A 72,089-nucleotide genomic window follows, 5' to 3' on the forward strand; every position below is an offset into this window, starting at 1 on the left:
CGCAGGAAACGTTCTTGGCACTAATTAATATTCTCTTTGATCCAATTCCAGCCTATAGGTGATGCTCGTTATTTATGACTGCGAGGGGAGGGCGAGAAAATACACAAACAACTTCCTGGTCATGATTTCAAAAAACAAATGTGAGAATAACAATTTGAGCTTATTATCTGGTGCGTAATGAGGTGTTTTAAAACAAACAGGAGCGTGTGAATAATTGATCTTTTGTATTGATATCATAACGCACTGGCTGTGTGGTAAGTCGAGCTGAAGCCTTGTGAGCAGCATGTGGCGAACTGAGGGCAACTCAATTATTCAACAGCAGCTCCGGCTGTATTGCAGTTTCTCATGCAATAACGGAGACGTGTTGGCTCCACAGGCCAATTCATGCATCGTCTGTAAATACGAAAACTCCCGGGCTCACTGATTAACGGTTAAAATAGAAGAATTCCAAAAAAAGATGCGAGAAAGAATGCAAGAAAGATCCAAACGTGGGCAAAGAGAAGGGGAGAGAAACGAGTGTATGTGTGTGTGTGTGTGTGTGTGTGTGTCTTTGCTTGAGAGGTCTTCATGCAGGGAAGAGCATTTTTGACAGAATGAGGATGAAAGCTCTGTTTAATTGCTGAAGAATGCACACACACACACACACACACACACACACACACACACACGCACACACACACACACACACACACAGACACACACACACACACACACACACACACACACACACACACACACACACACACACACACACACACACACACACACACACACACACACACACACACACACACACACACACACACAGACACGGTCCACCTCGAAGACAAGACACCCCAAACTCAATAATTCATCAGACGCCAGTAGCAACAAATGAGAATGTGACCAGAGCGAAGGAAGACAGCTCTCTATTAGTCACCTTCTATTATCATCAGAAGCTCAGGGCCTATACCCACATGCTGGAGTCTGCACACATACCTGTGGACACACACACACACACGCACACAGACACACGCACACAGATTGTGTTACTCTCTGGAAACTTGAGGCCAGGCTGATGGATGTCTCTGAGCAGGAGATGCTGTCCACCTGTGTCTCCTGCTGCCGCCTCTCTCAACACTTCACTGTTTGAATCCACATTGTTTGTGAGTTTCTTTTCTCAGATGGAGGAAAAATAAGAAATTTAAGTGGATGTACATGCGAGTGACAGTTCACTGTATCCTATATTCTATTTTGAAGTATATTAATCTTGAGCAAATTGTATTTCTACTGCAGGGAGGCACTATAACTCTGATTATACTTCACAGATTCACAGAGTGGGACTACTTCTATTTAAGGTCCTGAATACTTCAAGATAAGAGAGATAGGGAAATAGAAGTGACAGGTTCAAGTGGTGCTACACTGTGGGGAAATCCTTCTTAAAACAATAAAATAACAGAAAATTTATAATATGTATAATGCATAGTTCTGACATTTGATTAATTTGAGTAGGTTTTCATTCACAAGTGCGTCAAGTGTGAATGTTTCCTGCATCTCTCACTTACACCAGTAAAAAGTTCGATTTGTAGGTGTTGGTCATGAGAGCATCACTTTGTGAGGTGTATTTTTTTAGTTTGCAAATGCTAAATGATAATTTAATAGACAAATAAATTAAAAAATTAAAAAAGATTTGAATTGCAGTCTCAGTGTCCCAAATAAGCTGACTGCTGTTACAGAATCAATACAAACCAAATTGTAGTTGTCAGCAAACATCAGAATAAATTAATAATGGATTAAAAAACGTACTGATGCATAATGAAATATCAACGGCCTCTATTCACACAAGATTATCAATCTGATATTGCAGCGAGAGCAGAAGGAACTCCCGCGTCAGAGAAACATTTAGAGTCTCAAAGTCAGTCTGTGTGTGAGGCCAAACCGTCTGCTAACTAACACACCATGCATTATGTAGAGAGTATTGAGATGTGCACACACACACACACACACACACACACACACACACACACACACACAAAGAGATATGAGCAGAGAGAGAGATCCCTCCTCTAGCCACGGTGAGGGATGAGAGGAGTAATTGCGTTGTCTGTATTTCAGCTTTAACAGCGTTCAGGCACTTTACTCCTTTTTTTCTTCTTCCCTAAGTTCTGCTCGAGTGTGTATTTATGCTCTAAATCCAAAAAAGACCAAAACAAGAGAGAGGAAGTGAACGGACAGGAGGGAGGGGGCCACATGCATAATGTTAGAGACACTAACACAACCTCACTTATAACCGCTTGCTTAATTCATTCAGCCGGCCTGAGGAAGAAGAAGTATTATACACCCCATTCATTATTCAAGTCCTCTCCATTATCAAAGTGCCCAGAGAAATAAGATTAGCCCAGCCAGAAATAACTCACTGTGGCGTGATTTTTTTTTCTTTCTTTCCACAAAGCACTTAGCTGGTCAGGTGCAGGTCTGCACACGTATACTCAGATCAGAGTATAAGAACATACAATCACCATGCAGTCTGCTGAACATCATAATCCTCTCCAAGAAAATGTAGATGTAGTGTAAGAGGAAAAGGGAGGAGAGGATTGTCACAGAGAGTTGAAGACTAGAAAAAGCAGGTGGAAGGATACAGGAGATAGAAAGAAAGGAAAGGGACGAGAGGAAAGTTTAGTGGGAGATGGGTAAAAGAGAGGGAATCCAGTAAAAAATGTGAAAGGAAAGGATGAAAAGAAAATAAAGAGAAGGGAAAGAGACAGAATGAATCCCCGGTGGACGACATGTCTGCCGGGCCTGACTGTGTGGATTTGGTTCTCTTCTTTACCGAGTTGATCTTGTCAAGGTGAGTGGGTCTCTGACGGCCACGCTGGAATCTGACGGTAAACTCCTGTGACGGCAGGAGGACCCGGAGGAGCCGAGTCCAGAGGAGAGGAGCTGCAAGAGGAGTAGGGGGGGGGGACACGCCGTCATCATCCAATCCACAGTCATGTTCATTTACACGTCTTAACGAACACTCACTCTATGTATGTTCCAATAGGTGCACATACCAGATATAAAAAGACAATATGTGGGCAGAGAAATAAATATTGCATTAGGTGGAAAAAAGCTGTACATGTGATCAACCTATTGGTCCAGGCAAAGTAGCCCATTTTGGAGCCAAAAATAGAAGTAATTGTAAAAGAATTTTTTCAGCATAGATTATTTCTATGAGGTGTCCAGAACAACATACTAAAAGTCCTAAGAAATCCTAGTTGAGGAAATATGTTTAATTCTCATCAATGTGTGCCAATAAGGCCCGGCAACAATACACCCCAAAAAGACAATTTTTTTCCTTTACTCCTATCAAAATTAAACTTAAATCGTAACATTTTTTGTATTACAAGTTTCTTTGAAAATGAATTTATGTATGTATTTGTCATACATATGAATGGTGTTTGCCTATGCAAATTAGGACATATTCAATAAGTGTGGAGCTCATGTGCTTGTCAAATTCATTTCAAAAGAAACTTGTAATACAACAAAATGTTACGTTTCATGGCTACTTTCATTGTGTAAAGTTTTATTTTGATTGGAGTAAAGGAAAAAAATAGTCTTTTTGGGGTGTATTGTTGACGGGCCTTATTAGCACACATTGATGAGAATTAAACATATTTCCTCAACTACGATTTCTTAGGACTTTTAGTATGTTGTTCTGGACACCTCATAGAAATAATCTATGCTGAAAAAAATTCTTTTACAATTAGTCGGTCGTAAAACTCTACTTTGCCTGGACTATATGGAAATACAAAAAGAAACAGAAATATAACATCAGGTATAATCTGGATGACTAAAATGGCTGCAGAATTACCAGTGGATACACGTCTCCTTAAAATCTACCTAACCTTGTTTTCCCTTTGTTAACATTAAACCAAAAGATGAATAATTGACACTTTACGAATAGTAATCATGCTGCCAATTAAGTATATTGTATAAGTATATATATATCTATATAGCATCCCTATCTTCTGACTGCTGTGTATGTCCTGTGTGGAAAAGTGTACTAGCAGGGCCGTGACTAGCAGCTTGGTGTTGACATGCTCCGTCCCCCCCCGATACTCTCTGCACCGACTGAGGGCACCCGGGGAAGTAACAGTGGCAGCATCACCGTCGATGAACTGTCTGCCCCACTCCCCTCCCCCCCCCTCCCCTCCCCCCCCCTCCTACCCTCCCTCCCTCCACGGGGCTGTGCCTTTGAAGACAGACATGAGAACTAAGCCGGGGCCACAGTGGGGCCCCAGGAGCAGGTCCCCTAGCAGACGCAGCCACCCGCCCCAACCCTTCTCCTGCTCCCACTGGCCCCAGGCCCCGGAGCCAAGCCCGAGGCTAATCGACCAGGAACACAATAGAGGAGCAGCGGGGGGGGGGGCAGCCAGTGCTGAGCGAGCGTGTCTGCGTGTGTACAGATCAAGGGGGAGGAACAGAAGAAGGTATTTATCAAGCTGCTCTAAACACCAGCAGGCTCCAGGAACGGCACAGCCTTTTTTTTACTCATCTAAAAGAGATTCATGTGTTTACATGATGCCGGTCAATGAGGGAAGATTCGAACGTGTGTCGGGAGACGTCCGACCCGGGGAAATCCTGAAGTGATACCTGCTGGTTCCCATCACATCCGGGAGCGGGTGAATATCAGGTCAGGTTGGATTGCTCTGAGGTGATTCTAGCACATTTGCATACTTGCAAAACAATCCCACGAGGGGTTTGCACTGGTAGTTGTGATAATATTCTCTATAACTAAAAAAATTGCTGTCCAATGGGACCATAGGCTGCATATCAGAATCAGAATCAGAATCAGAAGGTATTTATTGCCAAGTAGGTTTACACCTACCTGGAATTTGCTCTGGTTATTGGATGGACGATAAAGATGGACGACCTGTCTCTACGTCCTCCCGTTGTACAAAAGTGGAGCCAAAATGTCCTGGATATGGGCGCCGCCATCTTGTTCATTTGAGGTCATGCAGAGGCAGGATGTGCACAGAAGGGATAGCGGTGGTGGAGCCGCGGTATCGAGTTAACACCGATACACGCAATAGACGAATGGCGAGTCAATAATGACGTTCATCTCATTTTTATAGCGTCAAATAATGAACGTAAGAAAATGACAAATGACAAAGACTGAAACAAACTGAAACCATCTTTGAGAAAAATATTGAAGATGTACCTTTTAGTGTGGGCCGTGACCCGTCCATTTACATGGTGGAGATGAGGTTAATGACCTTTACTGCAGCCAGCCACCAGGGGGCGATCAGAATGTTTTGGCTTCACTCTTGGGGGAGCTGTTGTTTCGGCCCCCTGTATAAAAAGTCTATGAGAGGGACCAAAAGGAACTGAGGCCACTTGAAACCAGTGGCACAGATATTTCCCCAAGAAAATATTCTGTGAAGCTGATCACGTTTTTTCTCGTTCCCCATGGCCATGAAGTTGTAACGTACATGTAGTATAGGATGTAATATATTTATTGAAAATATTATTAATAACACTATCATGTGACGTGTTATGAAATATTTGTAATGTTCCTAATGTGTAGATAAAATACTATTTTTCTACCGATATCTCTGAAGTTTACGTGAATTAAAATGGTAAATGCAGGGTTTTTGTATTGATGTTTTTTCCACAGCATGGCATAACTTTTTTTTTTTTTTACGAAATCAACAGCTCTGAATACTCGTCAGTCTGTGATCTACGACCACACACACGCCGAGCTTCCTGAGGTTGAGCGTCTCTTATGCACGATATTAAATTGATCTCAGACTTTATTTGTCCTTTTAAAGTCCTTCCAGAGAAGCACGGGAGGGAAGGTTAGACAAAGTATTGGGAATATTCCGACTGCTCTATATAAAGCGCTGTTGAAAAGGAGAGTGATTCTCTTTATTTAGTAATGAGAGGAGCCGCGGTTCAGCAGCGCACATACGCACGAGCTGAAGGCCACACAGAGACCCAAGCACCACCAGGAGCAGGCCCCCCCCAAAGCTCTCACATTGCATCAAGTCACCGAGTGACGGGTACATTGTCCAAGGCAAGGGGGAAAAGAGTGGTGAAACATGTTTCTCTCAGAGAGCTCCTCAGTCAGCCGGGGGAACCAGCTCACCACAGCCAGGCGGAGAGCATCCACACAAATGTATTTCCAGGGCGCCCCCCCCCAATTGGCTGAGTGCACTCCGAGAAAACAGGGTTCTGCAGCAGGCGTTCATTCTTCGTGGGCTGAATGATTTACACAATCATCAATATTTGAGCGATCATTTGAACTTCTAAACGTTTCTTGCGTCGCTATTTCAAAAGCCCTCAGTGCTTCTGCAAACACATGGATGTCAACTTACCCCCCCGGGGCCTATTGAACAAGTAAATGATGGACTGATCACCTGGTCAAGAGCGAGTACATTTGTTGTTTAGTTTTTTTGCACCTACAGTATATCAATCGCCACACAATCTTTGTTTACCCAATTGTGAATTTAAGAACTCTGCAAAAACACAAAATAAAAAACATCAATTTGACAAACGATAGTCAAATGGATTGCAAACATTCAACACAACCCAAAACAGAAAGGTGTCTGTGTCACATTCAGCCCTTTAGAAATGTTCTTCCACTGGCATTCTACTTTTCCCTTTCATTTGCATCTACCGAAAAAGAAACTGTACAATAGCCTCAATGTTTAAACTTGGTATCACTTCTGTCAAACCCACTGTTCCCAGTTCATACTCCTCTGCCTCAGGTTCTCCTCTCTTCGATGGCGCCTTCATTATCCAGGACATCTGGTTTACAACACACATATGACATAATTATCCTCTGAAATGCAGAATTTGGAATCATGTTCTTACAACTTGTTAATTAATGACTTACTACTGATCAACAATGATCCTCCGAGACAAACGCCCCTGGAATCGTCGAGCCAGTCACCGTGAAGCGTGCAAATTATATACAGATGGTATAAGGCATGAATATGTGATCCACAAGTCTGGAGCAAAGGGCAGGTGGCGGCATAACGTTTGTTAAGGTAGTGAAAATGTATTTTTAAGGTAGTGAAACTCGGAATTAAATATTTAAAATAAACAAACATGATATAAACTGTAATACAAGTGAATTTGTCTCAATTTATAATGCCTCCTTTACAAAATCTAGATATGAAAGGATCTGAATCCAATTGTATCACTGTAAATGGACATAAACAACCCACTCAGGTCAGCGCAGTGTTTATGAGACCCATAAATCGAGGTTACACAGATGTGACATCAAATGAAATATGATAAAAGATGTAAAATCCTGTGAAACTCAATGTTTGTTACAGTGAACATTCAACGGCCTTGTTTTTCCCAAAGTGTTAGTCCACAATTAGCAATGCCTGGTTTGTTGATTTACTTTAAGCTCACTTACATCGTCTGGAAATACCGACCGTAAGCAATTTGAATTTGAAAATGCCGACGACGGTTAAGAAATAAAGGTAAAAAAAATAACTAAGAATAAAAAACTGTTATTTGTGTGATAGATAGAGGATCTTGTTATATTTTAATACAATAAAGCAAAGGGATTCCACAGAGTAAACTCTAATGGCTGGATGAGCCCACTAGGAGGCCTCTCCCACTTCTCTCACTCTCTGTGCTTGTGCAGTCTACTCTCTCATACAGGTTTACCCCTGTGTTGAATTAGTCATTTAATCAAACAACTATCATTATTATTATTATTAATTTATATAGAAATATGCATCACGCCTGCACAACATCGTGGTCTTGAACTAGAACTTGGATTTAAGGCCTGTATCATGTCAGTTAATGTCTGAGCGGCGGAAACATCTGCAAAAATCTGCTCATCTTCAGTTTCTACACTGTAGTTGTTTTGAATCTGAGTGCAACGGCTACAATAAATTCTCATAGTCAGATTTGCTGCAAACACTAGTAACATATCAAATCAACAGGTATTTCACTGAACAAATTGATAAAATGCATTTATAGAAAATGATCTTAGAATAGAATGGCACTTGGGAGAGTACTTAGCCCGAATGGATTTGTCTGTTTGTATGTTTTTGCAAAATCCTGCTAAAGAAACCAACCAAAAAAACAACAACTCGTATGTTAATAAAGAAGTTAAAACAGTAAGCAAACAAGGCAACAAGATCTTTTTTTCTGTAAACATTTATTTGAAACAAGAATGACAGGATTGCAATATAGATATAAATAAATGTATATATATATCATTCAAATGTGTGAAACAGCCTTAACTTATAAGTTATACTAAATATAATAAAAAATAAATATGCAGGTTTTACTATTATCTGGAAGATAATACTTGTACCTGGATAATTTGCGGAAAACCCCCCAAAACAAAATAAATTATCCGAAGCCTTTTGTCATATCCCCTAATGATTTGATCTGTCATTGTAAACGTCGACCTTTCAAATGTGAAAATAAATTACATAAGACACACGCCTGAATTCCTCTAGTTCTTCTTCCAGGTGCTTCCCTGTCGGACAGTTGGCTTCTGGGACGACTTCAAGAATTGCTCTATTTAGGCCCTTTGAAATTCTTTTGTTGCATACAGCCCTGGAGGCTAAGGATCAGAACCTTCATTTGCATTTGGTCACCATTTGGTTTCACGTTCTTCAGAATTGCTGTACAGTTCACCTGAAAAGACAAGAAATCAACTGGGTTTAGATAGTGCACCCCCTTTCATCAATATTTCTCAAATGACAGTGCATTCGCTTTGCCTGAAAAGGTTGAGTGTGGCACTCTAAACCTCTGAAGAGCAGACGTGAACATCTAAATCGGAAAATGAGACATCACAGGGAATTCTTACATGTTCTTGCTCGTGAAACTTCTTTACGTTTTCCACAAGCTCCTTCTTTTCAGGCCAGGTGCTGATGGTTTTGTTGTTCTCCAGGATTTCACTCACTTTGCAGAAGAACTTGCTCTGTACGGAAGAAAACATCATTAGTGAACAAAACAGTCACACGTCCAATTATGCAGAATGGACGCTGCAATTTGTGCTCTTGTTAGTTCCTGACATGATTTCAACAGCTACATTAGTCACAGCATTTGAGCTACAGACGACAAAACAGTGCTCACCCCACATCCACCATCCTTTACCTCAGGCACAAACTCATCCTGTTGCATAAAGCAGAACAAAGTTTCAGGTTATCAACTTTTTTCTGATAGAATTCTTAAATAATGCATTATGCGATAAAAGGCTCTTACCTTAAAGGAAGATTCATTTAAGAGTCTAGCCAATTTAATTATTTTATCGTGGATGAGACGCTTTTCCTGCCACTTGGTTGCAGCAGCATCCGCGCTGACCAGCAGGGCCACAGTGGCCACCAGTAGAACCATTGTCATCTTCATGATGCTCGTCGGCTGTTTGGAGAGAAGTGTCTGAAGAAGCCCTTGAAGCGATGGATCTGTTGTCAGACTTGCAGCTCATTCTGAGGTCTCAACTGCAAACCTAAGATTTATACTTGCTTTTGCCCCCGCCTTCGCCAACCTGTGCTTTCCCTCACAAAGAACTGCAGTGAGATAAGATTTTGTGGTTCATGAGCAACTTCATCTACTTTTCTCTGAAGTGTGGATGTGAAAAAAATGACAGCAACGTATTAACCAGCTAATGTCCTTCACAAGAGATTTAATGACAGAACAGAGTGAAGCTCACAAAGTGACAAACATTGAAATACAAATGGAAAGTGCAACATTGCTCTGAAGTTTTAAACATCAGGATTTATGAACAGCTTTACACACACTCCAGCTTTGACAGCTGAATGACTCTGGATGTTTTAGTTTCATTACCACCAGAGGAGATTAACTTTTAGTGTCAGTTTGTTTTTTGATTTGCATCTGAAGGAGCACAGAACAAGAGACTGATCACAGGAAGAAGTGTTTATATATCACCCTTAATATTTATAGGTAAAAGGAGGATGTAATATTCTTGACACTGACATAACAAAGGACCATTATAAACACTGTATGCTTATTGAAGCTGGATAGAGGCAGGAGAAAGGAATAAAAGAGGTTAAACTATTTTGAACAACAATTCACTTTCTAGTTAATTAAGGAGGGAGTGACTCAAAAATTCAAGGACCCTCGCTGAAACGAACTTCATGAAAGGAACATGAACCCTGTGATGAAGGGTGACTGGGCGGTTCTAGCTGCGTTGAAAGAGTCCGGCTTCTGCTCAGTTGAGATACGTTGAGAGGGAGGTGATGCTGCACTTTGTGATTTCAGAGTTCTGGTCCTGGTTCTTCCGGATGCGGTAGAAGTGCTCGATGTAGCTGGATCGGCCCAGCAGCTCCACAAAGTCCTCGTCGTGGGTGATGATCAGCAGCTGGAAGTTGCGCTGGCGAGAGCGACTCTTGATGATTCTGGGGAGAGAACGACCGAGAGGAGAGGAAGAGATGAAATTCACGCTGTTCCCGTAACATCACCTGCTCGTGTAATATCCACAGAGGAACAAGGTTCAGAACGGAGACAGCACTCTGTCAGCGTTCCTTGTTCAGGTCGAATTTATTGGTGCAGAGCTCAGAAAGCCACGACTGGACACACAGGTCTCTCTGAGGTTTATTAAATAATCACATTTGTACTTACCGGCTTTCACATCACACCTATTTTCTAACCTTCCTCACTTTAACTGTCCGTTTGAAGATTAGAATGAGGTTCTTGCTGCGTGTTGGTTGGTTAGTTTGCCGTTTGTCAAGAGACTTATGCAAAGGTACTGATCCAGAATTAGTTTTTTTAATCACTTTCTGTAATAATGTTCGTGTTTTTTGACAGTTTCACCAATTTACCAGGGAGAAATTTGGTGCATCTGATTGAATTTAAAGGGATAGTTCAGCGAAAAATGAAAATTCACTCATTATCTACTCACCACTCTACCGATGGAGGGGTGGGTTAAGTGTTTGAGTCCACAAAACACTTTAGGAGTTTCAGGGGTAAACAGCGTTGCAGCCAAATTGACCCCTTCTTCAGTGGTAATAAAACATCAGGAAAAACATAACGGAAGTAGCGATGCGAACACTAAAGCCGCGTGCCCTTGGGCGAGAGCGTGTGCGGTTTCCCCGGTGTGCCAGTGAGAGCGAGAACACACCTCTGAGGATCAGAGGACTTTTAGGCCTGAAATATGGTGTAAATGATGCAGGTTCAGGTTGAATGTTTGTCTGTTTACCCCTGAGACTCCAAAAGTATTTTGTGGACCCCTCCATCGGCAGAGTGCTGAGTAGATAGTGAATTTTAATTATTCTACGAACTATCCCTTTAAAAAGGGACCGTTGGGTCTTGGTGCCATTCTCGTTGGTTTTAGGTTTTCGGTAAGACTTTGGGTTATTGCATGTGGATATGTCAAAGTTAATAATCATGTGAAATAAGAGGTACAAACTGTGTGTGTGTGTGTGTGTGTGTGTGTGTGTGTGTGTGTGTGTGTGTGTGTGTACTGACTCTACGAGTGCGTGTGCCAGTGACTCGATGTTCTCCCGGTCCAGGTTGGTGGTGGGCTCATCCAGAGCCAGGATCCCACAGTTTAGACAAAAGGTCTCTGCTAGAGCTAAACGGATGATCAAGGACGCCAACACCTGAACACACACACGGGGAGGGGGGGGGGGATTACAATATATATTTACTGGGAAAAACTGCAATTTTATTACACAATATTAATATGGCACCTTTTGACCAGCACTGCAGCGTCCTCTCATATCCAAAGCTGTGTCTCCCTTCACCATCACCACTCTGTAGTTGTAAACCCTCCGCCTCGCTGAAGCAGACGAGTGCTCATCCACATCAGACCGGATCTCCACGTATTCGATATCTGGAGGGCAAGACGGAGTGGTGACACTTTGACAGGGGGGGGTGAGGGTGGGCAATGTATAAACAAATACATGCTATAAGTAAGATGTACCTTGACCCCTGTAGGTGCTTCGCCACAGGTCTCTGATAATCTTGTTGATCTCATCCATCTTCATACTGTGGAATTTCATGATTGTTCTAAGGGGAACAAAAAGAAAAACAAAGATACAAAATCCAAAAGTTAACTATGTAGAATGTGTTGTAAATATTCAGATTGCAGTTATCACAATGGGCACAAAATGAGAAGGCATTTTGTTTTGTGCCTGTACTTGTTCATATACTTCTACCATTACTTTATCCAACAGTAATTTATGACCATATCGAATAAATATACAAAAAAATTGTCAGTTGATCATGTGTCCTGGTGCAATAGAGTGAAAATAGTGCAGTGAAACAAAAGTGCAAATGTTGCATTTTCAGTATTTGGTATAAACTGTCGTTTAAACATATGCATTACATACAACAATGTGCAAACAAATATTATCTGATCACTTAGTTACAAAATAAAAAGGGATAGCATTTTTTCTTCTTGAAACTAAATCCAACTTATACTGAAACTTGACGATGATAAGATATCTACACATCAATGTGAACTGGACGCTCTTTTCCTGCATACCAAGAAGCAAATTAACAAGAAAATCTCATGTGGTTTCGAAAACACCAAATGAATCATGTAGAGACGACGAAAAGAAAGGAGGAGCAGAGCAGTCCTTATCCATCCATCTGATCTAATTTGCAAGACTGCTGACGCATCGCAAGGAAGTAGTGGCTTAGGACTTCCTATTACAAGGGTATTAAACTCCAAGGTATCAAGAAATATGACTTACTTAAATTTGAATTACCATCTCTTACTGATGAGGCCTTAAACTATATTTCATGACTTTTTGTGTTTTAGTTATTTGTATTTAATGCTCTGTCAGTTCAGAGTTCTCTGTGGTCTGCAGCTGCATGAGCTGCTTAAAAAGTCATATTTTCACAGTAGAAAAAGACAAAAAATCACGGGGGTGTGAGGTGTTACAGAATTGTCCATATTGATTTCACGCTTTCAAAACAGTTAACACACAGGCTGAAGCAGAGATCCAATGACAACTTCCAATATGAACCAATTCAGCCTTTCAGTATTTTGGGTGTGACCCAGCTCGGGTCATCAGACTGATACAGTCAGAGAACTTTGGTTTACAAACCTACAGTGGGTCCTCTGAGCCAGGCCAGTAACATAGTAGCACGTTTCAAATACTTTCAATTCAAACTCTTGAACTTGAAACTGTTTTCTTTTCCACATCAAATACATGGATCGCCCTTTTTTTTACCATTTTTGGAAAGTCGCTATAGTAACTTAATAATATAAATATATTACATGTTAATGTATATGGTGCTTGAAAATCCCATTTTTGACTACTACCATTTATTTGACAAATAACTATAATCCAATCAATGTGCACTGTCCGCTATAAAAGAATAACAAAACAAACTCACAATCAGTTATAGCTATTTTTTGCAAAAGTAAAACAGGCTCAAAAAGTATGTGACAATAACATCTTCAGGGTTTTTATCTGTTATGCACACAGCAACTTGTTATCAAATTAATACCATACATATTAATCAAATCACATTGTGTTGCCATGAAACCGTCTTCGGTGTATTCAGACAGAAACTGTGGCCTGGATATCTGGTCTGCTGGAAAGCTGCTTAGGTTTGCTTTTAATCTTGATAACGCTGCTGACAGTGATGCCTTCACTAACCCACACATACAGTATCGGTAAATGATGATTCTGTTTTCTTCTCAGATGGTATCTGAACTCACACTTTCCCACTGAAGCTCTTCATCCTCACTTCATGCTATCACATTTATCCTCTTATCCAAAAAGCAATTAAAACAGTTTGCCAGCATAAAGTGTCACCTGTGCAACGGAGGTTATTTTTTTGTCCCTGGCTATTAGTTTTGCTTGTTTAGCAGGATTACACAATAATGGAACAGATTTCCATAAAACTTGGTAAAAGGATGAAACTTGGGCCAAGACAGAAGTCATTAAATCTTGGCATGGATGCGGAACAAAAGGACATTTTCCCATGAATAAAGCAAGGGTCTTGATGGAACTAAATCTATCGTACTTATGAGTGATTTCAATTTGGTGCAGATGCAAATAATCCATTATTTGGGTAATTTAATTGGGTTATTAAACTCATTATTATATTATTTCATGTAGCACTGCTAAAGAAGGGTAATATATCACATGTACAGAAAACGTTCAGTCCCACTCATTATTACTGGCTTCAAGTACATTTTTCAAAAGATTTTATTGACGACTTTCGGATCATTTGACAAGCGACCTTATTCATCTTGCCTTTACGTTATTTCTTGTTTGCTTCTTAACTGTTTCCTGCCGTCTGCTTCCTTTGTAACTTGAACAGTATCTTGTCACTAAGATTATTAGTATTATTACTACAGCTACACATATGGGACGCCAATAACATATAAAACTCTAATGTATTTTATAATGAGCAGAGATGCGTCAGAGTTAAAATTCATGATTAGTGACGTGTCTGTCAGAGAAGACTTTGATCACATACACACAGGAAACACAACAACTGACGAAAACAATTCATTTACGACATATCTAGTCAATGCTTTCCGTCCAGTGGGCGAATGCGCTGAGATTAGTTCACCACAAGAAAGTATTGCTCAATGCAGGAGGGCTCTGCAAGGTTAAAGGCCCTTTGAACAGCCCCAAAGCCCCTGAGTCACACAGGAATTGACATCATTGTTCATACTCAGAACTTTTAAGCAGACAATCTAACTTCAAGGGGAAGAAAAATATGACTCATGCCGCAAAACTACAGTTATTCGTATCAACACCACTGTTGTAAGCGTTAAGCAAACTTTTAGAAAACACTTCAAACCTACCTTTTGAAAACTGCTTTTTAATGAGCGCTCTGCTCCGTCACTAATGCTTTTATATAAGAATACATTATTTTATCTTGTGTCTCATTTTCATTAACTTGGTGGACGGATGGGACATGGGCCAAGAAGGGACCCATTTAAATTTAGTACTGGGATCTGGACAAGGGATATTTTTGGACATTTTTACCAATTTCGCAGGGAATCCTTCACGGATATCGATGAGAAACCCCCCAAAAAACAAGCATATTTAAATAATTTATAAAATATACTGCTTTTCAAAGAGATTGGCAAAAAATCCCCATGTACAGCAAATGTTGTGTTTCAGTTTGAAATCATTCATTCAGATGTGGGTCATATACATTCCTCCACAATAAGTAAATGTTTCCGACGTCTTCCTCTACAAACCTCTCAACCTTCTTCCTTCTAACTGATAAATGTTTGTAACTTCAGACGACACATTTTGGCCCCAAGTCCCCACATTGAAGTTCAAGATAGAGTAACACTTACTGATCGAGGGCCTTGTAGTAGATATCCAGGTCTTTAATGACCAACTCTGTGGTCCTCATTATGATCATCTTGTTTTTGTAGCGCTCATCAGCTTTGTTGTACTGATCCTCCCGCAGCTCTTTCCTGCAAGCGATCAATTCAAAGATCAAGTTGAATTCATTTAAATAAAAGATTTAACTGTAATTAATCAACTTGTCAACTCGCTGGCTAAATAATTTAACTTCTCAACACTCAAGGTGCAAAGACACATTAAATCAGCCTGTGACACTAAATTCAGCAAACAGCACATACATTCAAAAAGTATTCAGACCAATCGCTTTTTTCATTCTCATGCAAACATTTTTTTTACTCAGACACTTAACAGTACAGAGTTGTCCCAAAGCCACTTCATTGTCTCAGCTGTGTGCTTTGGCCACGTACAGCCTTAAATATACTCCAATCAAGGTGTATAAACGTCTCAGAGATAATCATAATAAGAAAGAGAGTGAGCTGAATTTACAAATGTCACAGCAAGAACACTTATGTATACACCGCGTTCCAAATTATTATGCAGATAACACTTTGCTCAGATTTTCCTAAATAGTAATGCACAGCCAGTCAGTATAATTTTCAAGTCATCAACTGTAAGAGTATAATTCAAATTTTATTGAACAAACCTCCCAATGATAACAGTATTTTTATCAAAAATAAAAAACTCAAAATGCAGTGTTCCAAATTATTATGCAGAGTTTCTGAGTTTCAGAGTTTCAAGATATTTTATAGGTTGTTAAGAACTAAAAATTGTCATTTGTTGAATTTGCAGCATTAAGAGGTCATATTTACTGAAATCAAAAAAAGTTTTAATCAAAAACATCTTAACAGGTCAAGTTACATGTCAACATAGGACCCCTTCTTTGATATCACCTTCACAATTCTTGCATCCATTGAACTTGTGAGTTCTTTGATAGTTTCTGCTTTAATGTCTTTGCAGGATGCCATAATAGCCTCCCAGAGCACCTGCTTGGATGTGAACTGCCTTCCACCCACATAGATATTTTGCTTGATGATGCTCCAAAGGATCTCAGTAGGGTTAAGGTCAGGGTAGGGTTGGGTACCGAGAACCGGTTCCAATATGGAACCGGTTCCAATACAACCGGTACCTACCCGGACCGAAATGCAACGGAGATTCCGGTGCCTGAGCCAATCGAAGCCTGAGGTCTCCGCTCGTCCCGCCTCCTCACACTTCCGCTCCTTCCTTCATGGGAAGCGGCGGCTCCCGCCGGGCCCCCCCCGCCGCGGACCCCGCGGCCGCCGGTGGACAGACTCTTGTCTCCGCGCACCTCTCCCCGGTGCTGGCTGCCCCCCCCCCGGGCGCATTTCCTCCGTGGCGGTGTGCCGCGACCGGCTCCGGGTCGGCTTGGAAAGGCTCGGGGCGGGAGGAACGAAGACCACGCCGAGAAATGTTTCATAACAGCGACCGCATTTTAGGGGGACGAAGGCGGGGGGCCGAAGCCTGCCTGCGAGCCCCAGCCGCGGAGGTACGGGGGTCTCTGAGTGACGGGAAAGCGACTCTCAGTCTTCATTTGGCTCAGGCACCGAAGTCAGAGTCACGAGTCAGAGTGTGTGTGTTTTGTCTTTATTTTTATTTATTTAAGTATAGTGTAAACTTTTGTTAACAGTTCGTATGTTATTCATAGTTTTAAGTTAAAAAGGGTTTTGTATTTATTTATATTTATAATCTGCTTTAAACAGTTAATATATTTGGCAATATAAAAAGCCTTTCTTAGTCAAGCATCGTTTTGTGCACTTTTTTGAAAAAAGTATCGGTTCAGGCACCGTTTAGGCACCGGTATCGTTTTAAAAGTATCGGTTAGGAACCGGTATCGGATAAAAACCAAACGATACCCATCCCTAGGTCAGGGGAAGATGGGGGCCACACCATGAGTTTCTCTCCTTTTATGCCCATAGCAGCCAATGCCCCAGAGGTAGTCTTTGCAGCATGACATGGTGCATTGTCATGCATGAATATGATTTTGCTTTGGAAGGCACGGTTCTTCTTTTTGTACCACGGAAGAAAGTGGTCAGTCAGAAACTCTACGGACTTTGCCGAGGTCATTTTCACACCGTCAGGGACCCTGAAGGGGCCGACCAGCTCTCTCCCCATTGATTCCGGCCCAAAACATGACTCTGCCACCTCCTTGTTGACGTCTCAGCCTTGTTGGGACATGGTGGCCATTCACCAACCATCCTCTACTCCATCCATCAGGACCATTAAGGGTTGCACGGCACTCATCCGTAAACAAAACAGTTTGGAACTTAGTCTTCATGTAGTCCTGAGCCCAGTACAACCTTTTTTGCTTGTGAGCTTGGTTTAGAGGAACGAATAACAGGTTTAAGGACACTTGCAAACCTCTTGAGCATCTTTCATCTTGAAGTTTGCGAGACTCCAGAGGCACCAGGGGCTTCAAACACCTGTTTGCTGCTATTCAATGGCATTTTAGTGTCTGCTCTCTTAACCCTACGCATTTGTTTGGCAGAAATCTTCCTTATTTTGCCTTTGTCTGAACGAACCCGCTTGTGCTGTGAATCAGTGACAAATTTCTTCATCGTCCGATGATCATGCGTAATTCTTTTGGAAATATGCAATGTTGTGATACCTTGACCAAGGTATTGCACTATTTGCTGCTTTTCAGCAGCAGAGAGATCCTTTTTCTTCCCCATTTTGCCTGAAACATGTAGCTTGCTTAATAATGTGGAACATCCTTCTTAAGTAGTTTTCCTTTGATTGGGCTCACCTGGCAAACTAATTATCACAGGTGTCTGAGATTTATTTCAATCATCCAAATGGCCCTGAGACACAATACCATCCATGAGTTTAATATAAAAACTAAAAAATGAATGTTTATGACCCTTAAATCCAATTTGCATAATAATGTGGAACGCGGTGTATGTGATATTTCAGCTTTCCCTTTTTTATGAATATGCAACCAATTCTGTTTATAATTTGTCATCTAGGTTTTTAAGTGTAAATGAATGAGTAGAAATTTTGGTCTGTTACATGACAAAATAAGAAAAAAAGTGAAGGGCTCTGAATACTTCCTGGGGAACTAGATCTATATTTCTCACTTGTAATGCAGTATCTGCTCCTCAAAGCCTTTCTGTCGACCCAGTGCAATACTGCGGTTCTTCTTCAGTTCTTCCAGTTTGGGTTCTGCGTCACGTCTTTCTCTGGAGAGACACAAAGGGGAGATGAGGTGAAAATATTCTGAATAAATTCTACCACAGGACTGACAATGATTTTACAGGATTGTCGCCCAAGATAAAAAACCCAAAGCGTGCAGATGTAAAAGAGATTTGAGGTTGATTTGAATAGGTATTCTGTGTAGCGTGGTTCCCTTAATCACTCCATCAAGTTCCTTGAACTAACAGATGATTGATAACGTTGTTGTTGGCTTACTGGCGGAGCTGCTGGACCTGCATGCTTCCCATGTCCTTCATAAGAGCCTCACGTTTGGCCACAACATCCTTCAACTCCTCCACACGCTTCCTCAAGGTGAGGTTGTCCTGCAGCCAGCGCTCCTGGACCTAAGACATGTTAAAATGTTAAAAATCTAAAAAGTAGAGGAGAAGACACAGGACTTAAATGACTCTGGAGGCTCTACCTTTTGAGTGTCTATGTCCTGACGGATGTTTCCCATCTCCTTACTGATCTTCTCCTTTTGCTTCTCAGCATCATGCAGCTGAGTGTTGGTTTCTTGAAGCTCAGACTCTTTTTTCTGAGACAAAAACAAGTGTCATTAAAGCTGTTTAATACTTGGACTTGAATGACTAAATGCTTAATCGAATCTATTACAACTGAGCATTTACAACTAATATCACAAACAATGACAAAGTTATTAAAAGAAAAGTGAAGACTGGGGTTTCAAGGTAAATGAAGATGGCATGGATGGAAGACGGTGACTGTATTTATTTAATGTCCACACAAAATGACACTGAATATCAAATGAATATTACCTCTTTGTATTCATTTTTGTTTTCATCAATGTATTTGGTGATGTCTCTTTCCAAGGTGGTGATCACCTTCACTCTCTCTTTAATGGCATTGATCTATCAGTGACAAAGAGTTAGAACACCTTACTTCATTACAAAAAATGGGACCTGTTTGTTAAACTGTGCAAAGACTTTCTCAGGTTTATATATTAATAGAATAATACATTTTTACTGTTAAAATGTCCTACAGAAATGGCCGACCTGATAATGTCAAAAGAAATAACAAGCAAAGGACAATAACATCTCTCCCAGGCCTATGTGAGTGAAACAGCAATTTCTTGTCGACTTTCAGCAGTTTCCAATACAGGACAAAACTAAGAGAGATAACAGTAAGAATATGTCCACCTTGTCCTGCCCTTCTTCCTGCTTCTGCCTCTTGCGCTCCACCAGCTCCTGCTTCTCCTGCTGCAGCTTCTCTAGAGCAGCAGACAGAGGGGAGAGCTGTTCCTTTGCTTCCTGGTGGGAACAAACAATGAGGAGAACGCGACAGCATGGCTTATTAAGAGATAGCAGACTTGATATTTACAAATTAGAGATTTCATAGTTAAAGACACCACCTTAACAACTAATAACACCACTTCGTGTGTGGAGAAGGCCCTGTCTCTGCAGATTAGTAAGAAATGTATCACTGTTTTTTACAGAGCTCTGAACTCCAATTCTCCTCTTACCTCACAGACCACCAAGCAAGCGTGGGAGAAAGATTTAGGCGTTGCTATAGATGATGCTGACTGGCAGGAAGTTTGGTCTCAGGCCATGAACATTTCTGCATGTAACCGTACCAAATCCATACAGTTCAGAATTGTACATCGCACGCATATAACACCTGTTGTCAAGAACAAAATGGATGCTAATATCTCACCGCTCTGCTGGAAATGCAACTCTGAGACTGGTAATTATGTCCACTGCTTCTGGTCATGTGGGAAATTACAAAGCTACTGGTCTAGTATAGTGATTGAAATGACTGCTATCTTTGATGTCCCAATACGGATGGACCCTATGTGCCTGATACTTGGTCTCCCGGAGGGTCGGATTACTGACAGTAAACACAGGAGACTTTTCAATATACTAACGTTTGCTGCTAGAAAGAACATTTTACTCTTTTGGAACAAGAATTTTGTTCCCACAAAAAAGTCATGGCACAATATTGTTATGGACTTCATTCCTAGTGAATACATCACGTGCATGCTTCACTCCAAAACAGACGCCTTCTATAAGGTCTGGGACCCTTACTTGCAGCATATCGGGTCCACACTGTCATCTTCCTTGCTTCGTGGATTTCCCAGCTCAGCCTAGCCTGTCCTCGTAACTAACTTTGTCTTAAGGGGTAACGTTTATTTTGTGGCCTCGCTATGTCGGTATGCTCTGTATTGACTCCTATCTGACTCTGCCTTGTCTTGATGGAAATTGTGCCCATTGTCATTAATTCTTATTTTCTTAATTAATATCTCAATTATTTTCTATTTTACTGTATCCACATGCCCACATTCTGTTGTTTCCCTTTATTTATTTATTTATTTTTGTCGTGCCTGAGCAGTTCTGTTTGTTTTGTGTTGTCTAAAAAATGTGTAATAAAAATATTAAAAAAAAAAAAAAAAGAGATAGCAGACTTTCTTCTCCAGCAGCACCACATCATTACTTTCACTGTCTACATGTAAATAGCAGTATCAATACAACCCAATAGTCATGTACATTTTTGTGTAAAATGCAGGAATCCCAAAGCACCTATAGTTTAACATCAAACTCTTAGTCGAAGAAACAAATAAGTACCCTGATGTCCCTGGTTAAGTCCTTTATATCGGTAGTGAACTCGACACACTGCTCCTCCAGCTGCTGCTGTTTCTGCATATCGCTGCTCAGCTGGAGTTTCTCTGCTTTCGTTTCATTCACAGCACTTTTCTGCATCTGAATCTGATCCTGCTGGTCCTGGATCAGTTTGCGTTTCAGCTCCATCTTGCTGGAGGCTGCAGGGAAACAAACGGGCAAAGAGAGAAAACACATTGTACAATGCTCCTTATGTGAAGGCAGCCAAGGATGATACAGGATAAAGGAGAGTTTAATAGTTGTTGCGACTTGTATCCAAGGCGATCTGTGACCAGGACTTATTGAACAGTCTAACAGCAGTGCAGATGTTCTACTCAGAAGTTTGAGTGAGTCGTGCCATTCTTACTAATTCAGAGGTTATGATAACATGATACGTTTATATTGACTGCATGGTTTGCCACATGTAAGCGGCCTGTGTCTTATCAATTCAAGTATAAACAACCATTAGTGATGCAAACATTGTGTGATATCATCTTACTGGTGTCTAGCCTGTGCTGAGTTTCTTGTTTCTCCTGACTAACTTGCTGGGTGGTTCTGGTCAGGTCTACTCCCTGGAGTTTGGCTTCATGTTGAGTTATTTGCCTCTCCACCCCTTTAAGGTCAATCTGGAAAGACAAATAAAATAAATATAAGGTGGGGAAAGACAGAACGGAGGCATGTATAAGAGAGATGTTCATACATCTCCAGGCCTTTTTAATATCCTAGAAGTGATGTGTCACATCTCAAGTGCCAATCTTATTATTTTTTAATTGAAGATCAGAGTAAACAAGTTGCATGGGGGACGGGGACGGGGTTAAATAAAGACTGTGACAGGAGTATGATACCTGGCATCTGTCCATGAACGATATGTCCTGCTGGCAGGCCTTGGCAGTTTCCTCCTCTGATATCAGGGTACTAAGCAGCGTCTCCTGCTCCTCCACTTCTCCCTTCAGCCTCTCGATTTCTTTATTCACAGTCAGCAGACGGTTTTTCAACTCAGGCAACTCCTTCTCCTGAAACTGTACGATGGACTGCCTGGGTTAAGGAAAGAGACAAACAATATTCTTTGAGCATTGAGAGTAAAAGAGTCACTGTGATAAGAGCAATGGTGGGAAGTCTCCCTTTTGTTTCATTAATTGATATGAAATTATTTAAAAAAATATAACAGTAAGATTACAGTAACATGAACCTTTTTTGGGACATAATCCGTGTTAAATTCATTATAATACATTTTTTCATGCCATTTTGCTCGTATTATGTCAAAGATAATATAAGTTGTTTACTTGAACAGGCCATATACTAAAAGTTGTATTCGGTTTCTGACATTTTCAAGAAGGTTTGTCAGTCGATTTAGCTTCTAACTAATTTCAAAACATTAAATTCTCCTGAATATTTCCTTCATTCTGAAAGTTTGGATATTAAACTGTCACGTTTAAAATACGAGAGAGAATAGATGCTGGGTCTCTACACCCCCAACTGCAGTTCTGTTCATGTCATGAAAAGAAGGCGATCCAAGGATATAATCCTCAGTAATATAAGAATGTAGCTCCATCTAGTGGAGAAAATAAGCTTACTCCTCAACTGAGGTTATTTTTTTAAATAAATGATTGAATTTTACCTTTTCCATAAACCATTCCTCATGACTGCACAAATTACAGCATTTGTCTGACTGTCCTTGTGCACTTGTTACACTTTACCTGACAGGCCTGAGAGACATCATCTCATCCTTCTTCCTCTCCTTCCTCTTCAGGTCCTGCTCAGTGTTTTTCAGCTTGTCTGGCACCAGGCGTAGTTTGGACTGCATGTCACTGATAACCTCCTGCAGATCGGGCTCTGATGGGAACGTCCGCTGGCAAACAGGACAGCAGGGCTCCCTCTCCTCCGTCAGCTGGCTGATGAACTGGGTGTACACTGCTGTGGCCCCAGCTAGCATGGCTATACAAAGACAAGAAAAAAAATATATAACATATACTTTGTACCAATTCTATGACTATGGCTACTACTAGAGTTCAAGACAAACCATCTGGCAACATGTCAGCCCCTTGGATGTTTTACATGATACAATGAGGGGATTCTGACTGGTGTCTGCAATGTTACACAATCAGGTGTAGTGTCACATAAATGTAATTCACACGTGTCAAATGTCAAGCATGGCATTGTGCGATGTTAAGCAAAGAGTAGTGCATGCTATGGGCACGACATCTTTTCTTTTTATTCATGATCAAATAAAGTATTCGCCTGCAGGGAAGCAATAACAAAATCTGGAATTGCCTGGGACGACCATGCCTAGAATTCCCGGCCTCCACACCACATCTTTCTATTTGATTGTTGAACCATTCACCTCTTTGTTTGGATATCTTCTCCAGATCATCCTGCAGTTTGCCCAGGTCCTGCTCCAGATCCTGACTGCCACACACGTTGAAGAACTTCTCTTCATCGCTGGTTAACTGCTGCTCCTTCTTACGCAGCTCAGAAGCAATGTGACTTTTATTCTGCTCACTTGATGCCAGGTCCTTACTGAGAAAAGTGAAAACAAAAATACCACACAGTGTTACAGAGAGATCATTTTGAAGGATTTCATTTTTGTTGTGCACATATATCTCACTTCATTTTGGCGAGTCTGTCCCTGGTGCTGTGGATTTCTTTCGACTTGGTATAGATCCAGTCTTCCAGGTCCTTCTTGTTGGGAAAGTGACCCAGCAACGACACCAGGTCCTCGTTGTGACGAGACTTGATCTTACGTACCTGGTCCTCCTTTTCTGTCTGAAAGAACGAGGAGAGAAAAGAGGAGAGCCAGCGGGGAAAGGAATGACGACAGAAGCCAAGAGGAAAGAAGGACAAAGATGAAGGAGAAGAGAAAGACAGAGAGAGAAGATGAACAAACAAGGTTAAATTACCACAGAGGGTCACGTAATATTTACCAAGGGTAATACGCAGAAAGAGGAACATGTAACACAGTGGGTTGTGTTTCTGAATCAGTGTTCTGTATCATTTACTGTTTCCTGTTCCAATCTAAGAGGCATGAGAGTAATCATCTGCACCATCGTTTACACATTACCTTTTCTTTTTTCAGCATATCCATTAGTGTGCGTGTTGAGGTGTGTGTGGTCAGCGTCTCCATTTCTTGGTCGAGCCGTCTTTGTGTGCGATCAAGCTCGGCCTTTTCTTTCTGGAGCTCCACAACCTCGACCTTGAGCTCCTCGACATTGGAGCTCTGCATGGAGCTCTGCAGATCACGCTCCTGAGGAGGAAAAGACACACACACACTTTAGCGTTGAATAGATACTATATGCTATGTACGACTTGTATATCACAGATCAACTATATCAAAGCATTTTGTGAGAAAAATATTGTTTAAAACAGAGTAAGAAAAATTCAAAATAATCCAACGATGTTACGTAACAGCTTATAAAAAGCTTACACTCATGTACACATAACAGATCATTTCTCGTTTCAGACTGATCCGTCAGTCTGAAAAGAGACAGCTTGTGGAAGTGACTTAAGCAGACTAACTTATCATATCCATTGTTAGTATACTCACTGCTTTAGCCAATTCATTCTCCAGTACTTGCAGCCGAGTGGACGAACCCTCCAGCCTCTGCAGCTCTGCTCGGATGTTCCTCAGTTCCTGCTGCTTCTTTCCCTGCATGTCCCTCTTCAGCTCCACTGTTCTCTCCAGGCCAGTCTTCTTGTCCCTTATTTCATCGATCGACTGTTGCTTCTGCTGCTCTTTTTCTTGCAGGTCCGCCTAAGTGGTAAAAGTGTGTAGAAATCAGGCAATGCAATCAGAGGTAGCACTTTAAGTCATCATCTGGATGACTTGACTGTAAATAACACTGCTGTTTGGAAGCATTCAATATAAGCGTGGAAACATATTGTGACTTATCATCAATATTTATTCAATCATAACATTATATTTTATGTAAATCCTGTCCGTGGTATAACGTACTATAAACAGCATGTTGACAAAAAGTGGTGACATCAAACAATGACTTTCTTACCAACACCTGACTGGCTGTCTCTTTTTCCTGCTCCAATCTCTGAGTGACGTGACGGTGAAAACTCTCAAGCTGAAGAGTGGTGAAGGGCGGTCGGTCGTATCCCTCCATTTCCAGAAAGGATGCCAAAGAGCGAACCTGAGGCAGAGATAGGAGTGGCAACAGAACCAAAAATATACTCTTTATTACAGTAGAGAGTTTTGTCCAAGGTGACTTCTAAGAAGTGCATTTAACTTCAGTGGGAACCCTGATGCTGCCACAAATGTAAGTGAACAGCTTCCAAGCAACAACACAGATATGGGCCGTGCTGCAGTACAGGTGTGTGGAAGTATTAATTTTTACTCTCACCTGAGTGTCACGGTTCCTGATGTTCTGAGTCTGCCGGTCAGCCTCCAGATTAAGACGACCTGGGAAAGGAGAGGAAGGATTTCAGCAGCGATTTCATCCTCCTGTCTATCAGAAATGATTTTGTATTACAATATACATGCGTGTGCTTGAGTTGGCACCGTTGCACAGACTGTCAAAAACATGTGCATATGTGTGTACCTTGTTCTACCAGGAGAGCACTCTTGATTTGGTTTAGTCGCTGGCACTCTCGGCCAGCTCTCTCCAGCTCCTTCTGGCAGTCTGTCAGCCGCCGCTCCTTCTCCTTCACCGTCCTCTGGTGGTTCCGATAGGTTTCCTGCAGCTGCTCGTCTGAGCCCTGGAACACCTGCCGCATACACAGTTCACTACATTAGATCGGCTCTGAAGCACATCGAGTGCAGCTTGGAGAATTGTCAGGGCCAGAGGTCGTACTTCACAAGGGGGCCGTGCATTATTAAATTCTATGCGCCAACAGATATTTAAATAGGATCTGGATAAAATCATCAAGACAAATCAAGACCGTTATATCGTTAATGCATCATGTTTGTGGTATTCGTGTGTATCCACAGTAAACAAACAGGAAATGAGTTTGAGTTTGACTGACACCGAGAAAAAACAGCATTGAACTGGCTCGGGAGGATGAGGAGCGGAAACATTTATCAGTCTAAAAACAACATTATGGTGGCCATTACAAAATCAAAACAACCTCATTCACCATCTGCAGTTTTTCTCTTAATTTCCCATTTATGGTTATAACACTTCAAACTGATCGGAGTCTGGAGCACTGTTTAGCAGGTGTTCGGTTCACTAAACCCTGAGGCACAGAGACTTGATTTGAGTGAACTTGAGTTTTCAACCTCATCTTCACACATTCGTTATACACACTTGTCAGGTTTGCCCAGGACATTTTAACCCTCTACAGTCAGCGGAGAGAGGAGCAGTGATTCTGCTGACAGAAGCAGTATTGAGTTTATTTCTGATTTAATACACAAATTCAAGCTTTCAATAAAATGTAACATTGTTTATCTAATACAAATAAACACAGTGCTTGTTTAGATGTACATACATAGATAGATATATATATTACATCTTATTCTGTTACCTGTTCCATTGTATCCTTCAGCTCCTTGTTGTCCTCCTCCATTTGTTTCTTCCTGCTCTCTAAAGCCTTGATGTCGTTGTCCAGCTTCATCACTTTCCCAAATTTCTCGTCAATGTCAATCAGTCGATTCTGATAATGATTACAAAAGGTACGGTTACACTTTAGTCATGCCAACCACCTAGTGTACCGCACGGCATACTCTCATTGTTATGAAGATGCAGTGATTGCTAAAAAATATTCACTTAATGGACAAAGATCTCACGGATTAGAATCTTTGTTGTCAAATGTCTAAAACTTTTTTCTTTTGTCAAATTAAAAAAGCACAATGTAAATACACAGCAACCCACCTCAAGTGGATCTATCTGGCTCTCTAGCTTCTCTACGCTGTCTTTAGAGGCCATCAGGTGAGCTTCCTTGGTGTCCACGGTCTCTCTTAGCTGCTGGGCCTTCTCCTTGTTCTGCTTCAGGTAGTGCAGCTCCACCTCACACTCCTTCACCGTGTGGTTCTGTGATAGACGCAGCTGACGCATGGTCTCCAGAGCTTTGATATACCTGCGAACAAGAGAAGAGTATAGTAATGCATATGTGCATGCATGCAGGAGAGATACTTTGACTTTGGCACATTTGCTTTAGATTCACTTCGGCTATTGCAATAAAAATAGACGAACATGCAAGAATGAATTGGCTTTACTTTGTCGCAGCGAAGATAGAGTCAAACTTTTCTTTGAGGGCCTTTCCCTCGCAAAGCGGCCAGTTGGACTCTTCTTGGTGACAGAAGATGACATTATTCAGCACGGACTTTGACACACCCAGGGCGGAAATCATCTCCCGGTCCACGTCAGCGCACTTAGACGACATGCTCTGCTTCTCACCGTCTCTGGATTAATGAGGATAATAATAATGGGGATCTTAATTTCTCTTCAGAATCACTTGTTGTTTTTCAATATTAATCAGAGACAGAACTTTGAGCGTGTGACCTACTTGGTTCTCGTGATGACTTGCTCTAAGCTTTTGAAGGAGTAGTTCTTTGCCTTCTGAGTGCACGACATGGCGCGCTGGATGGTCACTTTCTCTCCATTAACATCCGAGAATAAGAGGCGAATCTGCGCTCGCACATCTGTCTCATGGGCATCCTGGAATTCAGTATACAAAGGGGGCAGTAACATTAACAAGGATAGCATGTGCTGTTCTCATGTGACAGAGACCGAAATATAACACTCTGGTAGATTAAATAGCAGTTCTTAAATCCATATTAGTATTTAGATAAACTGACAAAAAGAAAATAACTTCCTAAATAATTAGGAGAGAGTGCTCACCTTAGGATCATGAACAAAAGCCCCTCCTTTAGATCCAGGGGGAAGTTCACCAGATGTTGCATACTTAAGGCACTCGATAATAGTCTGAAAAGAAAAAGGGGTGACATCATCCAAGGACCTAAAAAACATTATACAAACTTTTGTCTGCGGCTACTTTCAGAAAAAAGAACGGAAGAAAACTGTCCAGGCAGCCTAATGCGTGTTCTCTCTCCACTTTCTTGTTCAGTCACCGCAGGTCACGCTTCACAGTCGACCTTTGCCCTCATGACACCTTCTCGTACCGTTTTCCCCGCTCCATTGGGTCCAACCAGCACAGTCAGAGGAGTGAAGAACGATATTAATTGTTTGTCTTTGTCCTCGATCCCAAAGCTCCTCACCCCCAGGATGCTCATCTTGTCTATCTTTGACATGTTTGCTGTCTGAGAGGCGAAAGAGAGAGAAAGAAGTTGATGAACATCAGTGATGAGGACAGGACACTGGAAGACAATTGTTAAAAAAACAATATAAAAAGTATTGATTTAGCACTTATAAATTACCTTTTTAATTTAATTCATTTGTTTTGTGAATTTTGTGAATCACTTTGTAGCCATGTTCAGATAAGTGCTATAAAAATTAAGTAATCAGTATTATTTTATGGCAAAATATGGTTTGAGTTTTGGGATTGATTGATTGATTTAAGGCTGGTTATGATTGGCTGTTGGGCTGGTTTGAGGCTGGTTTAGATTGGCTGTTGGGCTGGATTTAGGCTGGTTATGATTGGATGGGTTTAGGCTGGTTATGATTGGCAGGTTTATGCTGGTTATGATTGGCTGTTGGGCTGGTTTAGGCTGGTTATGATTGGCAGGTTTAGGCTGGTTTTGATTGGCTGTTGGGTTTAGGCTGGTTTTGAATGGCTGTTGGGTTTAGGCTGGTTGTGATTGGCTGTTGGACTGGGTTTGACAGTCCTTAAACCCAAAAACATGAAGTCAACATAGAACATTAATAATGGACACTAGCTAAACTCTCGCTGTGACGACACACCTGCCTGAGTGACAGATCTCAGTGCATCTGTTGGTTCTCTGAGTTTCAAGCTAAGTTCAGTCAGTACATAAACACCGTGTAGTTAGCCTGAGTCTAATGACACACACACACCTCATGCTAGCAGCACCTAGCTAACACACGTTTAGCCTCCGTGCTACACTGCAGCGTTAAACACACACAGGGAGTAACACACAGTGAGTGTGTGTGTGTGTGTTCAGTAGCAACAGTCTCCACGTGTGTGTGGAATTAACTCACCTCACGTCCTGCGTGTTTCCTGCTCTAAAGTGAAACTACTTTTCCCGCTGTGGGGAACGAGACGTATCCGGTGACGAAGGCGGACTTCCGGGACATAGAACATAAACGCATAGATCGGTATTCACCATTCGTTTGAGTTAAGTTAGTTTTCCACACATGGAGCGGATGTCAATTTACGCACATAACGTATATAGTGCACTTAATGGAAGTGGTTCGAGTTGTCGTCCTGATGGAAAGAAGAAGAAGAACACATCTTGTACATTCCACTCATTCCCTTGATATATTAGATATCCATATATCATTCATACATATATGTGGAAATATTCTAATGAACAACTTATCACAGTTTAAAGGGATTAAAATGTAATTGAATGTATCTTACTGTCAATTGTTATAATATGGTTTCAAGATTATATAGCAACTATGAAAATAGAATAACTCAAGTCCTATGGTTTTTATTCTATGCAAATTAATCTCAAACAGTTTATATGCAACACTGAAAAATTAAAGTCATTTATTTAGACAGATGTGCACTGCAGTTTTTTAGATATTATATATATGTGTGTGTGTGTGTGTGTGTGTGTGTGTGTGTGTGTGTGTGTGTGTGTGTGTGTGTGTGTGTGTGTGTGTGTGTGTGTGTGTGTGTGTGTGTGTGTGTGTGTGTGTTCATGTGTGTTCATCTTGATAAGAGAACTTGCCACCTAGCCCAATGATCATGATTCATTTATTGTTGGTTTAGGTGATTTCATTCGATTTGCTGGCAGTATAAAAAATGCACAATATCCTCACAACCTAATCTTTTCTTGTCATAAAATTATTTCCCCCCTGCTATTTGATGAAAGGAGATGATGCATCAAGACAGCCTTAAATCTTGGTTTGTCTTTGACTGATACATAAATCATATTTTTTTTTATTTCATATTATTTGTTTGGCAGATTCACTTTGCCAAACAGATACATCTTTTGACATTCAACAGAGCCCATGGTCGCTACAATCTCCCATTTCAAAACGTTTACCACAAGAGGACAGTGTTTCCCTTAGGAAAACCACACACTGCCTCCTCTCCTCTCCTCTCCTCTCCCTCTCCTCTCATGCACTGTTGTATTGCTCTGACAGTTAGAGGATATTGGCCATGCATGCAGCGTCTCCGCTATTAGAAGCTGGTTAGATGCAGATCAGATGCCCATTCTGTTTATTTCTGTAGCAAACTGAATATGTTTGAACACATATTTCCATTAGTTATAAAGTAAATTTGAGCCCAAATATAAAAATGGTGCGATACCTTTTAATATCATTTTGTAAAAAAGCTGAAAAGTCCACTTTCTGTAAACATCTCTTCCTCCACTTTGCAGTACTAAAACGTAATTGAGTGGAAACATTTTTTGTATATAAATATGTATGACATGACAGCTATGCAAAATTAAAGCCAAAGCATCTTGATTGCAACCTGATGGCCGGCTGCAGTATAGGTCATAGGTCGTCCTCCATGGTAGTGGAACGGACAATTTGTCAAACTAAGTACAGGGCCAATATATTCTCTCAAATGTGGTTTCAGCAGAGGAGCTGTGGGTAAATGTGTGTAAGAATGGGGAGGAGAGAATAAATCAAATCCGTATTAAGGGTTACGAGTTATTTCCAGTCTGTGGTGGAGGTTGAAGAATAGTTTGCGGACATCCACAGGGACCTGCAGGGCTGGTGTTCACCACCTGCAGCTAAGCCCCTGAAAACCTGAGAACATCATCTCACTGACTTCCTCTCTCCATTTTCTCCCCCTTGAAAGAACACGCACACACATGCACGCACACACACATGCACACACACTCCCACAAACCGCCTTCTGCTTCCAGCCCACTGAGTCAGTCTGTCTGTGTTATCAGCCCACTGACTCATTGTGCCTCGGCCTGTCCAGCTCATGGCCCTCTTTCTATTTTCATCCTGTCCTGACATGAAAATGCCATGACCTTGTGTGTTGTGTTGGACCAGTAGAGCTGTATGTGTACACATGTGTGTTATTATGTTTACATGTTAAAGTGTGAAAACCTAATCCCACATGCCCACGGTCAGCCCCGCTGTCTAAATGGCCAATGGAATTGCTTCACTTGGCCGCTTTTGATGATCACACGAGGCGAACATGGAAGCAGCTGTTTATGCTCAAAATATGTTGGCAGATTTCAAAAATGTGTGGCTAGGAGTGGGAAACAATGCTGACGTAAACTAACAGCAGTAAGAAAATAATTTGGTTCTTTGTAAATAAATAATTTGAATCCTCTGGACTGGCAGTCAATGGCAGCCATCAGTCGCAGACACAGAAGTCGAACTGACAGACTTACCTTTCACTGAACTGCGTGTTTTGTCAGTAATTTTGGAAGAAAACTCCTCTCACAAAAATTGCAGTGCCAATATTTTATTAAATCCTGCAGGGACTGTTTGGATGGCAAATCGGACTCAGTGCCGCCCGCTCGCTTGAAAGCATCTTGAGGGAGAGTGGGGGGGGGGGAGTTGATATGAAAGAAGAAGAAAAAGCTCATTGATTTGATGGTGTGTCAGAGTGCTCTCCCTCGGGTCCGACCGCTGTGTGATGGATTGAAATTAAACATTTTATGGCAAAGCCAACAACAAAAACCAACAGTAATCCTTCAAAGCGATTATCTTTTCTTTTGGTCTATTCTTTTTTTTTTTGGGGGGGGGGGGGTTATGAAACAAATGCTTTTCAAAACAAAGTTTTCTTTTTCATCAACAAATTGCCGGACTCACTTTATACCCCACTGAATTCTCTGAGGAGGGTCCATTTCGGCCGGGAGCCTTAAGATGGTTCAGAGCTGAAAATAGAGACAGATTGACTTCTGAAAAGCAGCGTTTCCCCCTCATCTCCCTTGCATCCAATGTGTAGTGACTTGTCCTCTGCCTCACCCCTCCGTTATCTCCTGTTTCTTTTCCCATCCATTTCCTTGGTTCCTCAACGTGGGACAAAAAAGCTAAAATCCTTTCAACTCCTATACCACAAACAAGAAATAAGAAAAAGAAGGACCACAGCATTTTAACTAAGTGCAATGTCTCTAATATGTATGTATCAGTGTATGAATCATCTTCCAGTGATATATCTGCAGTTCATTCTGCGCAGTGCTTTCATGTGGCTTTGTGATTTCAGTCCGTCAGAGTGACTTTTTCCAGTCTGACTTCACATTTATCATGTCCTCAAAGCTTGAAGGTATAAGCACTGGGATGTCTTAAAACATTTTCCCCTTTCCGTTTGATTTGAAAGTCCTGCTGCTTGTGCATATCTATCATGAAGCCTCCCACACAGTCAGGATTTGTCAAAATGAGTTGGAGCTTCAGCTGTGGAGGCTGACTTTTCCAAAAAGCTCTTGATAGGTTTCAGTTCAGGGGGATAGGATATAAAAATAGGAACAAATGGTTCTATTTTTGTTCTTGTACACAAATACAATCTGAGTATTAATGATCAAATCACTCCCTTTAATTAAAAGCACCTTATATAAGGCATGACACACATTTATTCAATGTTAAAGATAGTATTTCTCTTTATTTCTAGGAGGTTTATTTTAGGCCTACTTACCTACTTTCTTTTACGTCACCCTACTCCCATAAGCCAATATGAGCAGAAAAATTCCTTTTGGCCAACACTGCAGATTTTATTTCAGCCACTATATTGTGTTTTTCATTTAAGACCCTGCTCTTTGTCTTCACGCGTAGCTGCACATTTATTCACTCAGTTTGGGTCAAAAAGGCAGCTGAGGACATGACTGATGGCATCAAGTATTATGTAAGATGAAGATGGATGCATCTGGACTCTCCTTATAGCTTTGCCAATAAACACAGTGGATGTTTCAGGCTTATAATAATAATATGATGTGTTAAAAGATGAATATACTCTTTTTTTCCCGTTTATGTGAGAGAGGTCATTTTGGCTTCATTTCTGGATAGTGAGAGGAAGGCAAGTTCATTTTTATGGACAGTCTATGGTTCATACCTGTCCCTAAAGGATTTTATGCACTATCCCTGACTATTCATGCAGCGTTTTGATACAAATAGAAAATGATGTGTGTGCTGAAAATGCGTTGGAAATGAAGAGTAAATCATGAGGTGGTACTGAGAAGAAAATTGTGTTGGAAGAGAGGATGGACTTTGAATCTATGATGAGGAAACAACTTCTTTTTTTTTCAAATTAAAGTGATCAATTGTGTTAATGTTGTTCACTTTAATTTGAACAAACTTAATTCATTTGCATGATATCCATCGCAATATTATTAGATTTTTTTCAGTGGAGGTCGTGTGTGCCAGCAGCTCATAATGACTCATAGTTATGTTTTGTTGTTGGCTGGTTTCCAGCGGCTGTAGTGATTGTGACATTAGCAGAGGAGGAAATTAGGTGATGTAGTGTTTCAGAGTGACGGGAGAAGGTTGATGGATGGGTGGGTTAACCTGATCCAGGACTTCCACACAGGAAACCATAATTTGTTTTCCATGTGAAACAAATAGTCATTTCTTATATAATCCATATTCCGTCTACAACCTTAACAGCCTCTGACTATATGTTCTCTTACCATGGCAACAGAGGTGCGATGCATTGCCTGCTGCCATGCATACGTGGACAAATGGACACTATGGTGGTTTAGGTTTGAAGACGTGCAGAAAGAGAAATGGAAAGAAGCCATTAAAAGCTTTTCGGAGAAATAACATAGTCGCCCATGCGGAGTACAAACACATTGATCGTAGTATATTTGTGAAAGCATGTTACTGTAAAGATGCCAAATGATATCACACTTGATAATTCCTACCCACTTAACTCCTCCAAGTGCTATTATTTCATCTTGTGAACTTCAAGGACGTCCTCTGCGACCAATAACGTGAAATCCATAATTCAATAATGAGTAATGCTCTTTGGAGCATTGCAGCAATTAAGCACTTCTTTCTAAACAATGGCTTATCAGTAAGAAAACCCAGTTCGCTTGTCCTCGTGCCCTTGGAAGTGTTTCCACTCAGGTGACTTTCTAATCAGGAAAACAAGTGGATGCTATTGATTTAGAACGAGGTAATTATGAGAAGGCGGAGAGCAGGAGCTCGGCGGACACCTGCAATTTTAAACAAGAGCGACTGGTAAAAGGTGCAGGGAATTAACGATTACACAGGTTGGGGTTGTGAATGGCTGTAATGAGTTCATTGAGGTATCTTTTCTGTTTGTGTGTCTCTGTATGTTCCTTTTTTCTGTCTCTCTTTATTTCCCTCTGCTTAAACCATGCACATGCTCTACATAACAATAATAACGATGTAATGTTAAATATACATCAACTGTGTAATAATACTTAACAGGTATTGATTTGGTGACCTGATTTATCACATAAGAATAAAACGGAGCATTTATTATCTCCGACTATCACAACAAGACAGCCTCACATAAAAGCAGTAATTACAAATAAAAAGAATTAAAGCAATAAAACACAAAAAGATAAGACGACGATCATGCAAAGGCAAGTCTGTAAGAACCGGTTTTTAAAAGTGATTTGGAATAAATAACTGAATTCGCCAGCCTCTCCTCAGGCAGGTCGTTCCAAAGCGTCCTGATGGCAGCAGCAGGCGAGCTGGCTCATATGGGGTCAACACCAACCAAAGGCCGTCTCTTCAGGTGATCAATTAGATCTTAAAATCAATTTCATTCCAAACATGGAACCAATGGAGCGAAGCCATCGGGGTTTCGTGGTGTGAAACGAAAACCAATAAGAAGCTGAGTTGCTACGTTCTGACTTTTGATTTATGACAAAGAGAAGGGAGTTCCAGTCTGTATGATCGTTTTGTGTGAGATCTATATTTAAGCGAGGTGTGAACGGGTGAATGTGACTTGAACTGTAAGTGGTTGTTAAGGCTAGAAAAGCTGCATACACTCTATATATGTCGTTCATTTACCATAAACAACGTGACCTGAGTCTAGAAAGCCTGTTATGGGGACTATGACTGAATTATGGCTTGGCTTTACATCTATATTTATATCATGGTCACTTATAATGGTTACATTGCAATATTTATATTTCCATTATGCTATCTTGTAGTATTATTTATATTATGGTCACTTACTTTTTAATTATTTTCTGTAACACTACTGTTGCAATATTACTTATAATATTTTTGTTTTCATTACAATAACACTTACATCATTCCACTTTCTCCCCAGTACCTGCTTTTGCACAGTGTCTGTTTTGCAGGTTGTTTGTTTCTGTACTCTAATTATGTGTAGTTTAGTAGTGTACATATTGTGATCTTTTTTATTGTGCTTCGCCACTGTTACTTAAATTCTGTTTTCTCTTATTGCTGTAACAAGTGAATTTCCCCGTTGTGTGGATAAAAATAAAGAAATCTAATCTAATCTAATCTAAAAGAGATTTTTTACCAAAATATACATGTGCTGGACCTGGTAATGGGAGATAAATTAGCCTCCCACTGCAGAGGCGTAGTGATGTCAGGAGATACACAGCATCAATGGCACAGCGGTGAGCAACAGGAACCAAGGAGAGGGAAGGAGCGAGAGAGAGAAGGGAAGAAAGAGAGAGAGAGCAAAGAAATCTGAAATATCAATGCAGTTTACATCAAATGATGGGTTATAGTTTGAGTAACCAAGAATATTTCTATCTAATATTACACAACACTTTTGTAAAACATATGTTGTGGTATTGATATTTTGAAGGATTGCCTCTGCCTGCAGCAGCCGGTCTACAGTTACTTCAATGCGTTGTGACAATAATCAGTTTGTTCTCTGCCTTGTATCAAAAAACACCATATGGACGAACCTAATCATCATCTGGGCCCTTTATCTATGTATTTTCTAAACCATACATGTGACGAATGATCAGATATGACGCTTAATACCTTAGATTCAAAAGTTCCTTACAATACTGGCAACGTGTGCATTTGTGGAGATGACGGACACATTTAGTAACTGTGAACACGGCTGCATGAGGAGAAATCTGAACATATTGAGCATGTGCAAAATCGGCGAACAGGAAAATTATCAGTGAACATGAGCTCTGACGCCTGCAGGCTCTTATTCCTGCTGAGCTGAGGCACTCGTCTGTTCGCTGTGTTTTTGTGCATTTTTCTACATAAAATCTCATTTATTTGTTGCTCATTAATTCTTTATCAGTACAAGAATTAACACTGACACCATTATAGCATGTTTGATGTTTGCGTGTTTGTGCATAGGTGCAGAATCCAATATGTCCATTATTTCCATTATGTGATAAAATAATAAAAATAGCAATGTTTACCACAAATTGAGTTTGAAAGACAGAAAAAAAAGCATCTCTTCAAGTGCTGACGGTGATAACCAGCTAACATGTAACATGGTTGACATCATGTCACTCTTTGTCTGCAACATCATTTCTACTCTTCCCGGTTGTTGATATCCTTCCCAGTGATTTTGGCCAACGTATTTGTTTCCTATCCGTATCGATTTCACTGAGCGCACAGAGCAGAAGTTGACAGTTCCTCACCGCTGCTGACAGCTCCGCTAAAGCTTTATCACAGACAGGACTCCAGGACATACTGTGAAGGCCGCCATCAGACTGACAACGGCAATGATGAAAGTCTGTCTCTCACAGCAGTGGATGAAAACAGCTGAAGTGAAGTCGTGTTCTGAGCTGCAGAGCCCGAGCAGGTTCACTCCCCTCCCCGGAGTCAGTTCAGACCGGATAATCATTGGGACTTTAATGGATGAGTGCGTAGCAATGACCTGCTTAATTTGATAAAAGCTAATAAATAACCATGAATGTATTGATAAATATGAAATCAAAATAAAAACTGATCGGGGTGGTTTCTGAACTAAATCAAATGTCAGCTAGTGGCGTGCTCGGAGAGTGTGTTCGCCCTTCATCTGGAACCACTCTAGAAGTTAGTGGGTTCTTCCTTGGGTCATGCCCCCTCACGAAATGATGAAAAATTGTTTCTGTAGTTTTTTAGTAATCCAGCTGACCGACAAACAGACAGGGAGCACTGACGGCACTCAGAAAAATAAGCCCACCAAAGTTCAACAGTCCCCTTAAATTCTAACAAGCTGCACCAAACTGTGCACAGCCCCAGCTCTATTCACTATCCTTGCAATTTCTGAAAATGTCAAAAAAAATACAATCTCTCAATGTTAGCAACGATCTGCTCTTTTGTCCGGATCTGCTGCAAAAGTTAATGGTGTCTACTTGATCGGTGTCATATCCAGCATATTTCAATCTCCTTGGTGGAGGTAGTAAACCTTAATCCTCATGTTAGGGAACACTGAGATGTGAGAGCAAAGCTTTGGTCGTCTCATCTGCTGGAAATCTGTTCTTTTGAAGCATATTTCTTAGCTCTATTTCTTGGCATACATATCTGTTGGTGTTCATCTAACTGTTGTGTGTCTGTCTCCTGGTGTGTCTCCAATGTGTGTCCAGCTCCTGCAACAGTTGATCACACTCTGTCAGAAGCTGGTTTGCTCATTCATCTACCAGCTCGGACTCTCAACAATCTTTCTCTCTCTCTCTCTTTCTCTCCTTCTCACTCTCTCTCTCCTGTACAATGAGTCACGTCAATTAAATTTTTGGGAAAGTTATTCTCTTTTCTTATTACACAGGATAACAGCCCAATGTTGGCTTGTCTGCCTTCATTGCTCGTTGCTAATTGTACCCCGGGGATGATTCTCCCCAGCGACCCCCTGCTGAGAGGCACAGATTATATCAATTTTAGATTGCGCGACCCGAGGCCAAGCGTTGAGATCCTTGTTTCAGGGAAAAGTTTCCGCTGAAGAGGGTGTCAAGACCTAGCATTCATCACCCATTTCTGTGAAGTGCCTTGTTTCATTCCACTGCAGACGTGTCACCTTCATTATAAGGAATCACACACACACACACACACACACACACACACACACACACACACACACACACACACACACACACACACACAAACACACACACACACAAACACACACACACACACACACACACACACACACACACACACACACACCACTACCAACTTTTTCTGTCTTTGATGTTTTGTTATACTGAGGAGGCTGTGTGAATAAACTCGTCATTTTGACCCTTTCTTTTGACATGAAAATAAATGACACTTTCTGCTATATACTGACCTGTTCCTTTGAAATTCCTTTGAAATTTGGTTGGAATAATAAAACCAATTGTCTTTTTTTGCGTCAAATGGTTATTTATATCCTGGCAAGTATTCTTGTTTATTCATATAGATATATAGATAGATAGATAGATAGATAGATAGATAGATAGATAGATAGATAGATAGATAGATAGATAGATAGATAGATAGATAGATAGATAGATAGATAGATAGATAGATAGATAGATAGATAGATAGATAGATAGATAGATAGATAGATAGATAGATAGATAGATAGATAGATAGATAGATAGATAGATAGATAGATAGATAGATAGATAGATAGATAGATAGATAGATAGATAGATAGATAGATAGATAGATAGATAGATAGATAGATAGATAGATAGATAGATAGATAGATAGATAGATAGATAGATAGATAGATAGATAGATAGATAGATAGATAGATAGATAGATAGATAGATAGATAGATAGATAGATAGATAGATAGATAGATAGATAGAGTGTGTGTGTGTCTGTGTGTGTACTGTTTGATTGGAGATGAACCATTTTGCATGACTGATGCTTTCACATCATTATAAACCTACTTTATCAAATGAAACTGCTGCCAGCAGATGGTCCGAATGTGACTGCTCTGAATCTTTTATCCTCTTCCATAAAGGAAGAGATGAGGGAGAACGAGAACAAGAAAAAGGACATAAAAACCCCCAGTGCTTAGTGTGTGTGCACATGTACATGCATTGTGGAAAGATCCTCTGGGATACATGTGCAGTGCAGGGATTAAACACAAGTCACAAATGGCTCAATGAGATCAGCCAGAGGTTCTTTTGGAAACGGCAATAATCTTCTGCTGCACAAAAAGCTTCTGTACACTGCAATGAGCCGCAACTGTATGTAATGACACACACACACACACACACACAAACACACACACACACACACACACACAAGCGCATGCACATGCACAGATCACAGGTTTGATTGCGCTGCCTAAGATTAACACTCTGGAAGCTTATGTTGTTATTGTTGAATGTCATTAAAGCTGTTGTGAGTGTGTGTGTCAGCGAGCGAATCTCAGCAGTATTGTTGAATGTCAGAGGTGTGTGTGTGTGTGTGTGTGTGTGTGTGTGTGTGTGTGTGTGTGTGTGTGTGTGTGTGTGTGTGTGTGTGTGTGTGTGTGTGTGTGTGTGTGTGTGTGTGCGTGTGTGTGTGTCTGCTGGTGAATCTCGGTGGTGGGATTAGTGCACAACATTTCCTTCATGCTGGGTGTGTGGCAGTTAGAGCCCAGACAGCAACCTGCGACCTGATGGATGTCACACTGACAAAGAGGATTTGGAGGAAGGATGAGAGAGAGATAGAGATAGAGTGTGTGTGTGAGAGAGAGAGAGAGAGAGAGAAAGAGAAAAGACTGAAAGAGAGATATAGACTCAGTCTTTAATCTGGTGCCTTTATTTTCTGTTGTAGTGGGACATCTTTGTTGCGGATTAGTCTCTTATTCTTCCTTGGATGTCCTCCACAAACACACAAACCGCCCTGCAACGTGTCAGCAAAACATTTAAAACGAGTCAGTAACATCCGACAGTTCTCGGCTTTTCATTTCATAGAGAATAACCTCACGCTGTCTTGGAAAACGTTGTCATCACGGCCATCACCTTGATACGCGCCTCATTGATTTCAACTGATGTTTTTTTATTACAGTTTAAATGAGATTTCTTTTACTACAGAGAAAAAGCAATAAGCCTTTCGAAAGCAATCTCTCCTGAAAGTAAACATCAAGTAAACAGACTGCACTTTTTTTAATACGCTGCTGATAGATAGTGTCGGGCCAGAGCGCCTCTGACTGTGTTATTGATTGTTTTGCTCTCTTGACATTGTCTGTATATGCCAGTTGACGATAGTTATCATTCTACCTCATTCAAACACTAACTTTTATACATAACTATATCATTGATACAGATGGTTGGCGATTACTGACTCGATCTGTACTGCATCATTCATAGCACAATTTACAGATTAAACTTTACGTGACACATTTAATGGAATAGACATAAAGGACAAATCGTTTTTACACATGCTGAGTATTTGTTGTTTCTTTCAGATAACTGCTCGGCTTATCACACGAGAGAAACAACATGGCTTCAATGAGACGTGATCAATGCACTTCAGCAGAATTCTTCAGCAACATTAACTTCTGTGAATGTACCGCACTAAATTAGAGATTTAATTTAACGTTTCGTACATGCACTTAAAAGTCTGGCCTGAATTGTAGCTGTGTCGTCGTACGCCATCACTTGGCATCCTTTTATGTGTCCTTTACTTGCCTGTGTCGCAAGTACAGACTTTAATATTGATAAATGTACTACCATATATTCTGTTTATGTTTCAAAATGCCAAAAAAGCCTTAGGCTTGTTAATTTGGCTACACACTCCCCATCTGGCAGTTATCCATTTATGAAAACTCTAATACAAATGCAAATGTGTGTAGATCATTGCTTTTTCTGAACCTTTTTCCTTCAATATTCAAGTGCATTATTACATTTGTGTTGAGTGCCAAAATTTCGTCTCTGAGCTGTCCCCTGCAGATTTTTGGCCGCTCGTGCAGCTTTAAAACTTTCTCATTTCCATTCCAGCTTGAATGGCTGAATCTCTGCTTGTGGGTATATTTTTTAAAATTGAGCTGGATTCAGGATTAATCCTAGAAAATTAAAGGACCCACCCCCCCACACACATACCCCCAGAGATTGGCATGTTCCCCAAAGGCCCGGTGAGAGTTTTGGTTATCACCTTAAACTCATTGCCTGTTGGAATAACCGAGGGCCAGGAGAACAGCATATAGAGGCTGTCGATGAACTTCCTGCCAGGAAGTGAAAAGCCGCTCCCTCCAGGCATGATGAGAAGTTATGCAAAGTTTTGTGGCACCGGTTCATAATCAAATAGAATCCATTTATTTCAGTAGGACCTGTTTTGTTTAGATCTGGTGGGGCTATACGAACAGGAAAGAAGTTGTGAATGTTGGAAAAAGTCACAGAAAAATAGATTTCTGGTCACCAAATCAGTTCTATTCTATTCTATTCTATTCTATTTGCTTTTTGGAGCAGACATAAATTACCCTGCATGGCTGGTTGTGTGTGCGTGTGTGAGTGAGTGAGCCTATGTGTGTGTCTGTGTGTGACGTGGTCTTGGTTTGAACTTTGTGGGCTGCACGCACACCCTGGCTCTGTGCTACAGGGAAATGTGGGCGTTGTGTCTGCCAGGCCTCTTACACTTGGCTTGTCTACATATATTACTCACACACACGTGCACGAATGCGCAAGTACACACACACACACAAACACATAAACAGAATGCAACACAAACTCTTCTTTTTTTTTTACCACAGAGATACACACAAGAATGCAGAGTCATGGATGCACACATATAACAAGAGTGCAGGCACACACACACACACACACACACACACACACACACACACACACACACACACACAGGGACAGGGTCCATTGAGGCTTTAATCTTGCTAAATAGTTAAAATGCAAACTCTCTCTCTCTCTCTCTCTCCCTCGCTCTCTCTCTCCCCCCCCCCCCACACACACATAATTGCTCACATCTAACCTTAACCAGGACCTCAGAAATGATGTTTATCCTCATTAGCACTGAGTTAGGGTCCCCATGAGGCCTACTGACAAAGTCAGTGTTTATAATAGAAGGTTATTTAAGATGTAACACACACTCTCAGTGTCTCCCTTCATTCGGGGCTCCTCCTGGTGCAGCCTGGCTCTTGGGACTCTTATTTATTTCATAGTTGTTCAGTCATGTTTATCGAGGAGGTGACGTTTATGCAACAACTCCTGCAGCTCGCACGCGTCTGTGCTCGTGTCCACGCCGCCTGCGTGTCTGCAGCGGCGCCGCTGAGAGAGAGAGAGAGAGAGAGAGAGAGAGAGAGAGAGAGAGAGAGAGAGAGGGAGAGAGAGAGGGGAGAGAGAGAGAGAGGCCAGTTTGCATTTTAACTATTTAGCAAGATTAAAGCCTCAATGGACCCTGTCCCTGTGTGTGTGTGTGTGTGTGTGTGTGTGTGTGTGTGTGAGAGAGAGAGAGAGAGAGAAAGAGAGAGAGATAAAGAGAGAGAGAGAGAGAGAGAGAGAGAGAGAGAGAGAGGGAGAGAGAGGGAGAGAGAGAGAGAGAGAGGGAGAGAGAGAGAGAGAGAGAGAGGAGAGAGAGAGAGAGAGAGAGAGAGAGAGAGAGAGAGAGGGAGAGAGAGGGAGAGAGAGAGAGAGAGAGAGAGAGAGGAGAGAGAGAGAGAGAGAGAGAGAGAGAGAGAGAGAGAGAGAGAGAGAGAGGGAGAGAGAGAGAGAGACTCTCCCCTCCGTCTATTAAATTATTGACATCATATAATTATAGCCTGGGTTTCTGCTATGACCGAATATTACACGTGTTCTCCACTTTGTTTTGTAACAACGTGCAATTGCGCAGAGGAAAAAAAACAATTCAGGATCTAGTCTAGATATTGAAACCGTAGTGAAAGGTGGCAGTGACATGGAACGGTGCCGGTCTGACAGATCTGTTCCCGGCCGTCGCTGCTCTGAACCGAGCGCGTCATGCGTAAAAGGATGAGAGGCGATGACGCGCCACGGCGGCGAGGCTCAGAGGCGGGCGTGAGACAGCGGGACACGCAAGGCTGTGTGTGTGTGTGTGTGTGTGTGTGTGTGTGTGTGTGTGTGTGTGTGTGTGTGTGTGTGTGTGTCCTCCTCCCTCAGATCCCATCACTCTCACACACTCTCCCCCAGTGCACCCAGTAGATGGCCTCAGTGCGCCTCCGTGTGCATGGCTGCTCGCTGCTGGTTCACCTCAGGACGGCACCTTCGTTTTTAGCTCCTCTTTTCTTTTTGTGACTCTACTAATATTTCAGCTCATCTCACTGAATGCGAAGTCTAAAACAAAGCGTGTGTGCACATAAAGAGAATATCATCATAACCGTTTTTGTAAAAAAAAAAATATATATATATATAATAGTGAGTTTCAGATGGAAGTTGTAGGCTGACAGTTTATCATTTTGTTAACCTGGAAATTTACAAGAAAAATAAGGATTGTCAGGTTTGATAGATTTGCATCACATAAACTGTGAGAAACGGGTTTTCTGTGCAGTTTCTCCCCAAATTCCAAGTTTAAATCAATACAACACAGATATACCTTTTGATCGCAGGAGTATAACTCAACATAAGTCGTGTGGCCGAACACCTAAGCCACACAGGGGAGTTCGTAGGAGCAAACATCTGGGTGGCTTTGGTCCTCACGTCTCCCCCTGGATAGATGGAGCAGAGATGGTGGCGCACAGCAGCAGCTGAGCGGAGAGAGAGGAGCGCGCAGGGAAGCGAGACCAGGGTCATTCCCATCACTCTCCGCCGGCAAGTCGGACCGCAGACACATCGCAGGGTGACTGCGTGAAGGATGAGCCCGAAAAGAAAAGCATAAGGAGCGATAAAACACCTGGGGACCCCTGACAGCGGGGGTGGTGGGGGGGGGACATGACTGACTTCCCATGGAGGGGAGCGCACGGAGGCTGAGCTCCTTCCCTTTCACTCCTTACCAAGATACAAGTTGGATGTACGCCGAGGAGATGTGGATCTTTGGAGGACTGGATATTGTCGTTTGCCCGCTTAATTAGCGGAGTTGATTTTGGATTCAGGACTTTGCCGCTGGTCCCGAGCTGTCCTCATCCACGGAGCGGAGCGCACGCTGGCGCAATATGAAGAATATAAACTAAGCGTCTGTTTTGAAAGACTTCAACACGGGGAGTGCACAGCCACAGATCGTTTAGGTGGGTGGCCATAACAACTCTTGAATGTGTTTTTAAAAGCTTCCCAGTCGTCTTTTTGCCGTGTGCACACGCATGGACTCACACCTGGATTACAGCGACATGGACGCATGGAAAAGCAACTGAGATTTGGATGCGCTTCTGAGACATTAGAACACGCATCCCTCTGTTTTTCTAAATGAACTGTTGAGACTTTTCAATGATGTTTCCAGCTTCGTTTTTGTTTCTTTTGGCTCAACGCTCAGGTGGAAATGTTCTGGCCGGACACGGTGCCATGTACCGACAGGGAGCTCCGTTCATATAGATGAAAATAAAATAAATAAAATAGAAAAACAGCACCTACAGCAGCCCGGGGGGAAACCAGCGTGGATGCAGGCAGCAGTATAATCACACAGACACGCCTCGAGGATCATTAAACAAATCAGATAAACGCAACGCGAAAATCCATCAATACAAGTTATTGATGAGGTGGTATATAAGTCTAATGATTGGCCAAGCTTCTGTTTACTCAATAGCTCGGCAACAATATGCTGTGAAACTTTGGCTGAGGGCTTGACAGCTGTGGCAAACCGGGAGAGGAGCAAACGATGACTTTTCATTAAATATCCTTTTTACTGCAGCCCTTTTTTTTTTCACCTTGCAGCCGCTTTTTTTGAAAAAGATAATTGGAGAGAACCGCTGGAATATCCGTCCTTATTTCCTCAGTAGAATGTCTGCTGCCTGTACAGCTGCTGCAGGAATCTATCGACCAGGAATTTTTGTGGGGCAAATTTCGGAAAATACATTTCTGAAATATTTATAGCAACCCTTCTGCAAGGATGGTGGCGGTGACGAGGAGCCTATGGATGACCCAGTCTGTGGGAGAGCTGGTGCCGAGACAGTTGACCTCTCCGCCAGCTACGCTGTCCGTCTAAAACTCTTCCCCAGAGAGGCGCAGCTGCTGCGGGCTGGGGATGTGATGGGGTGACTGTTGACACCCACCTCACCCACCCCCTCTCTCACTTTATTAGCAGTGTAACATAAACAATGGATCAGAATTACTCAACGGTTCAAGACGGCAAGCAGCTGCTAGCGGAGAGGGACTCGTCCAAACGCGTGCTGACAGGATGCTTCCTCTCCCTCCTCATCTTCACAACGCTGCTAGGCAACACACTTGTGTGCGCCGCCGTCACCAAGTTCCGACACCTCAGGTCAAAGGTTACCAACTTTTTTGTCATCTCTCTGGCCATCTCCGACCTTCTGGTGGCCATCCTGGTAATGCCATGGAAGGCGGCGACAGAGATCGTGGGGTTCTGGCCGTTTGGCGCCTTCTGCAATGTCTGGGTGGCATTTGACATAATGTGCTCCACTGCCTCCATCTTGAACCTGTGTGTGATTAGTGTCGACCGTTACTGGGCCATCTCCAGCCCGTTCCGCTATGAACGCAAGATGACCCCTAAAGTGGCGTGCCTGATGATCAGCGTGGCATGGACCCTGTCCGTCCTCATCTCCTTCATTCCTGTGCAGCTTAACTGGCACAAAGCTCAGACCACCAGCTACGCAGAGCTAAATGGAACTTATCCCGGCGATCTTCCCCCTGACAACTGTGACTCCAGCCTTAATCGGACTTACGCCATCTCCTCCTCCCTTATCAGCTTCTACATCCCTGTGGCTATTATGATCGTCACCTATACCCGGATCTACCGCATCGCCCAGATACAGATACGGAGAATATCTGCCCTGGAGCGGGCAGCAGAGAGTGCCAAAAACCGCCACAGCAGCATGGGGAACAGTTCGAGCATAGAGTGTGAGAGCTCATTCAAAATGTCGTTCAAGCGAGAAACCAAAGTCTTAAAGACACTCTCAGTCATCATGGGGGTGTTTGTGTGCTGCTGGTTGCCCTTCTTCATCCTTAACTGCATGGTTCCGTTCTGTGAGCCGAACTTGCCAGATGGTGCCACGGACTTCCTCTGTATCAGCCCCACCACCTTTGACGTGTTCGTGTGGTTTGGCTGGGCTAACTCCTCGCTCAACCCCATCATCTATGCCTTCAACGCTGACTTCCGCAAGGCCTTCTCCATCCTCCTGGGTTGCCACCGGCTCTGCCCGGGGAGCAACGCCATCGAGATCGTCAGTATAAACAACAACATGGGTGCCCCTACCTCGAACCCAAACTGCCACTATCAGCCCAAGAGTCACATCCCAAAGGAGGGCAACCATTCAGCCAACTACGTGATTCCACACAGCATCCTGTGTCAGGAGGAGGAGTTACAGAAGAAGGACGGATGTGGGGGAGAGATGGAGGTAGGGACTGTAAACAACGCCCTGGAGAAACTGTCCCCAGCCATCTCTGGGAATTTAGACAGCGACACTGAGGTCACGCTGGAAAAGATCAATCCCATAACGCAGAACGGACAGCATAAAGCTGTGTCATGTTGAGCAAAGGCAAAGATGGATTGGAGTACACCGAGGCATGTATGTACGCACAAGGGGACGAGATACGCTTAAATGGAAGGACAGCAAAGAGAAACAAAAGAGACAGACATCTCTAAGAATATGCCTGAAACAGTAAAGGGGGACAGGACGTCAAGACTGTCAACATAAATCCACATGGAAAAACCTACAGAATGTTTAAAAGTAAAGGCACTTTATCCTGGATATAACTATCTGCAAAATACTCTCAGCATTTATTGATGAAATTGACACATTTGATGATAAATGTTGAAAATGTGAATATTAAAGCAGAACACTAGCTATGTGCACATGTATACATTTTCGAACAGTATTCAGAGAAAGATGTGTATATCTGCACGTGCATACTGTACAGTACTGACACTGTCCTGGGAGGACTTCAACACAGTATATACAGTCGAGCAAGATGTAGTAACCATTAGAACAAATGTCTTGTTGGTATAGGTGCTTTATATGTGTTTCATGGAGGCGAGAACAATGTTGGTGAACTGGTTTTACGGTATTATTCGTTGTTTTTTGCAGTTATTTCTCTTCAGTACGATTCTACGGATGATTTTGTTGCAAAACCGAATCACCTGTATCGCGGGTTGTTATTTATTTTTTTAAAGATGACTTCATACGCCAAAGTTACAATGTTCTGATCCAAACTAAAACAGGTGGGATGCACGGGATGGAGTTCCAAACCTTAAGCCAAGATATTTCATTTTTACAACCCCCCCTTCCCCCCCCTATTATTTTCCGGATCCAAATCCTTCTGGAGCTCGAAATGTCCAGGGTCTGACAGATGTGTGTGAGAGACAGAAAACAAAGAGTGGGGCAAAGAACGAGACGCTCCTCTAAGGTCAAGTCTCCCTCCTCTGTAGTCTATACCGAGCCGTCCTTGGTCATCTCCACCTGGGACCGACCGGACGGGCTCACCTAAACTTTTCTCCATTTCCCTTCCTCGCTCCCTCACTTCATTAGCTTTGTCTCCCACTTCTGCTTCTCTTCTGCGAACCGTCTCTTGAGCCCTCTCCTCTCCATTGCTCTGTCAGCAAAGCCCCATTCTCCCTCCTGCTGATCTTCTTTCCTCACCATTCTCAAAGTCTTCTCTCCTCTTCCTCCTCCTCCTCCTCCTCCTCCTCACCACTTCCTCAGTCAGCACGGCCCTTTCCACCTGCGCCAAGTTTTCTTTAATGTTTTCTTTCTCTCTTTTGGGCCTGCTCCCTCCTCTCTCGCTCCCCTGGCAGCCCTCCATTTTAAGTCCCTACTCTGCCCACTTAAAGCGGCACTAATGATTCTATTTTTGGCTGAAGGCCGTCGGTACGTAATTAAAAAAGAATGTAAATCTGTACACATCTAAACTTCCGCAGTTGGACAGAGGAAGCAGAGCAGCAGCAGCAGAGTTTGCTCAGCTGGAATCCAAATGACACTGAGTGACCTTTTGCAAACTTGCAGATATCTGATTTTGTAAATTGCTCATGCTGGAATCCATGCTGTGCTGTAGTGGGGATGTGGAGCATGCACTGTGACGGCTCTGTTTGCAGGGAGTCCAGGAGAAAACATCATCATGATGAGGAATACCTTGAAAATAATGGACATATTTGTATTGATTCTCCTCACCCAGAGATCTGTCTTTGCCCAGTTGCATTTAAAAAATAAGGACGCGGCACCAAAATATATGATTACCATGTACAGAAAGTGTTGACGTTAGAATAAAGTTGTTAAGAAAAGGCAGTTTTGAGTAGGGTACTCCTTATTATGAATGAATGTACCTGCCACAGATTTGCTGTAAAACTACTGCTGCCTGATACATTTCGATGATATAGTTTACAACAATTTGCATTGCTTATACTTACTTCTACTCTGTGCACTGTTGGTGTTAATATTCAAAATATTCAAATTTGAGTTTGAGTTAAAAGTTAGACAACTAAGCATTTGCTGAACAATGTTCTATGAGCACAACTGAAAATGACATTCTAAAACTGCCAAGCAGCAGAAATATTTTTAAATTTATCTCAGATTTTTGAACAGAAGCTAACATTAGCCACCATAAGCTACTGGTCAACAAACCGAGAACATCTATTGAAAGACACATTTGTTATATCTTCTTTTAGTTGTTGGTAAATTTAAGTTATATGTGTTTGTGGCCATTGTAATGGACAATTTCAAGACTTTTTAAATGCTAACTAGATAATTTGAACCAGAATTTATATTATCAAAGATATACAATATGAAGATTTTTAGTTTTTTTCATAGCTTGAATGAAATTAAAGTGTATATTCTTTCAGAGCTTAAGTAAATGCAAAGTCAATGCTTGTTGAGCATAACTGTCAGAGCTGGACACTGTCGGCGTTCTGGTTTAAGTCTCTGCATTTCTGCCATTGTTAGTCGGGTGTCCACCCTGTGCTGTGTTTGTCCATGAAGGCGTGAAACTATTGCTCGTCAGGGAAGGGAAGAACTGTTCCGATAGAAAGCAATTGGTCTTGAACGAAGCATTTGATTTTCCTGCTGTGGAAAATCCAATGCTATCTAGATGGCAACGGAGCGGGGGAAAGCTTTTAGCTCAATACATGGCTCGGCCAGTGACACAAAAGCAACTCATTGTCCTCTCTGCCTCCATGTCCTCTGCCCCTGCCATTTGCTGCTCTCTATCACTTCAAAAACCAATATTTATGAACTGGAATAAGTTGTTTATATTTTTTTTTATTACGAATTAATTACAAGTGCTCAAATTTCTACTACCACTGCCACATTATACCCCATCACAAGTGCTGCCAATTGCCTCTTAGAAATTCTCGACCATATCAGCTCAACGGCCCCTCCATTTTCACTCTTCACCAGCTCCTCCCTAATTATTCCAAAACACAAGCCGTCTCGAACAGGCAATAAACTGTGGACTGCACATAATCTGTCAGGATCGGACATGGGAGAGAACTGCCTTGAGGAAGATTTGTTCCTCTCCCTTCTCCCTCCGCCTCCGCACTCTATCCTCCTATTCCTTTTTGTCTTTCTCTTGGCTGCCTCTGTCGACTTGATGAGCGTTCCCAATGTTAACACAGATTGAATTTATTATTAAACGGACAGGGCCTACCGCTCCAGCGCTGGAGTTCCGAGTCAGAGCACAGAATCAAAGCCCCACCTGGCTGTGTTTTCGTTTTTTTGTTCTTATGTTATTGCTGTTGCCAAAATCTTTCTTTTTGGCTGAATGTGGCTGTACTGTAGCTTCTACTGTGAGTTAACCAGTGTTTTATAAGCTGAAGTCTTCGGGGGGGTGGGGGGGTGGGGGACAGTGAAGGGGTGTACTTTTTAATGATAATAGAGATTAATCTGTCATCCGTCCTGACATCATTGGCATTTACAGGTTTACCAGATGTTTTTTTTTTTATGGAAGCGTACCTCCAGCTGAGAGTTGAAATGATCTCTGCTGTATTTTGGCTCCATGTAAAAAGCGCCCGCCCCCCCTCTGAGCTTTCACCTTGTCAACTCAGTGACTCATCTTTCCATCTGCCGCTGCTGTGATTTCCGAGCAGGGCGATGCAGGAAACCGCCCCTCAAGCAGAATGCTCTGTTTGATCTGGAGCGTCTCCCCCTAGGCTGCCCTACAAGTTGCTTTGGGGGTCTAATGCCAGCCCCGGGTCTCCCAGTCAGTGTAGTTGCATGAATAATGACAACTTGAGTACATCTGCCAGTGCAGAATCCCTCCTCCTCCTCCTTTGGTGGTGGGGTGGGCACGGGTTAAGACGCAAAAGCCCAAGCAACACACTCAGGCCCTGGGAATGTGGGTTTTTATTCTAATGATGACGTTTCAGCTCACTTCAACTCTCTAGGATAACGACGGAGTCCCTACCTCGACATCAATTCAAAGTTTCATGTAAAAAAAAGAAGAAAAACACAAAAAATAGAAATGGCAGTATTTAGGGATGGGAGAGCAGAGATAGAGTATTGTACAATGATGTTCAAAATGTAGTCGTGATGAACACAAGTGCTTTTTATCTTCGAGAATCCTTAATGTGTGTAGCAAATTTACATGCTGTATGTTTTCTCCGCCGTGGCATTATAATTTACAGTGAGAAGCAACATTCACTGTCTATTTGCAGTATATATATATATACATATATATATTTATTTATTTCCATGTTTTTGGGTGTTTCATTCATGAAGGTGATGTCAAAGCTTATAACCCTCAGAATTATTACAGTATTTAGTTTACGGTTTGTACAAAAAAAACTGATGTGCCCTTTCTTGTAAAATAAATGTATGTATTTTTTTTTCCATCTGGGCTCAATGAGTTGTGTTTATTTGAGGGGTGTGTGTGTGTGTGTGGGGGGGTGTGGGTCTGGATGTGACTGGCGCTGCACCTCTGACACAGAGTATTGGATGATCATGTCACTGCAGGGGATCGATGGGGGATTGATCATGCACGGTGACGCAAATTTTTTTCCAGCTCCCTGAGCGTGGTGTCCTCGCTGTGCTTCTGCCTTCACCCCACATTTACATAACCTGACAGGCACTTGACAGCTGACACGTCCCCTTCCTCCACTCGCTCCTCTAACCTCTGTGGTTAACTTAAACAAGGGCCATTAGATGTGGACACATTAACATTTTAAAGAAAATTTAAAAAAAAAAAAAAAAAAGCCTATTGATGTGTTATGCTTGAGGACCAAGATCTACAAGGGCTGAAGAAATGTCATCAGCCAGAATAACTTCAGAATTGTAATATATGTAAATATCTGAATTGGATGTAGCCCACATCTGTACAAGGTCCCTGTCCTTTTATTTTGTTCCTATAGAGACTGCAATAATGATCAATAATCTTTCTTCCACTCACTTGGGCGCAGCTTGTTTCATAAGGTTTTAACCTGAAGGTAAAAACAAATTAAAAATCTAATTCAAGAGGACACATCAAAAAGACATCTTGCAGCAAAGATGTTATACTTAGGTTATGCTTCAAAGTACTGGTTTACATATGCCCGCTGAACCAAGCACAGTGAGAATCAGCCCTGTGCAGATATGATCAAATTAGCTTAATCCCATTTCACACATATGTGCATTTGCTCTGTAATCAGAGGATTTTAAAGTGGGAGGCGGGTCTCCCCTGCAGCGGGTGCAAACAGTGTCACGGGAGGCTCAGTGGAAGTAAAACTGCATGTTATATTAATTACTTCATTAGTTAGTCAATATGAGATCAATTTAAACAGCCTAAATGTGGGTGATTTGGTTCAAGAGATGGTTCAGAGATACTTCTTATGAGGTAATTACTTTTCGTTCGTTAAATGTAATAAAAAAATGTAATCATGCTCATATAGGCATCCAGGAACTCAATGAAAGTAAACTAAGGTGTGGTGAGGATGTTACTTTCTCCAAGGCTCAGTCTCAGATTTTGAAAATAAGGGAAAGTCTTATATCTACTAATTCCAGAAGTCTCTGTCTGTCTGTGCCTAGAAGAACTCAAGGACTGCTCATCATATCAGCTCCACACAAGCATCATTAAGGGCCCAAGAAAGTGTAATGTCAAACATGGTGCGATTTGGACACGTGATTCATCGATAAACATCAATCAACAGACCACCGGCGCTCTGTAGCGGCGACGGCTGGGACTCATTAACGTAACTGACATTGTCCATCATGGCAACACCGTGCTCACGGGCACTTTCATGACAGCAGCGTCAACAACTGATTCTGGTTCTGCATGCTGAGTCCAGCCTCAGTGAACTGTGTGCAGCAGCGGGGGTGCAGCTTCAGGGTTCTGAGGACTGAGTCCCGCAGCAAGTCTTTACTGGCTGCGGGTTAGGGTTAGGGTTAGGGTTAGGCTTAAATATTAAGCACTTGGATGAATCTGTCGCTTTGGAAGCTCCAATTCAGCTTTAACTAACCTCTGTTTGATTTCAGCTCTCTCTCCTCACACACATTCACGGACGCACACACACACCGTCAGATTGATTGATTGAATTGATTGATTGATTGATTGATTGAATATTTATTTAAGCCTCGGAAGACACATTGAGGGATAAGACCCTCATTTACAATGGTGCAGAGGGTACAATAAAAAAAGTTGATACATTAAAAGTTAATACATTGAATAAATAGGAATGAAATAAATATGCATATATATACACAGAAATACAAGGTATAAAACAATTTGTCAATAAAATACTATACGATGATATACGATATATCGATATACGATAAGATGAATACGAGATGTAGATCTACACTGTGTGTGGAGGGTTTTTTGTGCAATTGATCATTTTGTTTCCCACACGGACCAATGAATTACACTCACACTCTGGTTTGGAGCAAATTCTCCGTGGTGTCAATGCAAAGTAAATTCCAAACGGTAACAACAGTTGGAAGTACAAACGGCTTTTGATTTGTTTACACGGACAAAATGGCAGCCAGAACTGAGAGTGAGTCTCTGATTTACAAAGCCTCTCAAGCTGTATCGCCTCTTCGTCACACCCCCGCACTCTGCTGCCAGATAGCGTTTGTTAGCAAACTCCATTACTGGTTCAAATTCAGATGTACTGTGTTTTTAGTTTGTGTTGAGTAAACCTGTGACCTCTGAATGAGCTAGATCCAATACTTTTAAATGTCCTGGTGAGGTGTAACATTTTATAGCTGCCCTGTTGGTCACTGAATCACAGTGGTAGAAAGATGTTTAAATACAGTATTTGAGGGTGAAGAGAAAAGGAGTAACCCTGATAAGGTTTGAAAACATCCATCCATTATCTACAGCACTTACCAGAGGCAGGGTACAGGTTCGCTGGTGGATCACTGGGACAACGTGATAAATAACCATTCAGTCTCACATTTCCACGCCTTCATTTTAGACGGTTCTTAACAGAATAGATTTATTATACTGCGTCAGGGCTTAAACACAAACCTACATGTCGACTGATTAGCAACAAACTGTCTATCTACTCTATAGACACTCTATATTTTTAACAAAGTGGATTGCGAGGCGTATTTCCCATCAGCTTTAATGGGTTTTATTTGGCACAAGTAGTAGCGAAAAAAACATAAATTCAGCAAGGCCTGGGATCTAAATGTAGGTTTGTAATCATTTTAATTGGTACAGCATATGGTGACATGACAATCCTGTGAGTGCCCAGCGTGACGCTACGCCATGGAGAACTGCAGCTGCATGCATCTAAATTATGGGAAAGATCTGTGAAAACGACAGAGACTAGCACTTGTGACGCTGGCACATTCCTCATCAGCCCCGCGTATTGATAGTTAACCTCTCCTGATCTGGCCTGAAAGAGAGAGAAAGAGAGAGAGAGAGAGAGAGAGAGAGAGAGAGAGAGAGAGAGAGAGAGAGTGGCAGGAGTGTGTGTGTGTGTGTGTGTGTGTGGGAGGGGTCACAGTGGAAATACAGTCAAGGTTAATGATAGACTGCAGGCAGCAAAATGCAACCCCCGAGTTGTTCCTGTTTGTGTGTATGTGTGTGTGTGTGTGTGTGTGTGGAGTGTGTTCTTGTATGCATGCACGGGCCGTAATGTGCTTATGTAACCACACCAGCCCTCATTCAGCTCATTCAGCTCAGTCCTCAGTGAACAGGAGCAGCAGGCAGCCTCCTCTCTGAAAACCGGAGGCCTGCACAGTCGCTGATGAATTTGAGGGATTTCCCCCCCGAGAGACGTTGCTCTACACACACAGATCCCACCAGAGACAAAGGTTGGAGTATCTAATAGCATGTGCTCATTACACCAACTCACTATCACCACCATCAAGTGAATAGTTGGCTATTACTGAACAAATTAAGTGATCAATCAAGTTTAATTGTAAGTGGGAACTTGATTTGCTGCTTGGTCGGACATTTCTAACTGTCCCAATCTCTTCCTCCTGCTCAGATGCTTAAGACATTATTTCAGCTGCCCTTTCTACTACTGTAGTAACTCATTGAAAACGTGAAATTTAACTATTTATTTTTAATACTGTATGATTTGGGATTTTGATACGTTGACACAATTCAAGTTTTGGTTGTTATACACATATTAAACTGGAATTGCACTTAATAGAGCACATACCTCCACGAAGGCAACTAACAAGCAAACCAACAAGCAGACAGGGCTGGAAACCGAACCTCTTTGGTGGAGGTATGCACTCCTCCTCAGAGGATAACACTGAATCTCACCATGTTAAAGAAACTGAAAAATGTTCTCCAGGTCTGCTCCAAAATTGATTCTGTTCTTTTGGATCATGTCCGATCTCTCAGAAATCCTGATGACAGACAAACAAACAGAGAAACACCAATAAAAATCATTGACACTTGCCGATTTGGGATTAGATACAAACATTTGTTACTTGGCAAGAACATTGTAAGAGACAGAAAAACCCTCTTTGCAATGTGGCTGTGGTGAAAATCAACAGAACTCATCTTAAATCTTCTCCCACATCTCTTAACTCTAAATCCCTGGAACCAGGGTCTCATTTTATTAATCTTACTGCATCTTGACTTTTAATTGTTCACGGGACCTTGAGCTGCATCTTTACCTCTGCGTCTTCCAGCAAACTCTCAGAGGCCATTTTGACAGCAGCTTCCAACGTTATTCAACAACCTCTGTTCACCACTGAGGAGCCGGGAGCTTTTGATCACTTTCACTGATTAGACTGGAGCAGTACAACGCTTGAACAATTGTAACGTTGAAATGTTATAAAGTCTTAAGGAGCCAAGAGTGACTCAGACCCTTTCTTTGAGGAACCGGAATAACCCTCGTTTTTGAATGCTGTAATTCTGGTAAGTGTCTCAGTTTGAAGCCATGAACAAAAAGACTCTTTCCCTCTAACAGAACCCCATCTGTCATCTTTAATAGTTTGACTGTGAGCGATTTTTAAGCCATTAGTTCAGGGATGTCTTGCATGAAAACCTTCATCTGTCTCTTCGGCCGAGTTTCTCCGGAAGCTCGACGAAAAACTTTGCAACACATGTCTATTTTCTGGGTTACATGCAGGTGTTCAATACTTTTCCCCCCAATAACCAGTTCTTATTATTACCAATACATTTCCAAAAATGATCCTGTTTTAGCTGGTTTACTAATTTGATTCTGACATGACAAACTGTTTGTCTTGTCTTTTTGTTTGCTTGCATTTTTGAATTAACAAATTCTCCCGTTAAACTAGTTTTGTCAAGGTAACCAAACAAGTTCAGTCGTCTGTCTGCATAGAGTTTGCAACACCTGCCCAACTTCATCAAGATGAAAAAAAATCTCGTTACAACTTTCTCAGACACGAACTTTGAAATCAAAAACTCGTCCGTGCCCTCGCATCTACAGACGAAATTACCTTTTATGACTTCCCTCTGAAGCCAAAACCCAACCTGTCCTCTCATCTCCTCCTCTCTTGTGTCACCTTTCTCTTTCTCCTTCCAAACACAACCTTGACTTCCTTCCCTTTACTCTTTATCCTTCTCCTCTAAGTCTCCTCCTGTCTTTTTTCTTCTTCTCCTTCCCCCAAGCAGTGGAGTGACTCACACTCCCTCTGGTGTGAAGTACTTCATCTCATCATGGAATTAATCAACTCGGGCATTTTTCATTACGGCAAGAAGGCTGTTTCACTCTCGCAGTAAAATAGTAAACCATTAAGAAGTCTATTTCTTGTAGAGAGAGTTAATACAAGTAGGTTTTCTTTCAAATTAAAAGGCCATTAATGTTATTAAGGTTCACTGAATAATACATTTTGTCATAATTAGAGCTAATTCTAGTTGAGTGGCCCTCCCGCTGCATTTTGGACGAGCTGCAGCACATGATGATTGACGGAGGGCTGCAAAATGAAGAATTAGAGGCATGTTAATCAGTCTGCATTTGCCCTAAGGAGAAATAAAAAATAAAAGCTTTACTTAATCAATCAATTCAATGACCTTCCATTATGCTCCAAAGTGTTTATTCAAATCAATGCTGCAAATACCCTTATCTTTCTGAGGTTTTCCTTTACACGTGACATCTATTGCACCAGAGCAGAGGATGTCACACCTTGCTAAAGCCCTATGAGACAAATTATGATTTGTGAATATGGGCTATACAAATAAAATTTGATTGATTGATTGATTAATGGCAACTGCTCAGAAGCTTTTTCTTTATTACCACAGTCTTACAACTTATGAAATCTGTTCCTTGTGACAACGACAAAACAAAAATGTCACAGGTTCTGGCAGTCTCTGGGCAGGGGGAAGCATTCTGCATCTGTAAACTCAGGTTTTAAGGCGTAAAGTTTTACTCTCTTGTTATGATACTCAGTTTTATTCATGAGCACACTCTGCTGTGCCTCTCGTCTGCTACGTCTCGGCTCTGAATCTGGTTTGCATGGAAATCCCCAGGTTCCTCTTCCATTTCTCATTATCGTCTCGTCATAATGCTAATACATGGTTTCTCAAGTCACATCAGCTCTCCCATTTTCCCTTGGTCCATACTTACCTTTGTTTGAGCCGAATATTGTTTTGCGTCGTCACAGAAAAACTAAATTTGACCTCAGATTTTGCAACGTGTTATTTCACAAAAGTTGAATTTGCACAAAGTCGCATTTAAAGTTTTTTACTGTAACATTTCACTTGCAAATCGTTTTTTACAGCACTGATAAATCCAGGGTGTTCAGCACATCAAGGTCACTTCACAAACTCGTAAAAAAGTTATTTAAAATAATAAAGTAACTAATGGAGTCACTTTTATTATATTTCCAAATACTCGGGGAGAAATCCTTAATTTTATTTCAAATTAGGCTGTGGAAAGCAGAGAGAAGTCGATACGTTGAATAAACATAATTCACAAGCCTGATAACTGCTTGTTTTATTCAATGGTTCTGCCTCTGCACAGTCATCCTGCTGATATCAATTTCAATTATGTTTCTCTTTGCTTTCTGCCGTGGTCAGCACAAACTGGTGGCTCCAGCTGTGCACTTGAAGAACAAAAAGAGACAGTGAGTCAACACATCAGCCTTCAGTAACTCAAAGAATAAGGGGAAATGTTGTCGACTTTGAAAAAAGAACAGCGAACAGCAGGAAATATTTGTGTACTGGAGATCCACAACTTCGCCTCAACCTGATGGAAACTGAGAGTAATGACATATCCAGGTTTGCTTTTTGCCCATTGTTCTACTAGGAGTAAAACACATGTGTCCTTGTATGTGAAAGCGGTTGCTTGTAGATATCCACCCACTCGACTCTCAGGCAGAATTTCAGTTTGGCTCTCATAAGCCGTTTTCAGACATGAACTGTGGGGAATGTCTAGACCATTGTGCAGGGACATTAGCCGGAGTTTGCCTTTCACAGATGGACAGCAGGAGATTGTCTGGGTCAAACGTGTTCACAAAATATGTCCAGAACATTCAGGCAAGTGGATGCACACTAAAGTAGAGCAGAATGACATTTAAGTTCTGATCCAGTCTCTGCCGTCCCTGCAACTTTTTGTAAATCTCGATATTGGTTTTAATTGCCAAAATGTCTAAAATCCTGTTGTCTTCCTCATGTATGGCACCTCTGCTTAATCCAGAATTATTGTTTTATTATATCTACAAATGTCAACAACTTTCCAACTCAGTTGCTGTGAATTCTGTGTTCCGAGCCTGTTTCCTCCGCCACTGTCAGCATTATCTTTTTGACTTTTGGCAAATCAGCTCACAAGGCTGCAGCGTCTCCAGTGAAGAGATGATCTCTGAGCTTTCACCACCGACCCAACTCAATGTTCCGTGAGAGTGCTCCGGACCTGTTGCAGCTCTCTGTCAGGATCTCACATTGAAAGCTGTTGAGGCGTCTTCTGGTGGAAATAAAAATGAGGCTAGCTTCTTGCTAAATCATTGGTATATCGAACATTGGGAATACTGGGATAAATCCTGGTGAGCCGCCACATCGGTGGGTTGGTTGACCATCAACAAATCCATAAGTATCCTACAGTTCTACATGTCTAGAATCTAAAATTGTCATGGCAGAAGGCACATGGTTGGCTGTTTTGAACCTAAATCCATTCATAATCTTTGGGGACATGAAGAAACCGGCTATAAGACGAAAAAACAAAACAATTTATTGATTCAACATGCTCTGTGTGGCTTTGGAATCCCAAAGGCAGTGCTACCAGTTGTAAGACTGTGAAGAAAGTGCACTTCGATCCCACTGAAATCCACTGGTACATACTCAAACATGCACTGTTCAGCTAAGGTGTCGATAGGAAAGCAGGAATGTTTCGGTTTGGTTAGACACTTTCAGAGACACTCCCATAGGTCATTCGCGGGGGTTGAGAGAACTAAGAAATATAAAGATGCACAGCTCCTTCCATTGCACAAAAACTAAGCCCAGATTTCCTTCACCAAATGGGAGTAACTTTAGCTGTCAATATTGATGTCTTACAGGTCTTTCATAGCATCAGGGAACTGAACCCACGTCGTTCACATTATCAAACATTCAGTTCTTTCAACAGGATTTTTGCTCTTGCTTCATATCAAACATTTTAGATGTAACCTTAGTCGTTCTAATGCATCTGCATGCTGACAGGAGTATCAGTCTCTCCATGAATCTGACATCACCCTCTCTTAGCATGGTGCATATTTATATATTCAGTACATTTTTGCCTCCAGGTCAAAATGTACCACATAGAGGCCTGGACTCTTGGCTCATTAAGCCATTAAAGAGGACAAGTAGAGCAATGGTTGTGTCGTGTTAAAGAAATGTTGTTTAGAAACTAACCAACATTTCTTTAACACGACACAACCCATGTTGAGGTCTGGGAAACAACGTGGAGCTGGAAAATGGCAGCAGAGGAAATCAGAACACGTTTAATTCCTTGACTGATGTGAACATCACACAGGAAAAAAGTTTCTCCTCGTGTTCCACTCAGCTTGTTGCTGTTGATACCTTCAGGCAAGGTCACCGAGCACATCCTCAGCTCATCTCTCTGCCTTGAATTTTTAACCGTATTCCTGGTCTAGTTTGTTATTCGTGAAACCAAGAAAATTGCTTTGGGTTCTGAATGTGAGCTTCAAATCCCACTTTCTTACCGTGTGTTGTGTTGTCGTCACCACTGCATGTATGATATGTTTTCCGTGATTCAGTTTCAGCAAGAATAGATGTTTTATCATGATAATTCTGGTATTTACAGCTGGCTCCCTTTGTAAAGGCAGCATAGTGTCAGGCCAACATAAGAAGAAAAGGCAGAAATGCATAACAGTAAAGTTGATGAGTGGACTAAGACAAATTGATTAATGTAACCTTGTGTCACACAAGAAGCCAAATGGTCGGTCTAATCAGGATAATGAAAACTTGTTTATAGTCCTATCAAATTGATGTTGCTTCAGTAACTGTTGCCCCACTGGGTCAACCGGCCAACAGGGAAAACTCCTGCTGTCCCAGATGGCCAGTCCAGCCCTGCTGCCGGGGTAATTGTGTTTTTATTATCTGGCAAAACATGACTAATTATCTTACTAATTCAGCAATTAAGATATTTAATCGAAAAAAATTGCAAAAGAAAGGCATGTGTATAAGGCGTTTATTTGATTTGGAAAAGCTGCTGTCCTGAGAAATACTGTGCATGAGAGACAGCCAGTGAGAAATTGAGCGCATTGTAACTGCTTTAAAAGAAACCCATTAACTGCTGTAAAGTAGTGATTCGAAACTTCAATTCATGTCACTTTGGTTTGCTTCTTAAATTTCAATGCGATAGCAAAACTATTTGGATTAAATTGTGATGAAGGCATGGACCTTAGGTAAGACCTTGGTTTGGACTTTCAAGTGGGAAAACGTCCTTAAAGAAAACTGAAAACAAAAGACAATGTGTTCCATTAACAAAGTAATACAGCTTAGTATGACGCCCTATGTTATTGCTGTGCTGAAAGACGTGAACAAAGTGTGTCCACAGTTTAATTGGTTTCGTAAAATGCTGCCATCTGTGAACTGGTCACTGGACTTTTGTTGTTGTGACAAAGGTTCCCATCATTTAAAAAAATCATGGCTAAGACTCTGTTTAATTGCTGTGACAGTGCAGGCTTCTCTCTGCAAGTAAATGTCTTTCTAGAGAAAATAAAACGATGCTCGTGCTCAACACTGCTACTAACATTTTCATGTCATTTTCCATTAAAATCTTGGAAATAAACTGTGTTACTAATGCAAAACAATGTAAAATAATACAGTGGAAGTTGCGTTAAAATAAAAGCTTGTTTTGATTAGTTTGAGGGCTTGAAAGGTGGCTTTTTAATGTTATGATTTGGGTTAAGATCCCATTTCCCATCAATCGTGACTAGTTGGACAACTGGTCAAAATACATCAGGTGATTTATTACATTTAAATACTGGCCTGACAAGCTGCTCTTTCGGAAAAAAGAAAGCAAAAGTTTTCGAAAATCAACAATTATTAAGACTCATTCATTTAGAAAAATAATGAAACGTTGTGTCATGTTGATGCGGCTAAACATTTAGAGAAAATGACATATCTGTAATTATATTTCAAACTTGGCATTGAATAAAGCTTGTGCAGAATGCAGAGCTCGTGCAGAGTGTAAGAGAGAGAGTGGTCCTTGGCTCTTTTGCATGCATTGGACGCGTATGAGCACTTTATCAAGGTGTTGAACATGGCTCGCATATGAATAACTGAAGATGCTCGAAGACCTTTACTCTTCCGCGCTGAAGTGGGATTGTCCAGGGTTCTTTCACAGTGCAAACATAATCAAGAAATCATAGACCAAACCTGAGTAGCTTCAAGTCCCTTTGACCACAGTGAGAGCTGCAGGTCCAGTTGCTCAGAGCAAAGCATGTGGCAGAGATGATGATGATCATTTAATGCAGCCAAATTTCTACCCAGAGGAAAATACCGTGCAGTTGAGCTGCAGTAATTATACAGTTTCCTGAGAGTGATCAAAGAAATTAAATTTGTCACAGACGTTAACCTTTCCTGTTAGATTTGACCCAAATCACATAATCTCTTCCTTTATGCCTTCTGTTCTATTTTTCATTCTAAGAATCATTTTTCATTCACAGACATATATTTGGTTCATGTTTATTTTCTCACGGCAAACTTCCCATTGCCTTGTGTAAACAGTATGGACTATTTCTATGCCTGGTCTCCAGAGACAGAAAACTTTTCATGCTTAACTAAATGTCACAAAAGCCTTAAAGAATCCCCCCCCCCTCAGTTTTCTGAACAAACCGTGGCTGTGTTCTGTACCTGGATGCACAGACTGGAGCGGTCTGCACATTGCTGTCAGACCACCTCCTCTTTTCCTGATGATTTATGATCTCAGAGACGTGTACTCTCTGCAGTGGAAGTGTCCTACCTCTGCAAGCCTCCCAAGTCTTTTGTCGCTAATGTGATTTCCCAAAGCCGCACTTGCACTGTGTGAGAGAACTGCCCTTCATTTGCATAGCAGGCACTTCATTTCCCAATTCCCTCTCTTGGTGGTTATCAGCTGTCGTTATGTCGTTGAACAAGATCAGTACCAAGTCCGATTTAATGATGTGGTTACAACAGGGCAAATTTCTCTCCCATCGCATATGAGAAATGTAACTATTCGCTTGACTGGGCTGCCCGTCAGGATGGAGCAGTGGTTAGCACTGTTGCCTCAAAGGTTCCCAGCTCGAATCCCTTGGCCGGGGTCATTCTGTGTAGCATGTGTATGTTTTCCCTGTGTCTGCGTGGGCTTTCCTCCCACAGCCTGAAGACATGCAGATTGGGGTTAGGTCAACTGGAGGCCCTTTATAGGTGTGAACGTGAGTGTGAATTGTGGTTTGTCTCTGTATGTTGTACGCTGGCAATGCAGGCATGTCCTCTCCCACAGCTGGTGTCGGCTTCAGCTCAACCCCCCCCTGCAACCCTTGATGGGTAAGTCTTATAGATCATGGATGGATTGATGGATGAGTGGGTTGAATCGTCTTTATGAGACTGCTTGGCTCCGATTTCTCTTTTTTAGTTTTGCTGAAGCCAGGGACTGAAATACAAAGAAACATAAAACATAATTTGAGTTGTGTTTGATTTCTCTCTTCAGTATCATTATGGACACAGCAAATGGAAGAAAGCACAATATAAATGGGAAGGCCGACCTTTGGGGAAAGCTGTTGAATGATTATATCCGTATTTCAGCTCTGTGACAGACTGGCTCCAGCCCCTCTGCGACCCTCAATGGATAAGCAGTATAGATAATGGATGGATGTTGTGGTTTCCCCCCTCCTAGCTACAGTTAACCCACTCACAGTTGCTTCGACTGTGCAGTGGACCTTTAAATCCCAAGATACAAGAGAGCTGCCCGAGCATCTGATGATTTGAAGCCTCGGTCAATCATGTGAGCTGATACATCAATGCTGTCATGGGATTTCCAGTCTTGCTCACGTGCCAGTGGTACAGATACTGCATTGACGGAGCAGAAGGATGGTTTAATGGAAAAGAATACACTCAAAGGACTGCAAGCACTATAAAGCAGCAGTAGACTACCTATCTGTGTCTTTATCAATGCTTAAAGAGACTTAAGTGGTGTCTTTTCCAATAGATAATGGGGGATTATAAGTGTACATATGTAATAACACATAAAGAATATTAATTAAAATGAATATATCAACAAGGTGAAACACTGATTTGTGTAAATTAAAAAACACTGCAAAGTTGAAAAGTGATACTTGACAAAGATGTGCTGGCCAATAATCCACTCAGGACTCTCACCGAGCCTCAGATCCGACTCAATACCTATTTCCTATAGAGGCAAATAAATAAATACAGAGCTGGTTTGGAATGTTAATCAGAACATGACACAACTCTTTAAAAGGGCAAGAGAGCCCACGAGGGCTTATGAGAATGACTAATGCCCCGTTTGTCTATCTGTCGTCTGTCCTGCTCCTTCCTGTATCGTCGCATCCATGTGTTTATGGGACACTGGTTTACTGCAGATGAGGTTGAAGAGTGGCCGCAGACATCGGGGGAAACATGAGTCACTCGGCAGCTGACCACTGCGGAGGTGGGAAAGAAGACGGGGGAGATGTGCACAAGCAGAAATGGAATAAAGGGATAGAATTGAAGGGACCAGATTGTGACGACTAATAGGATAATAGAAACAGGGTCGAAAGGATGCAAGAGAGGAAGAGGAAAGTAATGACAGGCGGGAGAACGACAGTCGAATTAATGACAAATTAATTAAATGTCAATTAAGGGCCTCTTTATTTACTGACCTGCTTACTTTGCGTGCTTCGATGTCGACTGTCTCTCCCTCGATCACGCACACGCACAGACTCCCAGCATTGCTCATTCCTGCCGAGATCTCTCCTGCGTTTGCTTTTCCCCGGCTCGAGTCACAAGTTCACTCTGTGGCACATTACTCCAAAAGTTTTAGGACGCACTTATTGGTGCTTATGGCACAGAGACGTCTGGACAAAGACCGTGAAAGCACATCTACTGAAAGTGTCATTTCGCAGTGAATAGAGCGAATGACAAACACACATTACCCCGTGCACCGCAGTGAAGCAGATCGTCAGGTTATTTCCAGGTTCAGTGATCAAACAACACAAGCCTCGCAAAGGTGTATGATGTTGTCAAAGAGGTTATTGCATTTGCTTTTCCATCAAAAGCCATTGCGGCATGGTAGTGCTTTAATAATCACATTACCGAGGCTCGGATGGAGACGAATGTCATACATGCCGTGTGCTATGATGATGTGTTTTTCATACTTTGCAAACTGCTCAGCATCCTTGGCAGCAGCAGATCTTTAATCAAACTTAGTCCTGTCCTGTGCCGCGTATTCCTTTGATTTCAAATGTCAAATAGGAATCCTTTAATCGTAATAACAATCTATGAATAGAGCGGTGCGGGTGGCTCTAAGTGAAAAAGAGACAGGTGGAAGGAGGTATGAAGAGATGGGCTTTAATCCTGCTGTTCCCTGAGGTTCGTCCACGTCTCCACACAACAAAATAAAAGGTACATCCATTTTGAAGGAAAGGAATTAAAGGTTGTATTTTGTGAATTTTGTTCTTTGGGTGCAGACTGGGAAATTTAATGGCCCACAAACATCCGCAGAGCATTGCAATGGAATCTGCATATACTAGTTTGGCCAATCAGGTCAGGTCTAACAAGAATTGTATAAATGTCTGTCTTATCCCCACAGCCAAAGCCTCTCGACTCTCCAGACAATAAAAGTGCCCTCAAAACAAAGCAGGTTTACTCCTTTAAAAGCTTTGCAAGTCTTCCATCATGAATTAATTACATTGACTGTGTTTCTAAAGATGTACTGTTGCCCATGGTTACATGTGATTAGAAGACTTTCCGAAGCGCTCCTCATATCACGGCAAATGTCAGGAGATGTGAAAGTCTGTCATTAAATGGGCCTGCTTGTTCTAATAAGGTGTCATGTTGACGGGAGAGCCATCCTCCTTCTTGTCCATTAGTCCTGGATAATGTTAACATTGTCTTTTGTACCCTGAACAAATGATTCATTATTCCTATGCAATGGAAAAAGCCACTGAGACATTTTGTTTTTGGGGTTCTCGGTCTGTCCCATTTTTGTGAACATGATATCTCAGGAACTTCTTGAGGGAATTTCTTCAAATTTGTAAATTAGTTGAAAATGTTCGCTTAGACACAAAGATTAAAGGATTTATTAAGAATGGTCTAAGTGGTCAATCTCAAGGGTGTAGGTCAAAGTGACCTCACAATACTGTTTTTATCTTATTAATGTGTTATTTTAAGAGCATATCGAGAGAATCCTTTTATATTTGGCACAAATGTTCACTCACTGATGAACTGATCAGAGTTGCGTGGTCAAACGTCAAAGGCCGACATCAAGGTGGTCTCACAAAACATGTTCTTTGCATCTTGAATCTGAAGTTTACCTTTGGGTTAATTCTTCTAACTTTGACCAGTCAGCACTTGGACTCACAGATTGACCGATTTAGATTTGAGTGGTCAAAGGTCAAAAGTCATATGGGCCTCTGGGAAACAATGTAGACTGAAACTGCACTGGATCCATACAAGCACAGTGTGGTGATTCTTATTAAGAGGGTAAAAGAGACAGACACTTTAATATAGAGTGATTCGATCTGTGAGAGAGATGCCCAGAAAACAAACTGGGTTGAGGTTCAGTAGATTGATGTCAACACGTCAGTGTGACAAATGTGACATCAGGTGCAATGGATGGACTGGGCCCAGTGGTTTGAAAACAGTTTTACTGAAACCTAAACCATATTGACGTAATGCCAGGACTTCTCCAGGCCAGTCCTGCAGAGCTTTCTCCACTACATCCATCTAACCCGTTGAAAACTCAATCTATAACCATCCCCTCAGTCAGGTTTTAGCTTCCATGATACGATTTGTTGCTTAAATGATTCATACACAACACTGTGTGGTGTAGCTCTGCCACAAATCGCTGCCTCCACCATCTTTGTTACATCGACAGCACTTCAACTGCCTGAACACTGACAGTTTGTCACCAGGTTACATCTATCCATCATTTTATGCTACTGGAAAAACTGGTAGGAATTTCTCCCAATAGAAACAGTCACTGCCATAATTCTCTCCCTTATTACCATACAAATTGTTCGCACTAGGCTTCCAGCGTTCCATTATGATTCATTTGTCATTTAAAGGTTGGTTCAGTTACTAAATGATTTAGATGATTAATTCATAAGGTGTCTTATCTCCGTATATGTAAATATGACAAATAAACAAGTTTGTAGAAAATAAGGTTTCATTTCATTTCATGGTCTGGATGTCAGTTTTGTCCCCAAACTTCCCATACTTTCCTCTGTCCCTGTTCTGATTCTTAATTGGTTGATAAATATGTAGAAAGACGTAAACTGGCAAAAGAGGTAAATATTACAATCCTCAGTATTTGGGCTGAGTTTGTTAACTGTGGGAACTTTATAACCTCTAATGACTCATGACCTTTACATAATCCTGGATTGTAAGTATTATAATCAGTTTGATGTCGATCGGGCCGATACCGGGAAAGGAACATTTTATTTTAACACAACAGGTAAGGGAGATGATGAAGAGTTCTTCTCATGTTTGCTCCTAATGATGTAACCTGTGCGTGTTATTGGCTCTTATAAGACAATCCTGTGTTGCGTTGGTGGGCTGTCCTGCTTTACCTCGTGTAAGTGTGATAACGTTTACTTTACTGTACTCCTCATTTAAGAAGGAATGTCCACAATCTCACGCCTGAGGAAACCACAAATCCACCTTCAAACGCTGTATGGATTTCCTCCCCTCACTAATCCCAGTCTGTAGGTAATGGATTAACCTTACAATAAGCCCTATAGATATAGACTAAGCGGGAGGGGGTCAAAAAAATCACTAAGTATCTTGCCATCAATGTAATTTCCTTCACTCTCTGCTTGATGGATCAACCAGCCATTGGGAGAAAGATGAGCTTTGTTTAAGTGGAGGTGATTAAGCCTGATGGATGAGACTGACGGGTCTCGGGGAGGATGCGATGTGGGAGGCACAGTGAGACCAGCGGTTCTCTTGCTGCGCTCGCTTCAATTCCCACGGTGCGTGAGCTGCATGCGAGAGGAGATTATCCAGCAGTATTTCAGCTGAATTACATTTTGTGCACCGTTTATCAAAAGAGCTCGAATAGTCTTATCGACACTTGCAGTGGGTGAACGCTGAGGCCCGCAGGGGGGTGGTCCGGGTATCCCACGGTTGGACAGTTCAAAGCGAGCCTATACGGTAAACATCAAATGAGACGACCAAGATGTTTCCTTTGCTTGGCACCGTCTTACCATGTTGTTGTTGTTGTTGTTGTTTTTCTGCAGAACTAAACAATTAAAAGATACTGCTTCCATATTCATCGTTGTTCCAGTTTATGTTAATTCTCATAATTGTGTGACTGACCAGAGTCAGAGCTGTAAGTTTCCTCATTATGATACATTTTGCCCGCAGGAGTGTTTACAAATATCTTTTTTTTGTGTGTGTACAATTTGGTGGTATGGTGTTTCATATTGTCACCATTATTGGTTGCAATGCAATTATGTAAGAACAATGGGCTTCTACAAGTACTTTAATTGTTTTATTTGAAGTCATGACTGTGGACCACATTGTTCCATTATTTGCGTCAGTGTTTTTAATGACTCTTCATATTCAAACCCACTTTTAGATTTGCAGTTCTTCTGGAGCTGAATAATGGACCATAAAGCAATCATGAAAAGTGTTGTAGAAGCTACAATTAAAACCATTGATTCAACCTTTCGACCCCAACGTCCAGGTGAATTCACATATTATCAGTTAATGTTAATTCTCTCAATGGCTGGTTGATCCATCAAGCAGAGAGTAAAGGAAATAGCAGAGTTGGAACCTGCACTGAATTTGGACAAATGTTTAATTATTAAATCTTGAGCCAAACCAATCCCACTGGATTGCTTTGAAGGTTTGAGATACCGTGCTTTTTAATGCTTCACTTGTATTCTTTGAGGGAAGGGATAAATAAGTAATATATATATATATAATATAGCATTTAACCCGGTCTATGAGTAGTACAAGATTTATTCATACAATAACCAACAATAATCAAGTAATCATATTCTTTACCAGAGTTTAATACTTACCCAACAGAAAAATAGAAACTTAGACCAAATCGTCCAGTGTGTGTTCTGAGGATTATACGATTAAAAATCTGTTAAATCTGTTATTAAGTCTGTGATCTCCCACATTTTTTAAATCAGTCAAGAATTGAAAATCCTGTATAGTGTGCAGCAGCCATTATACAGTAGAGCTCTGTGAATTTGCCTTCCCACTCTGCCACACAATAATTACTCAGTTCAGTGTGAGTCAGTGAACAAAATAGAATGTCTAGTTCACAGGTGTAACCCCTCTCCCTTTTATAACTCAAATTACAAGGGAAGAAAGATGAATTCTTTATTCAGGTCAGTTAATTTCTTAGTTTTTCCCTCTTGTGTACAGGAATGCAAATCAGCGAGCAAAGAGAGTGCTGTTCTACAAGAAGACAGCGGTGGCTCAGAAGTTTATTTCTAATGTCAACTAGCATCTGTGCGCGCTCTACGAAGCCTCGGGCGTTTCGCTTCCCACTTCTCCACCTTCCACGCCGTCCTTCATTTGCTGCTTCTCATTTCACACGCATACACAGATGCACACAAACTATGACAGCCTTTCATCACCCTGTGTTTCTGATCAATCTCGCTCTAATCGTATGTTATGGTGTTGTGAAATAATAATATATATTGAAAATACACACAACTGCAGAAAAGGCACTTGTAGAAAATCCCTTCTGTGGACCTATTGAAAATATTAATTTATGATACATACATTTTTTTATAGACCATTTAGTTGAATGCAAATGTATTTCAATGCATGAATTTTTCATGTGTTAATATGTGTGTTAACGCATACCATACTTACTTGGCCTGCTTGGCCACAGTGTTAAATCCAGGCGTCAACACTCAGTGACACGGATTAACTACTTAAGTTGGACTGGGTGAACCAGATCTTCCCAGTATAGTGTCTTCAATAAATTGAATCTTAATAAGTAAATTTACCTTTAGAAATGTTAATGATTATATTTATATAGTATATCTGTTATATATATTACTTAAAGTCTTTATAGTAAGTATATGAATACATTTTTGGGTACAAAAGATCATACTAAATTAATTACAGATGTCAATTTAGAGTCTGTGAGGTTTTGGAAAGAAAAACTGGTCAAATGTGTGTGTCTGCAAACCGGGTACAATGCTGCACAGTGATCTGATTAAGACACAGCGGAATTTAAATATACTCTATATTGATCTGTTTTGCCCATTGAACTTCTTTTAAGGTATAAATATGCCTGATCACAAAGTTATTCATAGAAGACCAGGTCAGTGTCAGCAGCACCGGTATATATCATAATCCCATGAAGTGGCTTTTTGGTGTTTGCTTAAATTTAGAAAATAACAGAACCGCAGTGGCAGTGACATAGTCTGAGTTATAGTCATAGTGATAGTTAAGTCAGATATTGACCTTGTTAAATGTAGACAATCTACACAAGAACCTTTGATGGAGAGCTGAAAAGCATTTTCAAATGTGATAAAGACAAAAAAGAGGCTTTAAAGTGCTTCAAAAGTTTCCCTTCGACAGGTAAGTCTTGCATCAGCGTTTGACATTCACCGAAACATTAGACACTACTTATGTTATTTTTTGTCTTTTGAAATAAATCTAGACTTTGATCATTTTTCCTACTTTAATATCTATTTGATGTGAAGTTTTCTTTCAAGAATGCAACATAAAAAGTCCTTGCAATCTTCCTCCATTTGCATGTCAACAGTCTTTTAAAATTCTCCTTGGAAAGCCATTTCCATGGATTGGCATCACGCACTGATTTTCATTTTAATTCATGCTGCCACTAATGTCACTTCAGAGGCTTAATGTTCACTTCCTCTGTGGCTTGGAAACAAGCCAACATCAGCCAAAACTTGGCCAGAGTCTGACGATATAATTGATCATGTTAATAAATATGATAAAACACACGACTAATTATGCTCAGAAAAGTGTGATTAATATTGATCACCAGCAGCTGTTTTGGCACGAGATGAGAAGTGCTGTTTTCACAGTAGCCGTTAGCTTGGCATCGTTTCTCTGTGGACGCCGTGAGCCATGTGTCATTTTCCCTGTTTACAGATATTGAACACGAATCAAATGTGTTTAGTAGTGATGATACAGTTTCAGGGAATGAGGCCAAGGATGTCTTGGATCACAAAACCTCTGGAACTCATCTGTTTCCCAGTGGATCTGCTGATGATATTGCCTCCAAGATGCCTCAACATTGCTTAGTGTGAGGGCAGACCTTGTCCTTCACAACTCTAGATGAGAGTTGCTAATCTAAAATTAAGTAATCGGCATTGCTCTCATGTTCAACTCACCAATTGTCAAGGGAACAGAGACCGTGCAAGGTTATATGATCTTATCTTGAAATGTCATGAAGATTTGCAGATGCTTTGAAATCATCACCCAGCTGCGTTATCTGTAGTCTCCTCACTGCACAAAAGCTTCTTTACTGTAAAGAGACAAGAGGGACCTTCCCCTTAATGGCCAGGTGTGCATGCTGATAAGCAGGTACAATATTGACCTTGTGCACTATTTCAATTTGCATGGATTTGTTTATAAACCTGCAATGATAACACTCAAATGGTTATATAAAACTTTCAATCCTGCCATGAGGAACATGAAATTGTGTTCAACATTTACTGACAATGAATCCAACACATGTCGAAGCATTGAGAAGCAAAGCATAACCACCCATAAAGCCATGCATGGATCAAAGTAATGCAGCTTTAGAGGGGAAAATGCTGGGTTAGAAGTGGTGCTATTAAGATTGTAATGTCTGGAACCAGGCTTGACTGAAATTGTTTGTCACGGTGACGTTGTGATGCACTTTTAAATAACAGCTCCGTGTTAGGTTTTAAAAAGCCTGATCCTGGATCAGTGGTTGGGGGGGGTGGTGAACGTACAGCACCTACAACAGTCCCAGCAGAGATACATCCAGAGTTGAGTCTGTGCTTAGCTTCTGGCAACAAAAAGGATTTTGGTTACTACAAATAGATATTGAACTACAAGATCAGTCACCTCTTATAAGTGAATCGCATTGGACCAACATAACCTCATTGATTCAGTTACACTTCTAATAAAATGTATTGGCTGTTGCACTTCAGTTGTACAGAAACCGATTGACAAAGTGAAAAGACAACAAGATGTTCAAGTTCAGTGGTTTGTGATATTCTCCAGACGTCTCCTTTCCTTTGCTAAAATTGTTCTTGACTTGAGATGAAGGTGAGATACTGAGAACTAAAAATAAAGTCGCGTGACATCCCTGAGAATCGAATCATCATCAGAATCATTTTGTTGAAAGCTCCACACGCTTTAGTTTTCAATCACTCTCATATTTCACAAAGTATTGAATTCAATTAGCTTTTTGACACTGTCTAATCGCACAGAAATGAAAGTGCTCTCCTCTGTGGAAAGGAACCGCTTCTCTGACACCGAATGGCGATCCCTGCTTTTTAAAAACGCCATTATTCCTTGTAAGTAAGCAGTTAACTCTGATGTTATTCTTTCTTCTTTTTTTTTAAGACAACAGCATCTGTTCACAACCCTCTCATTAATCCTGCAGACCAGGCATAAAGGATGACGTTGGATCACAGTGTGCACTATAGTCCTATTTTGGGGTGTAATTTATATGTTCTGTGTTTCCCTCTCAGGGCAATCCATCAGGTTTATTGAGGCACTGCGGGGAAACTAATTTTTGGTCTGGACTCTGAGACTTTCTCCTTGTGGACTGCCAGTTATATTTTATGAATAGAGACTAATTGGTAATGCATGTTGAGCATTATGTTAATTAAGATGAGCGAAAATACTGATCAGTCTCCTTTCCTAGTATTTCACGAGCTGGAGTTGGAGGTGGAAGGTTTACTGAAGAAATCTCACTTCTGACTCTGATAAAGGTTGTTACTGAAGACGACTTGAGACCTGAAGAGGAGAGTGCAAGATATGAACCATCCAAGATACTAAAAAAAAACGTGTCATTACACACAGAGAACACACATCCTCCCATGGATATTCCACATAGTTCTGCACAACAGGGTCCTGCCCCATCCTCTGTTACGCGTTCCCCCTCCCCCCCCTCCTCACACACAGTCTGACCTGCAG

At 41.5% G+C, this 72,089-nt stretch overlaps 2 protein-coding genes across 2 annotated transcripts; one reads left to right on the plus strand and one right to left on the minus strand.

Moving 5' to 3' along the window:
• Positions 1-9,605: 9,605 nt before the first annotated feature.
• On the minus strand, positions 9,606-29,190 carry rad50 (RAD50 homolog, double strand break repair protein). Its single transcript, XM_061085921.1, has 28 exons — positions 29,128-29,190; positions 28,134-28,271; positions 27,853-27,936; positions 27,518-27,669; positions 27,228-27,413; positions 26,884-27,088; positions 26,537-26,665; positions 25,615-25,780; positions 25,417-25,475; positions 25,072-25,206; positions 24,612-24,818; positions 24,129-24,311; positions 23,676-23,833; positions 23,412-23,587; positions 22,768-23,005; positions 21,916-22,105; positions 21,570-21,696; positions 21,038-21,231; positions 19,616-19,726; positions 19,235-19,327; positions 18,883-18,996; positions 18,678-18,805; positions 18,347-18,448; positions 15,242-15,364; positions 11,885-11,970; positions 11,652-11,794; positions 11,428-11,561; positions 9,606-10,358 (listed from the first exon to the last, which is right to left on the minus strand). The coding sequence occupies exons 2-28, from the start codon at positions 28,260-28,262 to the stop codon at positions 10,172-10,174; spliced, it is 3,939 nt and encodes a 1,312-aa protein (XP_060941904.1). The 5' UTR covers positions 28,263-28,271; positions 29,128-29,190; the 3' UTR covers positions 9,606-10,171.
• Positions 29,191-45,094: 15,904 nt separating this feature from the next.
• drd1b (dopamine receptor D1b) lies at positions 45,095-46,486 on the plus strand. Its single transcript, XM_061086314.1, has one exon. It carries the CDS (start codon positions 45,095-45,097, stop codon positions 46,484-46,486), a length of 1,392 nt encoding a protein of 463 aa, XP_060942297.1.
• The last annotated feature ends 25,603 nt before the right edge of the window (positions 46,487-72,089 follow it).

This window comes from Limanda limanda, chromosome 14 (genome assembly GCF_963576545.1).
Source record: "Limanda limanda chromosome 14, fLimLim1.1, whole genome shotgun sequence".
Taxonomy (NCBI): Eukaryota; Metazoa; Chordata; class Actinopteri; order Pleuronectiformes; family Pleuronectidae; genus Limanda; species Limanda limanda.

What these genes read in the sequence shown, in the direction of transcription:
- drd1b (XM_061086314.1), top strand. Translation starts at nt 45,095, where the DNA reads ATGGATCAGAATTACTCAACGGTTCAAGACGGCAAGCAGCTGCTAGCG.
- rad50 (XM_061085921.1), bottom strand. Translation starts at nt 28,262, where the DNA reads ATGTCAAAGATAGACAAGATGAGCATCCTGGGGGTGAGGAGCTTTGGG. An exon ending in ACTTAACCAGGGACATCAGG is followed by an intron (nt 19,727 to 21,037) that starts GTACTTATTTGT and finishes TGTTCCCACCAG; the next exon opens with GAAGCAAAGGAACAGCTCTC. An exon ending in AGGAAGAAGGGCAGGACAAG is followed by an intron (nt 19,328 to 19,615) that starts GTGGACATATTC and finishes TGTCACTGATAG; the next exon opens with ATCAATGCCATTAAAGAGAG.